General features: G+C 36.3%; 5 protein-coding genes across 6 annotated transcripts; all 5 read left to right on the plus strand.

The window, feature by feature from the left end:
• The first annotated feature begins 25961 nt into the window (after nucleotides 1-25961).
• Nucleotides 25962-27304, plus strand: LOC142544972 (protein SOB FIVE-LIKE 5-like). Of its 2 annotated transcripts, none has more exons than XM_075651969.1 (4): nucleotides 25962-26592; nucleotides 26726-26755; nucleotides 26905-26965; nucleotides 27056-27304. In XM_075651969.1, the coding sequence occupies exons 1-4, from the start codon at nucleotides 26173-26175 to the stop codon at nucleotides 27082-27084; spliced, it is 540 nt and encodes a 179-aa protein (XP_075508084.1). In that variant the 5' UTR covers nucleotides 25962-26172; the 3' UTR covers nucleotides 27085-27304. The 2 variants fall into 2 exon arrangements, with proteins under 2 accessions (XP_075508084.1, XP_075508083.1); XM_075651968.1 differs by having other exon boundaries at nucleotides 25964-26592; nucleotides 26726-26779.
• A 2982-nt stretch (nucleotides 27305-30286) lies between these two features.
• On the plus strand, nucleotides 30287-33722 carry LOC142544349 (uncharacterized). The gene is made up of 3 exons (XM_075651406.1): nucleotides 30287-31547; nucleotides 32008-32232; nucleotides 32752-33722. Exons 1-3 carry the CDS (start codon nucleotides 30287-30289, stop codon nucleotides 33720-33722), a joined length of 2457 nt encoding a protein of 818 aa, XP_075507521.1.
• Nucleotides 33723-48160: 14438 nt separating this feature from the next.
• LOC142544350 (pectinesterase inhibitor-like) lies at nucleotides 48161-48658 on the plus strand. The gene has a single exon (XM_075651407.1). It carries the CDS (start codon nucleotides 48161-48163, stop codon nucleotides 48656-48658), a length of 498 nt encoding a protein of 165 aa, XP_075507522.1.
• A 1569-nt stretch (nucleotides 48659-50227) lies between these two features.
• LOC142544351 (putative invertase inhibitor) lies at nucleotides 50228-50737 on the plus strand. Its single transcript, XM_075651408.1, has one exon. It carries the CDS (start codon nucleotides 50228-50230, stop codon nucleotides 50735-50737), a length of 510 nt encoding a protein of 169 aa, XP_075507523.1.
• Nucleotides 50738-64065: 13328 nt separating this feature from the next.
• Nucleotides 64066-64680, plus strand: LOC142544352 (uncharacterized). The gene has a single exon (XM_075651409.1). It carries the CDS (start codon nucleotides 64066-64068, stop codon nucleotides 64678-64680), a length of 615 nt encoding a protein of 204 aa, XP_075507524.1.
• The last annotated feature ends 7409 nt before the right edge of the window (nucleotides 64681-72089 follow it).

A 72089-nucleotide genomic window follows, 5' to 3' on the forward strand; every position in this document is an offset into this window, starting at 1 on the left:
ATCAGATATTTCAAACTACATACACATAAGATATCAATACCTGAAGGTAAGCGGTGAATCCCCAACTACAATGCATCGACTCCTATATGTTTCCACAAAACACCCAACCTTGCCACCTGATGACCCCATATGAGTCGATAAACAAGTCAAAGTGCAATGCAAGCATATAGAGTCTCTATGTTCTCCCGGGTCATAAGGACTATTGGTGTACAACCATAAACTAGGACGTTTCCACTCGATAAGTGAGAACCACTTGTAAAGTCCTTTATGGAGGGTTGTTCAGTGCACTCTACCAGGAGCACCTATCTGCATGATCGAACATCACAATGTCCCCTACCAATGAAACATGGTACTCACATCGCAGATACTAGTCTCAAACTCGAGCAGCCTATATCCTTCTTTGCGGCAGCTGAATCGACTAGGAACTGTTTAGAATATACAGTATTACAAATATGAGTTTCATGATACTGATCGTATGAGCATCTCATATTCTTTCTACTATTTGTATATTCGAGGACTTTATCTATGCAACTAGCATATGTATACAGATAAAGATGTGCCAAAATAATAATTTCAAATATTATTAAAATAAAGATTGTTTGTACATAGAGTTTCATTGTGAACACTCGGCCAACACTTGGCTCAACGGGCACCTACTCTAACACAATCCTAAACATGGCTCTTGTTTTGTCTCCTGTTCATCCGCTCCGTCACTCCATTCTGTTGAGGTGTGTGAGCCGTCGTGAATTGCCTTTTGATGCCCTCATGTTGAAAAAAAGCATGAAACTCGTCACTGACATATTCTCCTCCATTGTCAGTCCTCAGACACTGATTTTTTTCAGAATCAAGTTCAATCTGTGCTTTAAAATATTCGAAGATCTGGAAAAACATATGATTTCTGTTTGATTGGATACACCTAAAATCTCCTAGAGAAATCATCATTGAACGAGACAAAGTATCTCGCTCCTCCTAGGGATACAAATGGTGCTTGCCAAACATTTGAATGAATCATCTCCATTATGCTTTTGCTTCTGGCAGTAGAAGTGCCAAATATTAATCTGTTTTGTTTACTGGTAATACAATGCTCACAAAAGGGTAGTGACACTTTTGTAAGTCCCGGCAGCAGTTTGCGTTCTGAGAGAATTTCCAACCCTCGTTCTGACATATATCCGAGCTTTCTATGCCATAACAATGTTAATTCTTCTCCTGAACCAATTGATGCAACAGCAAGTTCCGCTTCTTTGTGTGTTTCTCCCAAAAGATATACAGATTTGCAGCGAATTTTTTCGCTTTCATAACCACAAGCGCACCATTCACAATTTTAATGATCCCGTTCTCAATACTAGTTTTTCACCCGATTTCATCCAATTGCTCCAAGGACAAAAGATTTTTCGTCAGTCCCTTCACATGTCGTACATCCTGTATAGTGCGAATGGTGCCATCAAACATTTTTATTTTTATAGTACTGATCGTAGCGATTTCCAAGACATGATCATTTCCCATGTATACAAATCCTCTTGAGACTGGTTCATAATGATCAAACCTATTCCCTCCGAGACGTCATGTGCCACATCGCTCCTGAATCCATAATCCATGTGTCACAAAATTTGTGCATGCCTTCTACAACTGTTGCCGCTTCGCTGAATAATATTTCACCACTGCCTGAAGTATTGGCCACATTTCCTTGAGAACTTTTTTCGATAATCATACACTTTTTCTTGAAGTGCCCTTTACCGCAACATTTAACGCAGTAAATATTTTTCTTCTTACTTCTCGACTTTGATTTACCTCACTTTGGCTCCCACTAGAGTCATGGTCCATATATCTTTCTCTTATCATTGGTAAGGCATCTGCCTGCTTCGATGTTACTAACCTATCTTCCTTGTTCTTGCGCCGGCTTTCTTCTCCGAGAACCGCAGCTAAGACATAGTCGAATTTTAGAAAGCCCATAAGAATATTGTTGGTTATGTTGATATAAATTTATTATATGAATCTGGTAGACTTTGATGTAGAAGCTCTGCACGTGCATTTTCCTCTATTTTATGCCCACATAGAAGCGAGTTGGGCAAATAGAGTATTAAGTGTGTTGATATGGTCCGTCATCAATGAGGATTCCGCCATAAAATAGTATAAAGTCTTTTCTTTATGAAAATCATGTTGTGTAACGACTTGACCTCATACATTTTTGTCAGAGTATCACATATAATTTTTTGCTGTAAATTGACAACAACATTATCATTCATCTCATTCCACTTTCCATCGTCCGTAATTTCCATGGGTCTATATCTAATAGGCGCTAAGCAATTTTATTTTCTTAAAACAGCTGGTATTTTTATTTTCCACGGCATAAAATTGATTTCATTGAACTTTGTTATCCCGTATTTGCCCGTTATTATGTTTACAACAATTTAGTAGACATGACAAAATAATCCCTCCTTAATAAAAAAAATCTCAAAAATCTTTTCTGATGTGGAAGATCAGTCTATGCTGCAATCACATAGCATACTCAAAATTTTAAGAAATTTTAAATCAAGACTAGTTGGTCCCACGTGTGGTAATTTGAGATAATAAATATGAAAATAAATAATAAATTGAACACCGAGATTTACGTGAAAAACCCCTAAAAATTATTAGGTAAAAATCACGGGTAAGATGAAAAGAATTCTACTATAATATTTTTATGGTGTACAACATACTCACTGTATTTTCAAAGTGAACACACACTCTCTTAATACGAAATAATAAACACTTCATAAATATTATAGAACTAAGCACTTAAATGCTATAGGATGAGAGAAAACTCGAAGAAGTGATGATTTCAGAACAGGTGTGAAAACGCGTGTAGGAAATTTCCTTCTATTTGCAATGTTTCAAAACGAGTCTTCCATCTTCTTATGTTTTCAACAAATGTGTGCTCATTAATTGTACCTCTATTATTGACAATCAATACTAATAAAATTCGTAACAACTTCTATGCTAATCTAAATGCAAAAGTAGCACTTATTATTCTTATTAAATAAAATATAATTTTATTTAATTTTACGTTTTCCAACTTTTTAGGAGTCGTGTTGTCTTAAATTTTGGTATATTAACTATCCATAAATTGCTACTACTATTATTATTATTATTATTATTATTATTATTAATTAGAATTTCAATATAAATAATTTTTACATGTTCTAAAAAATAATTAAAATTTTTCATCAAAATTTATTCATCTAATAAATGACAAAAAATTTGATTTTTTTGAAAAAAAAAATATTTATTTATTATTTAAAATTTTGATATACAAAATAATATATGTTTTTTAGATCTATTTTTCTTTTTTTTTATTAGTAACAGTTCTACTCAACCAAAATAAAAAATCAATTTAACGACATAAAATTGTTATCCCATTTTAAGTGTTATTTCAAATAATGTAAACATTCTGAATATAATTTTTTATAATAATATTTAAAATTTAAATATATTTATTATTTTATATCAATAATTTTAATAAATTTTCAAACTCTATAATTAGAAAACATAAATAATATTTTGTGTATCACACAGGTATAATACTGATTGTGGTTTGGAAATACTTGGTAGTTTGGGCCTTGTGGTTAAAGCGGTCTAAAATTGAATTAATTCATTTAACGTGGCCCAAAGAGGATACGACGAAATGGGTGGATGGGCCTCTAGTCTACTTTAATCTTTTAATAAAAGGGTTCGGTCGACCCTACCCCTGCGGACACTGTCTGTAAGGGTCGATCCAAGCCAATTTTTTTTTTTTTTTTTACAGGGAAGTGGGCCCGGATCACTCATGTGGAGTGATCCGGGCCGTTCATTGCCCGTGCAGGCAATGCCTGCACGGGTAGGTTGAAACAAACCTAATAAAAGGAACATGGTCTATGCCTTAAAGTCATGTGTGTGTGTGTTGATACACACACCACACACATATATATATATTAGGTTCGCACAAATTATAGTCATAGTCAAACTATTTATTTACCAATAATTACAGCATACATCTTTTCCATATTTTTAATTTATCGTATATAAAAACTTATGTTATTACAAATCATCCATAACCTCTACACACACATACCACAAAGATTATTTGGAAGGTTAAGTATTAACCAATTCATAGCATACTCATTTAGAGAATCGAAAAGAATCCTAACACAAAAATTCGAAAATTCGGGTGCAAAATTCCGTGTGCGGCTGATGCTCAATCGAACTTAAAGAGCTAATTTTGAGGATTGTTAAATGCATCACAAAATAATGTTAGAAACGTCAGAAGTTACTAGACGAAAATCTTCCGCGCATAGTGACCACAGGACAAAATTCTACCAAAAAATCAAGAGTGTGATTGAATGAGAAAATGATATACCACCTTCTAAATAATAGGATGTGACTTGTATATATATATATACATATTTATACATATATTATATATATTTGTTTTGTATGATATTCGTAATGACTAATGATGTCAAAATGAGTTAGACTAGTTCGACGTATAAAACAAGTGAGATGAGGTTGATAATTTCTCATCCCGGTCAAATTAGATGTAAAATTAACCATCAAATATATATGTGTGTGTGTTCTATATATATATATCGAAAGCACAATAAATGGCTTTCTATGGAGGCAGCGACCAGCTGAGTTGTTATTTGTTTGCATTTTGATGAATAAGAAGCCAAGGCATCGTGCATCTTCTTTATTTTATTTATTTATTTATTCAAGAAATAGTATTTGTTAATACACTTACTTTAATTGTTCCCACGCATGGCCTGCAAAAAGTTATCAATTTTAATAAAATATAGTGCTGAATTTGTTTTTAAATCGTGAAGAGCATCATTGACTTATGGTCATTAACTATCCTAATCCCAAAAAAATTATCCACATATTAATATTTAGGAAATATATTAAGTGAAACACAAAAACTCACGTGAGGATTCCTCATATATCAATTTTTTGTGAAGATCTTTTATACGACTTAACTGATGAAAAATATTATTTTGTATGTGTTAAAGTATTATTTTTTACTCTATTTATGAATCAGATCGACTCGTTTTACGGACATAGATATGTGATACTGTCTTTTAAATATGTAATAATATTAATTATTTTTCCTATCATGATAAAAGATTTTGTGACTATTAAGGGGACAGATTTTCACGTGTATCCAAATAATTGCAACAATAAATGCTTGCTATTTTTGGCTAGATTAAGTTAATCTGATACCATCCCAGCTTAGGTCTTAATATTCATTGAATAAGTGTTTATTTATTTTTTTATTTAGAAAATGTAGAAATGAATTTGAAGTATAAAAATCTTATAATAATTTGTTTTGGCATTTAACAATTTGGGGTTGACAGTGAGAATTGAAAGAGAAGAAAAAGGACAAAAATCTGAAGCACATGGCTTGGAACAGCACACGTGTGGGGCTTGATTAAACCAATTCCTCAAAGCTTTAATGCTGGTCCACGTGAGTTTTTGACATTTTCCAATATATATGAAATTTCAAAATCAAGAAAATTTACTTTAGTTTAATTTATTGCTTCTAAATATTTTAAGTTTTAAAATTTTCCATATTTTTTAGGAAGCATTTTCTGAGTGGGGAGATTCACGAACATGAGATTTCGTCTTAAATTTGAATGAAATTTTAGTATCATATGAGCTATAAATCATCGGATTGACTGATATGTTAATTAAAGATGGGCTAAAAGTAAGAATTTGAATGAGAGCAACTTAATTTAATTTTTGGTAGACAAATTCTTTAAGAAGCGAAATTTAAATTGTCATAATGAAAGATTTTAAATATTCATGATCTTAATTATATCTTAGTTTTGTAATTATATAATTCTTTTTAAAGAAAGATTTCAAATTGATGATTACAACTGATTTCAAATAAATACAATATGGTTTTACTTGAATCCAAATTTGAAATCATTTTCCAGATTCATGATATGTATGTTAGCCAATTTGCTAACAGCGAAAAGACAAAGCACAACGATCGACAACAGAGTTGTTTATGTAAAGATAAATTAAACACGAAACAAAAAAATATATTATTCTCTCAAACAAAATATCTTGATCCAAGCACAATTTAAAAATTACGACAAACAATAAATTAACTAGGACTTGTAGCCCATTGCTCACAAAATGCTAGAATTTATTTATTTTTTTCAAAAAATATATATATTGAAACTTTAAATATTTTCTATTTCCAGCCTGTCCTATAAAAGTAAAAAAAATAGTAAAAGAAGAGAAAAGATGTACGTGTATGGAGATTTATTTGTTTGTTGCAATTGTTGTACTAGAAGCATAAAATTTTTAAGCAATGTTGCATCTTATCGACCAAGAAAGATGGAGACCAGTACACAAATGTTAATAGATGGATTGAGCTAGGTTACACATAAGGTTTCTACGATTGAAATCGACATGATCATGGTTCAATCAACATCCATCGAGCCGTGATCGAATACAGACGACCAACAAGAAAAATTAAAATCTTTCTGACGTTTAACTCAAGTTCTTCAATATTTTGAGTTATAAATCATTATGTTATCCACCTAATTCGGTTAAGTATCTCATACTACACATAATATATACTAGTTACTTTGCACACGCGATGCGTGTGTGTACAATTTTTTTTATCATTATCGATGGACTAAAGTGAAATTTGACAAATTATGGATGAACTAAATTGATATTTGAATTGTTGAAATAAAAATAAATAAAAATAAAAGTATGTGTTGGTATTAAAAATAAAACAAAAAACAAAAATGTAATATTAGTATCATATAAGGATAAAATTGGAAGAAAAAGTTGGTGTCCTCTCTAGATAGTTATTATCATGCCCTCACACTTAATAATATAGTATAGATAGTATAGATTACCGCCCCGCGTCTCGTGAAACAAGCAGTGCCTTATAATATCCATCTCACCAAAAAAAAATTCGTTAAAATATAAATCTTGATCGATCCGTGGTCAAAAGGGTCGAATTTAAATTCATGAAATTATATGATATGAATTTAAATTTAGTCATAGATGCAAACACTGAAAAACTCTAGTGTGTATGGAAACAAATAGGCTGTCACTCTGAGAACGATAGTCCTCTTGGTGTGTGGTGTAATTTGTTAGGTCCACTCTTACATTTAATGTTCAGATGCCATTGCATTATTGAACCCACCATCTTCCATTGGAATCCAAACTCTTTGTTTGTAGTTGATATCGGCGCATGTTACGGGACTTGTAATATGTAGATTAATTTGAATTATTATTATTTTATGATGATAGTACCCACGTGTCTGCGCTGGATAAATCTCCGAGCTGACTCGATAGCTTGCAAACTACGCTAGTCAAATAAATCGCACAGAACAAACTCCATGCGACAAACTACTACTTCTTCTTGGTTGAATCAAGATGGAAAGTAGATATTTTTGGTAGATATCAATATTATGTGCTATTTGAGTTTTTATGTAATTGATTAAATAGATGAAATGATATGAAAATAATTGATTAATTCGATTTGCTAATATTCAAGCAATCTAAATTGAATTCAAAAAACACCATTTTTGAATAATTAAACACATAGTTAGTCAAAAATGGTTGGTTTGATTATGTAAGCAATGAGGTTTTAATTTTTTTCCCCCTAAACTTCACCTATAAATACATATACATTCTTCATTTAAAAAACACACCAAAATACAAAATCCTCTCATCTACAATCATAAGTGTAGAAGTGAGACAATGGATTTAGTGTGAGATTTCTTAAGGAGTGTTTATCCTTGGAAAGAATATGATTAATGGAGAGAAAGTGAGTGTTAAAATCAGAGTGTTCTGAGTGAAATACTTTGTATTCTCAATTGTTTTGTCTTCTTTGTTATTAATAAAGAAGTTATCTCCTTGAGAGGTTTAGAGTGGATGTAGCACAATCTTGGGGTGAACCACTCTAAATATTGGTGTTCTTCTTATTCATTGTTGGTATCACTTCTGATGTTCCACTACAATGTTACCTCGTTTATTTTCCTGATATCTCAACAACTGGTATCAGAGCTAGATTCTCAAATACTATAGGAAATCCTCGTATGCTCTGTGGTTGCAGCTTAGTCTGAACTTTCACATCAGAAAAAGGCTTTCTAGACAGTATTAGGGAAGTGGTTCTTTTGTGTTCAGGCTTTGACGATTAATTCGTTGGTAGTAGTCACAAAAGATGGAGGTACGCACAAAAAAGATGATTAGCCTTAATGGCTCTAATCACAACTTTGGAAAAGTAAGATGAAAGATCTTCTATTCGTCACCAAGATGCACCTACCAGTGTTCAGCGAGTCTAAACCAGATGATAAATCAGATGACGAATGGAACTTCGAGCATGAGTAAGTCTGTGGGTACATCCGAAAATTTGTCGATGACAATGTATACAATCATATTTGTAACGAGACACATGCTCGTACACTTTGGAAGAATTTGGAGACACTATATGCCTCCAAAAGTTGCAACAACAAATTGTTCTATTTGAGCAAGCTTGTCCAGGTTCGATACAAAGAAGGAACTCTGTCGCAGATCATCTGAACAAGATTCAAGGATTTGTGGAGCAGTTATCAAGTATGAGCATAAAACTTGATGACGAGGTCATAGCTCTGATTGTGCTAGCTTCATTGCCAGAGTCTTGGGAGACTCTGAAAGTATCACTCACGAATAGAGCACCAGGAGGAGTCGTGAGTATGGACTTCATCAAGAGTGGCATCTTGAATGAAGAGATGAAGCGGAGATCTCAAGGTTCCTCTACCTAGGTTTAGAGCAAAATCAAGAAAAACACAAATCAGAAGCCAAGAAGAAGCAAGTCATCGGGGAGATACGTCAACGTAAAGTGTTATTGCTGTGGAGAAAACGGATATATTAAAAAATACTGTCGAAAACCGAAAGACAAACATGAAACCGATGATGAGCAAACAAACGTCATTGACGAATTCAATGTTGTTCACGAGCTTGAGCAGGAGTCCGTAAATTTGGCAACTCAAGTAACTAGTTGGGTGATCGATAGTGGAGCAACAATCCACGTCATATCTCGAAGAGAATGCTTTACATCCTACACACAAGGGGACTTTGGTGTGGTGAGGATGTTGGATCTCGATTTTCTTGTGCCCAAAACGCAGCGGAAATTTAAAATTTTTATTTTATTTTGACAATCAAAATATATTTGTTTGAGTACTCGTATGGTTTTATGATTAAACATTCATAGGGAGTTTTGAAGTTTATATCTTTGGTGAAAGATTCACATGGCACCAACTATTCCGGGGTTAGCGGAGATATCTCTTGATGAATTCACTACGAACTTTCTTCAAATCTCCTTTCTTTATTCTTCGAATCAGGTTCACGACTAGAAGATTTGTTCCTCTTCTAATTTGCACTAGAAAAATTAGAAGAGATTTTACGCTGGAGATCAAAGCTTGAGAGACGGCTCAATCTCTTTTGCGAAAGGGGTGGCCGAAAATTTGAGGCTTGAGGAGTTGTGATTTTCGAAAATCACAATGGGGATGGAGGCTTGCTTGGTGGCTATGGTTATGGCTTATTTACAACATTTTATAAGCAAACCATGACCTAATATCTATAATTAGCATTAATAGACTTGATTAATTAATTGGTCTAGTCCAACTAATTTAATTAATTAATCAAAGTCCATTAAGAACTTTAATTATTTAGTATGTTGGGCTTGTACTTCTACAAGTCCATTAAATACACTTCCCACTATATTTAATTTAATATTTAATAAACTCAACTTTTGAGCTCGATAAATTAAATCCATTATAAATTCAACATTTGAATTTAATATTTAAATTATAAATTCAACTCCTTGAATTTTTCACCTCAAAAATTTAATATTTAATAAACTCAACTTTTGAGTTTAATAAATTAAATTATCAAATTTTATAAATTCAACTCCTTGAATTTATCCTCTCAAAATTTAATTATCATAAATTCAACTCTTTGAATTTATTATAATATAAATTCAACTTCTTGAAATTATTCTTTCAACGAGAACAAACGATTCGGTGCTTGTATGACCCTCAATAGTTCAGGGATACAGCTAGCTGTGGGTTCACAACTCCTTGTGATTCAGGACATAATCCTTCATTCGGGATTACCCTATTTGCCCCATTCTATGTATCAACAATTGATCATGAGAATGTCAGAAATTATATTTCTGATTAAACCCATCGAATCATGGTAAGAGCGTCTAGTATCATCGCCCCATGATTCTATATGAATCATTGATAGTGCCTGCAAGAACCAGTCGATTATGATTAGCGTACATTACAGTCCCTTCATCTCATATATCCCCGATCGAATCTGCAACCATTGGTTTATCGAGGGTTGCATATTAATTCGATGACTATGTGATGCATATAAATAGTGACATCGCATGTACCATTGGAGAAATCCTTGGATTTCTCCAATGTACATCTCATACTCTGGCCAGAGATTCCACGCACTATTATTCCATCAAATCACATAAGATATCCACAACCGTAGGTGAGCGGTTAATCCCCGACTACAATGCAATGGCTCTTATATATGTCACAACTGTACCAACCTCGCCACCTGATGACTCTCCTGGAGCCGGTAAACGAGTCAAAGCATAGGCCTAGCATATAGAGCCTCAGTGTTGTCCCGGGTCGTAAGGACTAATGGTGTACAATCATAACCACAAACTTATTCTCTCGATGAATGATAACCACTTGGAAAGTTCGAGTGAGGGTTGTTCGGTATAATCATCATATGACTACCCATCTGCATGTTTGGACATCTCTATGCCATTACCAAGAAACGTGGTACACAACATCACATATGCTAGTCTCGAGCCCAAGCGACCTTTATCCATGTTTTAGGCGGCTGAATCGACTAGAAACGAATTTAAATTATACAGTGTTTACAAATGTGTTTCAACATCGAATTACGATTCGTTTGTATTAAAGTATAATCAAGGACTTTATTTATGCTGATTGCATGTGTATACAGATAAAGAAAAAAAAACATGAAAAGTTAAATTATATTAAAATAAAGATTGTTTATTTCACTTGAGTCAATAAATTCTCTAGCCAACCATTGGCTTGCAGGGCATCTACTCTAACAGAGGATGGGGAATAATGACTTATCCATAGTCGTGGGAAAAGGAGATGTGAGCTTGACTACCGTGGATGGATCTACACTGATCTTGAAAGACGTCAGACATGTGCCAGATATGCGCCTGAGTCTGATATCGATCGAAAGACTCGATGAAGAAGGTTTCTGTACAACCTTCCGAAATGGGGTATGTAAGATTTCAAGAGGATCACTTGTGGTGGCAAAGTGATTAAAGATGTCAAAGCTATATGTAGTTCAGAAAAATAATTCTGAAGGAGTGAACTACGCAGGTGAAGAAAACTCAACAGAGTTGTGGCACTGACGTCTTGGTCACATAAGTTAAAAGAATCTTATACGCCTTGTGAGCAAGCAAGTTCTGCACGGTATAAAGCAGGTTCATATGAAACAATGCACAAACTGCTTGGCCGGAAAACAAAACAGAATATCATTCAAAAGTTCACCTCCTATCAGAGCCGATAAAATTCTAGATCTGGTGCACTTAGATCTATGTGGTCTGATGCCATTGTCGCTCGGAGGAGCGAGGTACTGGGTAACTTTTATCGATGATCACTCTCGAAAAATTTGGATGTGTACAATCAAAACCAAGGACCAAGTTTCGGAAACGTTCAACAATTTTCTAAACTTGGTTGAACGGCAAAAATGCATTAAACTCAAATGTATTCGAACATATAATGGAGGAGAATACATTGGAACCTTTGATGAGATATGCAAAAGGAACGGAATCAGACATCAAACAACACCACCAAAGACACCACAACTCAATGTATTAGCTGAGAGGATGAATAGAAATTAGGCATGCTCTCACATGCAAAGCTGACTAAGGAATTTTCGGGTGAGGCCGTGGTTGCTGCTGCATATATATTGAATCGCTCACCTTATGTTCCTCTCAATTATGATGTCCCGGAGCAGGTGTGGCAAGAAAAAGAAGTTTCCTATAATCATTTGCGGGTATTTGGCTGTGTTGCTTTTGTTCATATACCAAAGGATGAAAGACAGAAGTTGGATGTCAAAACAAGAAAGTGCATATTTATAGGCTATGGTGAGGATCATCTTGGTTACAAGTTTTATAATACAGATCTCTAAAAGCCTATAAGAATTCGTGATGCCATATTTCAGGAGAATGAATTCTTGGAGACTGCGGAAAAGGAGAATTCTGGATCTGAACAAGATCTGGAATTGTAACGACCCATTACAGGCCCAGTGGACCGCCCATACGGCCCACTGCCCCGATTGATCCAAGGCTATTCCGATCTTGGGCTCCCTCAAAGGGGCCTTTTCCCTCACGGGCTTTCCACATGCGTCATTACTCATAGGACTCTCCACACCAGGTTGGTGGAGTGATACCTCCCCAAGTCTCGAACCCATAACCTCCTGGCATAAGTACATAGTTCAAAGAGACTTGCTACCAGTTGAGCTAAATCTCTTTGAACTATGTACTTATGCCAGGAGGTCATGGGTTCGAGACTTGGGTAGGTATCACTTCACCAACCTGGTGTGGAGAGTCCTATGAGTAATGACGCATGTGGAAAGCCCGTGAGGGAAAAGGCCCCAGAGGGAACCCAAGATGGGACAAGGCCCCCGAGGGAGCCCAAGATCGAGAAAGCCCATGGTCTAGCTCAATTGGTACCAGGACTCTTGATATTAATGTACTTATCCTATAGGTCATGGGATCGAGTCCTGGGGAGGCGAAAGAAACCCCTTGGTAGGGAGGGAGAGATCCTATGAGTAACCCGTACGACGCCTATGTAAAGCCCGTGAGGGAAAAGGCCCCTTTGAGGGAGTCCAAGATCGGGATAGCCTTGGGTCGATCGGGGCAGTGGGCCGTATGGGCGGTCCACTGGGCCTGTAATGGGTCGTTACAGGAATGATGGCTTTCAACGGTAAATCCACAACCGGTTGAAGATGAAGAATTGCAGAACGATCATGAGGATGATGATGAGATCCATGTTAACAGTGAACCACCAGCAGAATATTCTCGTGGTACAATGACCACACGTTCTAAAAGAGAAGTGTGACCCTCAACCAGATATTCCTCAAATGAATATATCATGGTAACTGACGGGGGAGAACCAGAGAGCTTCGAGGAAGCTATTACCAGTTAACACAAAGATAAGTGGATGGAGGCTATGCAAGATGAAATGCAATCATTGAATGAGAATGAGACATTTGAGCTGGTGAAGTTTCCGAAAGGCAAGAAAGCTTTGAAGAATAAGTGGATGTTTAGATTGAAGCACGAAGAACACAGTAGTCAACCAAGATTCAAAGCTAGGATTGTCGTCAAAGGTTTCGAACAGAAACATGGGGTCGACTTTGATGAAATATTTTCACCTGTGGTGAAGAGGACATCCATCCGGATTGTGCTTGGGATAGCAGCTGAGCTTGATCTGGAGGTGAAACAAATGGATGTCAAGACCGCATTCCTTCATGGGGAGTTGGAGGAAGAATTCTACATGGAGCAACCAGAGGGGTTTGCAGAGAAGGGGAAAGAGGACCTCATATGCAGATTAAAGAAAAGTTTGTACGGTCTCAAACAAGCACCCAGATAGTGGTACAAGAAGTTTGAATCGGTGATAACTCAACAGGGATTCAAGAAAACCACTGCAGATCATTGTGTGTTTGTCAAAGATACCTCTGATGATGATTTGATGGTGCTTCTACTCTATGTAGATGACATGTTGATTGTTGGTAAAGATGCTTCTGAAATCAAAGGCTTAAAGAAGCAACTAAGCAAGATTTTTTCTATGAAAGACTTGGGGCCAGCAAAAAAAATTATTGACATGGAAATCCATCGAGACAGGTATACCAAGAGGACCTGGTTGTCGCAGGAGAAGTATATTGAGAAAGTACTTCAGAGATTCAACATGGACCAGGCCAAAGCGGTTGGATGTCCTCTTGCCAATCACTTCAAGTTGAATTCAAAGCAGAGTCCTATTACAGAGGATGAGGAAGAAGAAATGAAAAGTGTTCCATATGCTTCAGCTGTTGGAAGTCTGATGTATGATATGGTATGTACTTGGCCAGATTTAGCTCATTCTATAGGAGCAGTGAGCAGATTCCTTTCAAGACCGAGAAAGAAACATTGGACTGCAGTAAAATGGATATTCAGATATCTACGGGGAACCTCTAAACATAGATTGAGTTTTGGAGGATCTAGACTTGAGCTTGTAGGCTACACAGATGCAGATATGGCAGGAGATGTTGACTCCCGAAAATCTACATCATGATACCTGATTACATTTGCAAGGGGAGCTGTGTCATGGCAGTCAAAGTTGCAAAAGTGTGTAGCATTATCAACCACTAAAGTGGAGTTCATTGCAGCAACTGAGACATGCAAGTAAATGTTATGGATGAAAGGGTTTTTAGAGGAATTAAGTTTTGTGCAAGATCAATACAAGTTGTTCTGTGACAGTTAGAGTGCAATTCATCTTGGAAAGAATCATTCAATGCAATGCATTCAAGATCAAAGCATATTGATGTACGCTATCATTGGATACAGGATGTATTGGAGAAGAAATTGTTAAAGCTTGAAAAGATTCACACAGATGAAAATGGATCTGATATGATGGCCAAGACATTGCCGAAATGGAAGTTGGAATACCGTAGAGCTGTTGCAGGTTTGATCGAATTCACAAAATATGCTTGAGGGAGATAATTGCTAATATTCAAGCAACCTAAATTGAATTCAAAGAACACCATTTTTGAATAATTAAACGCATGGTTAGTCAAAAATGGTTGGTTTGATTATGTAAGCAATGAGGTTTTAATTTTTGTTTTTTCCCTAAACTTCACCTATAAATACCCATCCATTCTTCATTTCAGAAACACACCAAAACACAAAATCATCTCATCTACAATCATAAGTGTAGAAGTGAGACAAAGGATTTAGTGTGAGATTTCTTAAGGAGTGTTTATCCTTGGAAGAAATAGGATTAGTGGAGAGAAAGTGAGTGTTAAAATCAGAGTGTTCTGACTGAAATACTTTGTATTCTCAATTATCTTGTCTTATTTGTTATTAATAAAGAAGAGATCTCCTTGAGAGGTTTAGAGTGGACGTAGCTCAATCTTGGGGTGAACCACTATAAATATTGGTGTCCATCTTATTCATTGTTAATATCACTTATGATGTTCCACTGCGATGTTACCTCGTTTATTTCCCTGATATCTCAACACGATTGAGATATTTGGACCGGTAACTAACATAGCAAGATTGGAATTTATAAGCAATTTTGCTTTCAAAGTTCTTGATAAAAGCGATGATGTAAAAGTGATATATATATATATATATATATATATATATATATATATATGGTAACAAATAACGTAGAAATGAACATGCAAGCAAGCAATTAAGTAGGCAGCAAAGGGCATGTGCATATGAAAATAGGGTCGGGACCAGCTAACTCATAACCATAACCCTAGGTTCCATTTTCATCAACTCTTTGAAACCGGTGATTACGTCGTCTCCAGATTTAAAATTTTATCATGTCTGTATCATAAGCGAAATCAGAATTTTCGAACACGACAATGTCTGCTGTATAATTAATGAAGAACTCTAAGCCCTTTTTTCTTTTAAAAAAATGTGATCTCATTACATTTAACGGAGTCGTCGATCCAGCGTCTCTGGTCGGATCAAATTATCGATCATCGGCAGGTTCATAGAACGAGTAATTATGCTAGGGGGCAAATGATTTGATGGTCCTAGGTAGCCCATTCTTAAAATAATTAAAATATCGACTTATACACATTTTTCTTGTTTTCTAGCTGGCAAATTGATCCAAAATATGATAAAATAAATCGTAGTTTTGTGAAAAGGAAAGGTCGAGTATAAGGGCGGGACCTAAATTACTTTCACATTGGATATGGAATTTAGTTCTTGAAGGGCTAAGCAAGACTTTATAGAATGTAAAGACATATATAGTTCGTCTCATTCTAGTTAATAAGAAACAGATCGGGAGAGACCGACCGGTAGTCGAGCTCCGATCCACTCGTCGGTTTTCGAATTCTTGAACATCAACATGAGATAATATATATGATCATCTCAAACATGCATTTAGGATAAAGTACTTAACCAAAAACTCTGTAGTTAGCAGCAAGTTTTTCAAGTCGGGCGTGCGTAGGTGTATAATTTTTGATGATATATAGTACGAGTGCATCCATCTGTCCATGTTAAGAGACGCACGTGACGGGCCTATTATTACATGAACGTACCCTCGAGTATAAGCTGGCCTTCTGCATATTTTTGCCATTCTCTCCCACACAATGGGCCAATCTTGCATTTAACTCAATTTTGACACCATCTGTTTTAAATCCTTCATGGAAATTAGGTTTCTGATTGGATCTAGAATCTCCATCGAGACAAAATTGAATGTGTTTCGATATTTTTTTTTAAAAAAAAATATTGATATCAAAAAAGGGATTCACGTTTCGTTGCAGAGCAATAATTCTTGTCCACACCAACTTCGTGATGTAAAAGTACTCGTGTTTGAATGCAATATCAACATTAGTTCGACTTCAAGTCATAGCTTTTAATAATATTTGTTTGCTATTTGACTTAATACGGTCAAGTTCACATGTTCGATTACGATAATATCCAACTTGTCGTAATTGAAAGGAGAGTCCAACTACTTGTTGTATTATTCAAAACACGTTAACTATATTATCTTTCACTAACTATAACTTTTGATATCACTAGCTATTATTGGAATCCGGACATTTTTCTATCCAACGTAACACCAAAGAGATTATATATTAAATATTTTATGTATGAGACAAGGCGATAATTTATTATTATTATTATTATTTTATGGGATGGAATTAATCGTTATCGCTTGGGATCGAATCCAGGTCTCTCCCCTTAAAATCAAGAAAAGTAGACAAAATGCTGCAAGCTCCCGTTTGTTTGATTTTACTCTCTCTGATTGGGTACCGAAATGAAGGAAAATGGCAATTTTAACAGCCAATAACGCTACAAGATTCAGGCGGTTAATTAGGTTGCAAAATTCGGGACAACCTACGCGCTTTATGTAAAAAATTATTAAATTTTGGTGGGTGTGAAACTGACCAGCAGCAAGATTTGATGTTTTTTCTTGATTGAGATTCTTCGACATATATATATATATATATATATAAATATATATATATTGTGTGTGCATAAGGGCACCCACATTGGGTGTTAAAGGGGTGTTATAACACCCCTTTAACACCCAATCCTCCAATGTGAGTGGGCGTTATAAGGGGGTGGGGCGTTCATATGTATGAACGCATATGAACGCCCCTGTGTTAGTTTTTTTTAAAGAACAAACCGTCGCTATTAGCGAGGATTTTCAAAAATCGTCGCTGATTTGCTTACACACGAGACCCACGTGTTTTGAATTATTTTAATTTTGTTTTCAAATTTCGAATTTCGGTTTTTTTAAAAAAAAATTTCATTCAAATTTTGTTTTTAAATTTTGACTTTCAGGTTTTTTTAAAAAAAATTAAATTTGTAATTTTTTTTAATTTTTATTTGTAAACCATTGTATATATTTTATTTTTTATTTTAAATATTTAATTAATGAATTTGAATGTTTAAAAGAAGGTGGGTAAAAGAGATATATTGTTATAATGAGTATGTGGCAGTGAGACCCATAAATAATGAGTTTGAATGTTAAAAGGAATGTGGTTAAAAGAGATATGTTGTTATAATGATTATGTGGCATTGGACCCCATACTTTTTGATGAGTTGGTAGGTGTTTAAACACCCAACGAAAGCGGATGCTCTAAGACTTCTTTTTTTGCGAAAATCGTATTTTCTTCGGGGTATCGAAATGGAAAATTATACCATCAGATCGAAACAACAATCAAACGAGATATTTCAACAAAAGAATAAATAATATCGACACATATTATGTATTACAATCGTATATTGTGAAAAAATCTTACGGATCTAGATCTATGAGACGCATCAACGCGATTCATATCTACAATGAAAAATAATAATTTGACATATCAAATAAAACTTTTTCATGAGTTGAGTCGAGTTAGAGATTTGTTTCACAAAATTGATCCGTAAGATGGTCTCACCAAATTTTTGTGATTTTTTTGGTTTGGTCATCCACTGTCCACTATATTCGACGTCCCCTATATTGGACGCTAACTGATTATAATAACTTAATTATATAGGAGTACCAATATTACGATAATCAATACCCCCAAAATGTTTCATTATTCAATATTCCTCTTATTCACTCGATAACAATTGTAATATTATCAAATTTAATGATGAAAGAATTTTTTGACATATAACTACTAAATAACAGGAGAATTGTGTGTATCAAATATATTTGTTGTAATACCTAACACAACATGCCGATAAATAAATAATTTAGCACACAAATACTTTATGTAAATAAAACAAGAAACAACTAATTATACACAAGTGTTTACACTTGTGCGGTGCCTCAATAAAAAATATTAACTAGAAAATGTATTCAGTTTACGCACAAAAAGAATACTAATTAATAACAAAAAACTAACTCTCTTAACACAATGAGCGAACAAAATGCATCTTAAATTGCTATCAACAAAAACAACTAAATAACAATGGACGCAAATTCCGTGAACCGAAATCAAGTTTGATGAACAACTCTCTAACAAAAGTTTGATTATGGATTATTTTTGAAAGTTTGCAATGCTTCACGGCAACATAGCGAGATTCAACCACTTGATTTCTTCATAACAACACACAAGTTCTATGTTTTTTTTTCTTCCTATCTCACCTTCTCTTTTTTTTTTTATCAGAATATATTATTCAATATATATAATCGTTAGTTTGGGTTGGATTCGTCAGGTTTGAGTTGAAATTTTTTCAACTCATTTAAAGGCAGGCCTAGATGGGCCAATCCACTGTTAGAGTAGATGCCATGTAAGCCAAGTGTTTGCTGGGGAATTTATTGACTCAAGTGTAATAAACAATCTTTATTTTAATATAATTTACTTTTTAATGGTTTCGTTTTACTTTACTGTATACCCATGCAATCAGCATAGATAAAGTCATTGATTATAATTTAATACAAATGAATCGTAATTCGATGCTAAAACTCATTTGTAAACACTGCATATTCTAAATTCGTTCCTAGTCGATTCAGCCGCCTAAAATAAGAATAAAGGCCGCTTGAGCTCGAGACTAGCATCTGTGATGTTGTGTACTGCGTTTCTTGGTAAGGACATAGAGATGTCCAAACATACAGATGGGTAGTCATATGATGATTATACCGAACAACCCTCTCTCGGACTTTCCAAGTGGTTATCATTCATCGAGAGGATAAGTCCGTGGTTATGATTGTACACCATTAGTCCTTACGACCCGGGACAACACTGAGGCTCTATATGCTAGGGCTGTGCTATGACTCGTTTACCGGCTCCAGGAGAGTCATCAGGTGGTGAGGTTGGGTACAGTTGCAACACATATAGGAGCCAGTGGATTGTAGTCGGGGATTCACCGGTCACCTATGGGTGTGGATATCCTATGTGATCTATTAAAATAATAGTGTGTGGAATCTCTGGCCAGAGTATGAGACGTACGTTAAAGAATGAGTTCTCCAACCTGTACATGCGATGCCACTATTTATAGTTATCACATAGTTATCGAATTATTATGCAACCCTCGATGAACTAATGGTTGCAGATTCGATCGGGATATGTGAGATGAAGGGACCGTACTATACGTTAATCATAATCGACTGGTTCTTGCAGGCACTATCAGTGATACCTAGGGTATCATGGGGCGATGCTACTAGACGCTCTTACCATGATCCGATGGGTGCAATCAGAAATGAGTTCTGACATTCTTGATCAAGGTGTTGATGAAAAGAATGGGGCTAACTAGGGTAAGTCCGAATAAAAATAAATCTTATTATGAATCACAAAGAGTTGTGAACCCACGGCTAGCGGTATCCCTGAACCGTTGAGGGTCGCACAAGTACTGGATCATTTGTTCCCGTTGAGAGAATAAATTCAAGGAGTTGAATTTATATTATGATATAGTAAATTCAAGGAGTTGAATTTATAAGATAGTAAATTCAAGAAGTTGAATTTATGAATTTATAAAATTTGGAGAGAATAAATTCAAGGAATTGAATTTATAAAATTTGAGAATTTAATTTATTAAACTCAAAAGTTGGGTTTATTAAATATTAAATTTTGGAGGTGATAAATTCAAGGAGTTGAATTTACAATTTAAACAATAAATTCAAATGTTGAATTTATAATTGATTTAATTTATTAAGCTCAAAATTTGAGTTTATTAAATATTAAATTAAAATTGGTGGGAAGTGTGTTTAATGGGCTTGTAGGAGTACAAGTCCAACATACTACATAATTAAAGTTCTTAATGGACTTTGATTAATTAATTAAACTAGTTGGACTAGCCCAATTAATTAATCAAGGTCATTAATGATAATTATGATTATTAGGTGATTGCTTAATTATAAATAGGAGTTAGCATGGCATAACCCCAGCCTCCACCACCATTGTGATTTTCGAAAATCACCTCCTTTTCTCCCTCAATATTTCGGCCATCTTGATTAGATTTTAGGGTTGAGCCGCCTCTCAATATTTTGATCTCCAACGTCAAAATTTCTTCTAATTTTTCCAGTGCAAATTAGAAGAGGAACAAATCTTTTAGTCATGAACCTAATTAGAAGGATTGAAGGAAAGAGTTCTTGAAGAAAGTTCGTTGGGAATTCATCAAGGCTATATCCGCCTATACCGGATTAGTTGAAGCCAAGTGAATCAATTCACTAAAGGTATATTATTAAACTCTCTGTGAATATTTAATCATAAAACCATACGAGTGCTCAAACAAATATATTTTGATTGTCAAAATAAAATAAAAATTTTAAACTTCCGCTGCGTTTGAGGGCACGAGAAAACCGAGATCCAACATCCACGTGGTCGCAAGCCTAGATGGGCCAGCTCGAGGCGGGCTTATGTCGGTGATATATGTAATTTTTCACATTACATTATATATTTAAGGTGATATATGTAATTTTTAATAAAATCTCTGAATTTTTTTTATATTAATTACTTTGTATAAATGTAGACATATGAAATCAATAAATATAAATTTTATTTATTTTTTGTTATAAATATTTATGAAATGAAATTTTAGTTAATTATAATGATTTTTTTATTTTTCTTTGTTTATTTTTATTTTTTGTAGGTCGGCCCATCTAACCCGCAACCTACCTTGGTTAGGATTGGGGATTTCCAGCTCGTAGGGATGGCGGGTGCCTACCTCACCCTGCCCTACTCCGCCGTGGGTTGGCTGTTTGACCGCTCTATCTGTATATAATCTATATGACATAGAAATGATTTCTTAAATAGATAATTACGAAACATAGAAAGTAGAGTTTACCATAAAATTAAATCTTGAAACATAGAATATCATATATAGTTAGTATTAATGTCTTCGACAATATCATTAGAATATTAAGACAAAACTCTACTAGTCGAATATTTTGAAGCGTAATATTATCAAAAAGGAAAATACAATTAAAAGAATAAATTTTGTGTTGCATGCATTGAGACATGTTTCCTTTCAAATTAAATTCTACTTTCTCTTGATTTCATATCATTTTTCAATCAAACTCCCAAAATGCTCTTTTAGCAACATGGCCCATACATCTAAATTGATTAGTTTCCTAATTAGATCTGAAACTTAAAATCTCACTCACGGTTACTATATATGTAAGGTCCAGAAATTTAATTCACGTAACTTGAATGCATGTAATCTAGGATTTTATTTTAAATTATGTGTTTTAAGTATTTTTATGCATTTTATGCATAATTCATACATGGTAGAATTATTTCATGAAATTTTAAAAGTTCATGCATTAGGGTTTTTAGATGCATTTCGCGCTCGAACGAGGAACGGAGATCGGAGAATTTTCAGGAAAATTATTTTTATTACACAATTAATTTTTATTAATTAATATATGATGTTTTAAAGATATTTTTCAGAAAATGGGATTTATTGGGTATTTTTACCCGTAAGATTTTATTTTTAACGGCACGCAAATTTCATCGAATCGAGGGACTTTTTGAGAGTTCGGCTGATATTTTCAAAAAATTTCCAACACGAAATATTTTTCGGTAGTGTGTTTGGATTTAATGGGCCTAATTTTAAGCTTGTTGGGCTTAAAATCCTTTTTAAGTTTTTAATTAGCAATTTAGGGTCATTAGTTATTTATTAACTATTTATATAAGGCTAATTAACCCTAAACCTAAACCTAAACGCTCCCCACCAGCCGACACCCCTTCATTCAGAATATACTCCCTCGGTTTCAGCAAGAAAAGTCCCAAGAAAGCTTCGGCCACCCCACTTTGTGCAAGAAAGAAATTCCTCCAACACTCGTTCTTCAACCTCGTCGCGTTTATATCATCAAGGCACGCCCTACACCATTATTTTTGCATCACTCATGTCATATATTGATGTTATGTGTGTATTTTGTGTGAGAACTCTCGATCCAACCTAGAACATGAAGAATTTTTCGGTTTTGTTCATGACATGCATTCTTTTAATGTTATTTTTTTATGATTTCATGTGCAAGGGCTGCGGTTACAGGGTTGGTAAGTGACTGAGGATGATGTAAAGCTGTGGTTTTGAGGACCAGAAACCGCGATGGGGGTTGTAGGTCGTCAGGCCGAGAGTTGTGTTTCATTGGTGGGTGGCTCAGTTTGGGAGTGTAAGGGGCTTCTAGCAACGCAGGGACCTGGACGAGCCTTAGACCAGACCCTGGTGGGTCTGAGACAAGGCTTGGAAGGGCTCGGCACCTGCTGGAAACAACCCCCCTAAGCGCGATCGGGTGATGAGCGCATACGTACTGGTCGCGTGGTGCTCCTCGGCGTCTAGCGATCGTAGGGTTAGTGCTGCTTGCATGGGGCTGGGTCCGTGGGTCTGAAAGGTCTATTAGGGTCTGGTCTTGGTCCTTAGTGGGTTGGTTCGAGGCTGGGTGGAATGGCTAGCGAGTTAGTGTCGTGTTGAGCGAAAAGGGTTTTGCGGAATAGGTGCTGGAATTTCAGCATCTCGCAGTGAGTTGCTTGGAGGCTTGGGTGGTTCGAATTTTAGAGTTTTAGGGCTACCTTGGTGATACTAAGGCATCTCCAACTCATAAATCTATTTTGGTGCAGTTTCTGCACCAAATATAACATTCATCTCCAACCCATTTACTTCAAATCTTACACTAAAAAGTATATTCCTAGAATATTCTTTTTGTTTACTATTTATTTATAAATTTAACAATATAATTATAATTAATGTTAATATTAGTTGGGAATAATTTGGTTGAGTTTCGGTTCGATTCTAGTTAAAATCGGGACTCCGGTCCAAGTTTTAAAACAAATCGACTACGTTATGAATTTGGCTCGAGCTTACATCTAGGAATGATTGTAAATATGATTTGGGACGTTTTAAGGAGTTTGGTAAGCTTCGGGTCAATTTTAGATGTTCAGGGGTAAAACGGTAATTTTTGGGTTTCCAGGGGTAAAATTGTTATTTTGCACCCGGGGTGAGATTTTGATCCTGAGAGTGCCCTGAGCACAAATTTATGATATTTTAAATGTTTATGCATCATGATTCATGATTTTTAAGATTTTATGAAAATATACCTTGCATGCTTGAATTTAAAGAAAATTACTTTTGTGCATTATTTTTTATAAGTGACGTGAATGATGATATTTTGAATGATGAGAATTAGTTGTAGTTATCGAAGTATATGTAAATGTTTAAGATGTATATGCAAATGCTGATGATGAGGCCTATGCACAGTAGATGGGTAATCTTGTCACTGATGTCCGACAGCCGCCGGGTACCGCGGTTCTATGTATGATGGATCCATCATAAATGATGATGTACGATAGTCACCTCTAATGAACGAAATTCACCAATGATGAATGATGGATGATAAATGATGAATGATGATTAACGATGAGCTGTTTTGACACGTCACGATTGCATATGACACGTTTACATTATGCTTTTAAAGTTCATGTAAGATATTTTGATTATGATAGTTTTTTCTGTTGTGTGCTATGTATAGGTAGTTGTTATTTATGGTTCCGGTGTGTTGAGTGTTTAGACTCACTAGGCGTGTGTGATGCAGGTGAGTTCGATGTCGAGGGGACAGGAGGTTCTAAACTCTGAGTCAGCAGACATGGTGGTGGACACGACCCGAGGACCTCATGATTTTTCCGCATATTTTATGATTTCATGTTACCGAGAGGATATGAGTATTTTGTTCGCTGTTTTATATTACGATTTTTCTCGTTATATTTACGATTGAACTTGGATGATGTTGGTTATTTTTAATATGCGCTATTTTTATTGTCAAATAAATAAGATTATTTTAAATGTTATTTAGTAAATGCGAGCTTTTAAAAAAAAATATTCCGCACTTTTAAAACGGTAGACGTTACAATATATATGCAATAATAATACGAGATTAAAATCTGATTAAGAAGGCTGTCTTTTGGTTGATTATGTAGTTCTAAGTTCGAGCAAGCAAGTCTTTAACTTGTATATATGAACGACAAGATTCAAGATTGGCTCCATCTCGAGGAGCTCGAGTTAACCTCGTACTGATCAAGCTACTGTTTGAACTTTGAATCGAGCTCGTGTCATGACCAAACTCAAATGTGAATGGAGTTCCTAGAGATATTTTCATATTTTGTTCTTTTTTTCTTTAATGCTTTACCTACCTTGACAACTAATTTTATGATAATTCAAAATTAGGTTTTTTATTTTTAATTTAGCCATGATTTATTTAGAATCGAGCTTGAACTTGAAAACTCGGATCCGTTCGTAAGTTGGGCTCGACTCACATGCAATATAGCTGGCAGTGGTAAAATTCATGGCTCAATTTGGCATGACAATTAATGACCAGCAAGAAATCACATCTCATGCTTCTTTTTACTTTTTCTTCATTCACGTCAGTCCCTCCCATGTTACTACTATATACACTAGCCTATCACAACACTTCCACTAACTATCAAAAAAGTGAAAACTAAAATCCACCAAACGTTTTATGTACCGGCAGTTCATACTTAAAACATCGTTTGGTTCGAACGATAGAAACTTTACTTTGTTATCTCATCGATCATTTGACTCGAATTCTACCGTAATTATGTTAACTATTTCTTTCAATTTATCATCCACATGCTACATATTTTTATAATCTTATCTCATGAGTCAAGTGAAACCCTACTTTATAAAACATGCTTTAACTCTGCATTGCGACTATTCGAATTAACAAATTTGTCATTTAGAACTATTAGATGGTTGAAGAGGGAACTTGGCGAGAATTCAGGAGAGTTATATGATCGTCATGTTGAAATACTAAAATTTTAAATTTCTAAATGTTTCAAATTCTTTGAACTTGGCTTTTGATTAACAACTCCTTTGTCGGAATATTTAAATAAGTAACTCTAATCGAACTCGAATATAGAAAAAGTTATTAATCTTTATTTCACTAGTAACACGTTTTTAGAAATATGTTATTTTAACAAATGAAAGTCATTTTTTAATATCTATATAAAAAAAAATCATGTTTGATCAGAGCTATTTGGTCTCGGTTCTTCTCTTTCGTCGTCGATCCCGTTTCATATTTCAGATGAAGTCAGTCACCGTTGCCCCCCTCACCCCGACTATAATTTAACTTTGTCCCAAGTTACTGGTGCATATATATTCACCATTATCAAACGTACGTCAATGGCCCCCCCACCAATGACCGAGACAACTGGCAACTTTGATTCTTCTCGAAATAGATATACAATATTAGGGCAAAAGCATAGAGCCAAGGACAAAATTTGTCTAGGATTTGAGTGCGATTCATTTGCTCTCATATTTCTTCTTCTTCTTCTTCTTCTTCTTCTTCTTCTTCTTATATATTCATACAAATCAAGAACAAAAACACAGCTCATATATCATCGTTCTTCTCGCTTCACGATCTCTCCCTCACTCTCTTCAACAAGAATTCAATATATATCTAGCCGATAATTATGAATATATCGACCTCTGAATGCAGCAGCGAATGCGAATCCGGATGGACCATGTACTTGGATCAAACATCCAATTCCACGGATCGGTTCACCAGGGATTTCTCCAAGAATTGCGAAGAAAACGGGGCAGATTCTTATGCGTACCAAGATCAAGAAGACGATGAAGATCTGTCCATGGTGTCGGATGCATCATCCGGCCCGCCTCCACACTTGCAAGAATACGAGAACTACGCCGCCGCGGGCCGTGGCGGGGGAGGTGAGAAACATTTCTTCCGTGGCTATGCATCTTCGGTTTCGGAAGATTCGAATAAGAAGAAAATCAAGCAGAAGAGCAAAGCAAAAGAGACAAGAGATTACCAAAGGCAGCAGAATTTTTGTCTTGCTGATACTGCTAGCTCTCCAGTCTTTCATTTTCCCCAGGTAAGTTCAAGAAAATTAAAGTAAATGGGGAAAAAGTTGTCCTTTTCTATTTTTATTTGGACCCTTCTGAGATTTCCATTTTGTTTTTATTTTGAAATTTTCATTGATTAAGTATCTTTAAATTGAATTTCAGGACAATGTAGCTCCTTCTGGCTTTTCACAGGTCTTTTCTGCAGCAAATTTTGAGGTAACAGATTTTTTCTACCTTCTTATTATAACTGGACTGATCCAAGAATTCCATTGAAATTCTAGATAAATTACATATAATTTTTATTTGCATATCATTAATGATGATAATTTATAAATGTTCAGAACGAATCGATACCAAAGAAACAAACAGGATTCCTCAAATCTTCCACAAAAGGGAAATCCGGTGAGTAATTTTTTGCCCCATTTTTGCTAGCTGTGAATTATCTAATTCAACATTTTCATTGGGAAAACGACTAAAATTTTACTTTTTCAGGCAGTTTTCTTGGAAGAAAGAGGCAGTGATGAGAGAATAAAATTTCTGTCAGATTCTTCTGCAAATTGCTGAGCAAGAAATGCATGAGGTTCTGGAAGCAAAAGGAAAATGGCAGTTGAACTTTTGAAAAATCATTGTTTGCATCCTTTTTTAATTTATTTCTTTAATCTTTCCTACCTGTTATTTGTTCCTGTCCATGTAGAAGGGAACAAGCCTGAGATCAAAAATGTAAAAATGAAGTTTGAAAAATGAAAAAAAAATATAATAAATCAAATGTTCTATTGAAGTTTCGTTTTCTGCATTAGCTGTCTCACACAAGAATTGGATCGTTTCATTTGCCTTTATCGTTCCGGAAAAACTATTGTTTATAAAAAAAACTTCGTTGCTGTCAATGAAAATTAGCTCGAATTCGTATAAATCGAAGAACGAATTGTGATTGGATTGATGCATTTGAGGAACTCAATTTGTGTTTAAAACTAATCAGTCAAAGTTCAGGATTGCTGGACACATGATTCAATCCAAACTTAAGAAAAAACAATATTTATTTTAATAGAATATTTTCGTTAGTTACGGAGTCGACTACGTAGATATTAGTTATTCAAACTAAGATTGTCTCAGGTGTTATTTCTTAAACAAGATCTAAGATATCATTATTAAATAACGTGTCAATCTAAAATATGTCAGATTGAGGTTGTGTTTGATCTCCTCTTGACACGACCAAACCATATTAGAATCTAACTTTTATTCTCAATTCAATACTGAGAATTTTGACTTTATCTAACTATGACATTTATTTTATTTGTATATTCTAAACTGGTTCTCAGTCGATTCAGCCGCATAAAATAAGAATACATATTGCTCTATCTTGAGACTAGCATCTGTGATGTAAACGTCATGTATTGGTAAGGATATAAGGATGTTCATTCATACAGATTCCTATTCATTCATACAGATAAATGATATTTTGATGATGTACTGAACAATCATCCCTAAAATTTTCCAAGTGGTTACCACTTGTCGAGTGAAATAGTCTGCATTTACGGTTGTACACCATTAGTTCTTTGACCCGGGACAACGTGGAGGCTTTACGTACTAACATCCACTTTGATCCGTTTTACCGACTCCATTGAGAGACATCAAGTGGCGAGATTATGTATAGTGTTGAAATACGTATGAGTTAATGCATTTTAGTCGGAGATTTACCACTCACCTAAGGGTGAATATATCTTATGTGATTTGATGAGTTGATAGTGCAAGGAATCTCTGACCAGAGTAAGACATATATATGCATTTTGGAAAGACGCTTTCTCAGTTGCACATATGTGAGGCCCAATAAGTATTGGCCCAGCCCATTTCCATTTAAATAAATCAACCCATTTGATAGAAGATATCAGATCGCTCTAATCCAGAAAAGAAGTTTTCCCCAGCCTTGCAACTCGTCGCTTCTCTCTTGTTTCTACCGCCCTCGTGTAGCACCGCCCTCGGTCGGAGAAGTAGACCAGCAGCTAGTAATCTTCTTCCTCCTTTCGATTAGCTACTTTCCTGCCTTGAATTGGAAGTTTTCGAGTTCGATCGGCTTGATTTCCAGCAACTGTGCGTGAGCTTCGATTCGGTTTTAGGTAAGCTTTTGGCTTCGAATTTTGGTTGTTCTTGGTATGTTAGTTTATATAAGAGAAGAATTGAGCTTTTCCCCTAATTTCCAGCTAGGTTTCCGGCGTGAACAGTATTTTCCGGCGACTTTTCCGACGAGCCATTTTCACGAGATCACCATTGTGTGTTTAAGCTTCGTTTCTTGAGGTATTAAGCTTGGAATTTCAGAATTTGTATGGCTTTAATAGGCTATCCGGAATTCGATTTTTTAACCGAGTCGATTTAAATTGTTTTTAGTCATTTGGTATGCATTGTATTGAAGTGTATAGCGAATTTATATTGTAGGTTTTATCGTTGGACGAGTTTCATTCGATAGTCCTTAAGAATTTACCGTGGTATTGTAAGTTGTAATTGAGGTACGTTTCAAACCTATATCATTATGACGCTTATATTGGCGTGTAAGAATATTCGGTGAATGTTGTTTGCTATTATGTGCATTGAATGCTTATTTTGTTGCATTCATGCATAAATTGTATTGGCATAACATATTGAGCCTTGACTTCTTTGACGGCTATTTATGTTGATTCTGTTGAGATATTGAGTCATCAGAGGGACGAGTGGGTTAGGATTAGCCACATTCCTAGATGACAGCTAGGGACGAGCGACTTAGCTACTCGCATTCCCGATGCTACGTGCATGGACGAGCGGCGATTTGATGCTGCATTCCTGGCACGGGTGGCCACTGTTACTGTTGATGATGCTATTCGTTTGGACTCCATTTGGTATCCGTTATTCCATTGTTACCATTCATGCATCGCATAGCATTGCAATTACTTGATATTATTACATGTCCTTTATTTACGTCATGATTTTACTGGTTTGTCGTACTGGGATCCGACCCCTGTTTTCTTTTGATGTTGTGGTTGTTTTTGATGACATAGCAGATCATTCCAGGGGTTTTGACGCGTCTGGTGGAGCGTCAGCGAGTGGTAATCAGTAGTCAGTCGGTTGGTGTCAGAGTTCCCAGATATTTATATATATATTATGCTGGTTTGATACATTTGCCAGGGAGATGCCCTGTGTAGCTGTATGGTTATGTTTTAATGTTGTTTGGATTTTATTTGTGGTATGTTGTGTCTAGTCCTGGCCAGTGCGGCTGTAGGATGTTGGTGTGGTTGATTGTGAAACTGATGTTATTTTCGAGCGTATATTGTTATTGTTGTGTTTCGAAATTTTTGGGATGTCCTACTTACGGGGAAGTCATGCCGAAATTTCTGTAGGCCCTAATGAACGTTTTAAACTCGTTTTCGCTGTTTACACCATTTAATCCTTGTTGTGTGGTAATTAAATATCAAATAAGAGCACGGGCTCTGACAGTTTGGTATCAGAGCCTAACTGGGATACGCTCGAATTAGAGTCTAGGACACTCTAGTTTAGGCACAAATAAAATGATTGTGCATGTGTTCGATTATTTGCTCTTACTTGTTTCTATGTTTTGACTTAATTGTATCAGCATGACTAGAGCGTATAGTTGATTAAGTTGTCATTTAATTTAGAATTTCCTATTAGTTTAAGTTTATCCTCTTGTAATCAACCGATTATTTTGTTTCTGCCTGTGGATTAAATACTTGTGTCTTGTAGATGGCACCTGGTCGTAAGGGCAGAAAAGGAAAGGAAGTTGTTCAGGAATCTGAAGCTCCTAATCTTAGAGGACTTAACGAGACTGATTGGGGAAGACGAGGTCGTCGTCCTCGTGGTGAAGCACGAAATGCTAACGTTGAGCATGAAGTGGATCAGTTGACTAGAGGAATGGGTGAAATGGAACTAGTGATATCCCGATTTCAGAACATGCGTCCTCCTCGATTCTTTGGGAATGAAGATGGTGAGAAAGCTATAGCATGGTTAAAAAGTATGAAGCGTTTGTTCAATATGTTGGAGTACACTCCTGACTTGCAGCTTAAGTTGGCTATTTGTCAATTAAAAGACCGAGCCCAGTTATGGTGGGAAACTACTGAGGAAGCTTTGAAAGAATCAGGTGAAAGAGTTACTTGGGATGTATTTTGCGCTCAGTTTGCTCGAGAGTATTCACCACCTTCGTACTATTCGGCCAAGGAAGCTGAATTCAATAGATTGAGTCAAGGTAATATGACTGTAGTGGAGTATGCCTCTCAATTTTCAGCGCTTCTTGCCTATGTTCCTCAAGTTGCTAGCAGTGATCGGAACAAGCTATCGCATTTTATGCAAGGATTGAATCGAACCATTTGTACTTTAGTAGCCGCTGGAGCACCTGTTAATTATGCCGATGCCGTTGAGAAAGCCAAGAATGTGGAGGCGAATTTACTTTTGGCAGAACCACAGTCAGTTCAACCAGGTTTTCCTCAGAGTTTCGGAGGCAATGTGTCGATGCCAGTGGGTGCACCATTATACCGTCCTTTACTGCCGTACCAGCCTACGCAGTCTTATCAACAACCAAAGCAGCAAAATTTTAAGGCCAAAGGAAAACAGTTCAAGAAACAGACTCGTAGTAGTTCTTCTAGTTCCGGCAGTCAGCGTGGAAGTTCAGTTGGGTCCCCAGGTGGAGTATTTTGTGATCGTTGTGGTGGTAAGCATTTCAGCACTCAGTGTACGGGAGTTCACGGATCTTGTAATATTTGTGGGCAAGTTGGACATTATGCTAGAGTATGTCCGAATGCAGTGAGACAACAATTTCAGCAACCTCAGTTTGGTCAGGATTTTAGAGGACAAGCAACCAGACATTTTGTTCCGACTCAGTCTTTTCAGCAGTCTAGCTATCCTCAGCCTAGAGGTTCTGCACAGCAGCGTTTCCCAGGGCCACAGCAGGCTCGAATTCATGCTTTAACCCAGGATCAAGTTCAAAACGCACCGGGCGGAGTTATTGCAGGTATCTGTCTTATTTTTTATCATCCTGCTCGTATACTGATAGACACATGAGCATCTCATTCATTTGTATATGTTGTATTTGTGATGAGCATGAGATTGCTGCTACTCCGTTGATAGATACTGTGTCAGTCTCTACACCTGCTGGTGTATGTTTGATGTCTCATGAGATAATTCTGAATTGTGTTATTAGATTCGATGATAATATTATGATAACTAATCTCATCAAGCTGGATATGTCTGACTTCGACTGTATTCTGGGAATGGATACTCTGTCTAATTATCGAGCTACCGTCGATTGTTTCCATGGAGTTGTCAGATTCAGACCGTATTATGGCAGTAAATGGAATTTTTACAGTAGTGATTCGCAATCACGTATTCCATTAGTGTCAGCAATGGAAATGTTTAGAATCTTGTCGACAGAAAATGAAGGATTCATGATCTATGCAGTTGATGCGACACAGGGAAAAGATTTGAAGTTTCTGATATTCCTGTTGTCAAGGAATTCCCTGATGTATTTCCCGATGAAATTCCTGGATTTCCACCCCAGAGGGAAATTGATTTTAGCATTGAGTTGGTGTCCGGGACAAATCCTATTTCGAGGGCACCATACCGTTTGGCTCCAGCGGAATTGAAAGAGCTCAAAGAACAATTACACGACTTACTAGAAAAAGGCTATATTAGACCAAGTATGTCACCTTGGGGAGCTCCGATATTGTTTGTAAAGAAGAAAGACGGAACGATGAGAATGTGCATTGATTACAGGCAGTTGAACAAAGCTACTGTGAAGAATAAGTATCCCCTGCCGCGTATCGATGACTTGTTTGATCAGTTGCAAGGTACATCAGTGTATTCAAAGATCGATCTCCGTTCTGGCTACCATCAGCTTAGAGTTCGAGAGAAAGATGTTCCGATGACAGCATTTCGAACACGTTATTGGCATTATGAATTTCTAGTTATGCCTTTTGGATTGACTAATGCTCCTGCGGTTTTTATGGATTTGATGAATCGTGTTTTTCGAGAATTTTTAGACAGATTTGTTATTGTCTTCATAGATGACATTCTGATTTATTCGAAAACAAGGAAGGAGCATCGAGAACATTTAAGGTTGGTCCTCCAGACACTCAGAGCAGCGCAATTGTATGCAAAATTTTCTAAATGTGAATTCTGGCTGGACAGAGTTGTATTTCTGGGTCATGTTATATCAGCTCAAGAAGTATCAGTGGATCCTAGTAAAGTGGAAGCTGTTATCAATTGGCCAACACCGACGAATATATCCGATATTCGTAGTTTCTTGGGATTGGCAGGATACTATAGGCGTTTCATTGAAGGATTTTCTATTATAGCAAGGCCTATGACTCAATTAACGCAAAAAGATCGACGTTTTGTGTGGACTGATGAATGTGAGTCAAGTTTTCAGACTTTGAAGGAAAAGTTGACAACAGCTCCAGTGCTAGCTTTGCCATCAGGCTCAGGTGGATATGTTGTTTGTTCAGATGCATCTCTAAATGGACTTGGATGTGTTCTAATGCAAAATGGGCGAGTGATTGCATATGCTTCTCGTCAGTTGAAGCCGCATGAAACCCGATATCCAGTTCATGACTTAGAGTTGGCTGTCATTGTGTTTGCATTGAAGTTATGGCTTCATTATCTGTACGGTGAGCAGTTTGTGATTTATTCGGATCACAAGAGCCTTAAATATCTTTTCTCACAGCCTGACTTGAACATGAGACAACGTCGATGGATGGAGTTACTTAAAGACTTTGATTGTGAGATTCAATATCAACCAGGGCGAATGAATCTTGTTGCAGATGCTCTCAGCAGGAAGTTTCATAATGCTATGCTGACATCTTTGACTATCTCTAAAGTTCACGAGCACTTGGGAACTTCAGGATGGACTTATCAGATCAGTGGAGACTACTTCATAGTGTCATCTATTCAAGTTGAGCCACAGATTTTGTCCAGAATCAAAGCAGCACAGAAGACCGATCCGCATATTCATAGATTGAAAGAATTGTCTCGAACAGGTCAGACAGAAAAGTTTAGTATTGCTTCAGATGGCAGTCTGCGCTTTAATGGTAGACTTATGGTTTCTAATTTGATAGATTTGAAAGAAGCTATACTACGGGAAGCACATTGTAGTCGACACAGTATTCACCCAGGAATTCGAAAGATGTAACATACCTTGAGAGCTCATTATCGTTTGGATTTGCCGCAGAGTTTGTCTTTGATACATAATGTGTTTCATGTATCTATGTTGCGGAAGTATGAGCCAGATCCGTCTCATATCTTGAATGTCGAAGATGTGGAGTTGGACAGTTCCCTTAGCTATGTTGAACATCCAGTGCAAATTTTGGACCGTAAGGAAAGACAGCTCAGGAGCAAGACGATTCCATTGGTTTTGGTACAATGGAGTAGACATGGAAGAGAAGAATCTACATGGGAATTAGAGGCAAAGATGCGACAAGAATGGCCTCATTTGTTTGAGAATGTAATGAATTACGCGATGTATTCTGAATTTCCTATGTATTATCAGATGTAATGTTGTGGATATCAGTGTTGTGTTTGTTAAATTTCGAGGACGAAATCTTTTATTTAGTGGGGGAGAATGTGAGGCCCAATAAGTATTGGCCCAGCCCATTTCCATTTAAATAAATCAACCCATTTGATAGAAGATATCAGATCGCTCTAATCCAGAAAAGAAGTTTTCCCCAGCCTTGCAACTCGTCTCTTCTCTCTTGTTTCTACCGCCCTCGCGTAGCACCGCCCTCGGTCGGAGAAGTAGACCAGCAGCTAGTAATCTTCTTCCTCCTTTCGATTAGATACTTTCCTGCCTTGAATTGGAAGTTTTCGAGTTCGATCGGCTTGATTTCCAGCAACTGTGCGTGAGCTTCGATTCGGTTTTAGGTAAGCTTTTGGCTTCGAATTTTGGTTGTTCTTGGTATGTTAGTTTATATAAGAGAAGAATTGAGCTTTTCCCCTAATTTCCAGCTAGGTTTCCGGCGTGAACTAGTATTTTCCGGCGACTTTTCCGACGAGCCATTTTCACGAGATCACCATTGTGTGTTTAAGCTTCGTTTCTTGAGGTATTAAGCTTGGAATTTCAGAATTTGTATGGGTTTAATAGGCTGTCCGGAATTCGATTTTTTAATCGAGTCGATTTAAATTGTTTTTAGTCGTTTGGTATGCATTGTATTGAAGTGTATAGCGAATTTATATTGTAGGTTTTATCGTTGGACGAGTTTCATTCGATAGTCCTTAAGAATTTACCGTGGTATTGTAAGTTGTAATTGAGGTACGTTCAAACCTATATCATTATGACGCTTATATTGGCGTGTAAGAATATTCAGGTGAATGTTGTTTGCTATTATGTGCATTGAATGTTTATTTTGTTGCATTCATGCATAAATTGTATTGGCATAACATATTGAGCCTTGACTTCTTTGACGGCTATTTATGTTGATTCTGTTGAGATATTGAGTCATCAGAGGGACGAGTGGGTTAGGATTAGCCACATTCCCAGATGACAGCTAGGGACGAGCGACTTAGCTACTCGCATTCCCGATGCTACGTGCATGGACGAGCGGCGATTTGATGCTGCATTCCTGGCACGGGTGGCCACTGTTACTGTTGATGATGCTATTCGTTTGGACTCCATTTGGTATCCGTTATTCCATTGTTACCATTCATGCATCGCATAGCATTGCAATTACTTGATATTATTACATGTCTTTTATTTACGTCATGATTTTACTGGTTTGTCGTACTGGGGTCCGACCCCTGTTTTCTTTTGATGTTGTGGTTGTTTTTGATGACATAGCAGGTCATTCCAGGGGTTTTGACGCGTCTGGTGGAGCGTCAGCGAGTGGTACCCAGTAGTCAGTCGATTGGTGTCAGAGTTCCCAGATATTTATATATATATTATGCTGGTTTGATACATTTGACAGGGAGATGCCCTGTGTAGCTGTATGGTTATGTTTTAATGTTGTTTGGATTTTATTTGTGGTATGTTGTGTCTAGTCCTGGCCAGTGCGGCTGTAGGATGTTGGTGTGGTTGATTGTGAAACTGATGTTATTTTCGAGCGTGTATTGTTATTGTTGTGTTTCGAAATTTTTGGGATGTCCTACTTACGGGGAGGTCATGCCGAAATTTCTGTAGGCCCTAATGAACGTTTTAAACTCGTTTTCGCTGTTTACACCATTTAATCCTTGTTGTGTGGTAATTAAATATCAATTAAGAGCACGGGCCCTGACAACATATCATTTCACTATTTTACTCAAAGATATAATACATCATTATCGAATTCATTTAAAACTCTCGATATACCAATGCTTGTAGATTCGATCGAGATATATGAGTTGAAAGGACAGTACTGTACGCTAGTCATAACTTAAGGTTCCTGTAGGCACTATCAGTGATACCTAGGGGATCATGGAGTCATGTTACTAGATGCTATTATCATAATCTGATTGGTGCAATCAGACTTCATTTTTCACGTTCTTGATCAAAATGTTGATGAAAAAAATTATGCTAATTAGGGTAAACCCAAATAGAAGCAAATGTTGTTCTGAATCACATGGAGTTGTGAACTCACAACTACATGTATCCTTGAACCATTGAAGATTACACATGTAATGGATTATGTGTTCTCGTTGAAATAGTCAAGTTCAATGAGTTGAATTTGGCGACTGTAGTTTGATTAGATCAAACATATTACTTATAATTGAGTTTATAAGTTGATTTCATGTAATGGAAGTTGTAGAATTTAGCTTAAATGTTAATTAAGTGAAAATAGTGAAACTGTCTGTTTTAGTGAAGGAGTCACAAAACTGACAACTGTAAAAAAATGGATCAGTGAAAATTTTGGTCCTTCGAATTTTTATTTTTTATCTGAATAAGATTTATAACCTCGATACATCAGCATTTTCCGATTATCGATCGGAGTTATAGTGATTCACAATTATTTATTTAATAAATTTAGAATATACAATTTAAATAGGAAATTGGTAATCGTGACTAATAAGTGTAAAAATCTCTTGGAAATTATTCTAAGACATCATGTGAATTGTTGAAATCATAAGATGCCCAACGAACCTTTTGAACATAAATTTTTTTTGTTCTTGGATGCTAGAAAACAGTACACCAACAACTTTGTCCACGTATACTCTCTCAATTTAGATGTTGAGTGAGCACTTTACCAAACATATGACGAGTGACGATGGGCCAAATCAAATATTTAAATCATATAACAAATCAAATATGACGTGTCTATTATTAAACAAATATTAGACAGTATCACCACGGTTGACAACCAAAAAACATTTATTTTTTGGAGAGTGAGACATATATAGTAAATATTAGAGAGTAGAGCAAGGGACAAAGTCAACTATGGCCTTTGAACTTTTGGGCTACAAATTGTCCTAAATAAATTAAACAAACATAAAATTTATTTAATCCTTCTTTAAACACATCAATAATAAAAACGAAAAGAAATAAGAAACATTAAAACCCTTTGTAATTTAATTCAGACACGTGTATATTGAGGAAGAGAAATATTTCAAGAACATAATTAAATTATGTTCTTGAAATTTTATAAAAATAATTTACTTGTATTGCAAGAAAAATCCATTATTTATATTACCTTGGAAAATCATTTATGTCTGACGAGCATGTTGTTATTTTCGAGAGTATTGAATATCTTACCAACTACTGAAAAAGAGTATAAATATATTTCGAGAAATTTGTGGGCACAGAAAATGACAGAGAAAAGCCAAGATTTAATCAATAAAGGAAAATGAGTATTGCCAGCCTAGCTTTTATAACTGATTTAGGTGTACTCATTTGCTGTCCGTTTGGTAATTGCAATGTTTCAAAAATGATATAACAATTTGAATTATGTAATATTTTGTTTAAATGTGCATTATGTAAGAAGTTTGAATCTGATTTAAATGTTGCCTATTCGAGATCGAGCTTGATCAGCAAAAGTAATCTATTTCAAGTACAAGCTCGACTCATGTATTTATTGAATATTTGCTTGAGATCGAAAAAAATACTCGGACGCTTGAGAGGGAGATCCCACAACTTATGACAACTACATACCTAAAATTGTAATCACCATATTTAAAATTTCGTGAAATTATTGAGTTTGTTTGGATTGAATTGTTCCAAAAATATAACTGAAGGTGTTGAATCATATCTTTGGAAATGAGAGAGATTTTAGGAAAAGGACAAGAGATCCCCAGGCTGTGTCCTAACAAGCTCTCACTCCACACTTTACTTCATCGTACCATGATTTTAAACGATGGCAAAATACGGTTAATCCAATCAGACGAATATTTTAAAAAAAATACTCTGATATTTATTGTTCGTACGCAGCGGCGGCGTAATCGGCATTTCAAAAACCAGTTGGGAAAAAATAAATTAAATAATATTTTCCACCATGCAAAATATAATAATTTTATTTTTTTTAAATTGTTCTTTGAAATTATAAAAAAAAATTAAGTTTTTTAAACAAAATAAGAAAAAAATTATAGGAATTTTACGGCGAACAAATTCCCAGCTAGCTTTACCCAAATATAAGTTGCAGTTTGTAATACCATTTCGCATTTTACATATATAAGATATTCATATTTCATAATTTAAATACATAAACTTTTTTTAAAAAAAAACCCTCTAAATTTTCATGTTATTTTATTTGTCGAATACAAGTTACCCATTTTTCCATTTTAATTCTTCCAAATAACTATAATAAAATTAAAATGAATTTTTTATAAAAATATTAATACAATACAACGTAAGTACTACTTATCCATATAATTAATTTAACCTAGATATTATTAAAAAAAATCATGGCCCTCTGTGTGTGTAAGTTTTGAATTAATTATTTACAATGATGTTTTACTATTAGGGCATCCGCATTCGTCGGAATTAATCCATGTTAATAACTCTCCATATCTCATCAAAAATGATGGGGTCCACGAGCCACATATTCATTACATTAACACTTCCCCATTATTAACACACACCCACATTCATTTAATTTCAATTTTCATTATTTATGGGTCCCACTGTCCACTTACTCATTTTTTTTTTATTTTTAATATTCAATATCTTTCTAATATTTTTAAAATTTTACAACAAATATTACTAAAAATAAATAGTATTATTATTTTAAAAATAACTTAATTCCAATATTCATTAAAATATTATTAAGAAATGAAAAAAAAGTTGGACTCTTTTATTTAAAATATTATTCAACACAATCTCTTTAAAAAAAACACAAAATACAAAGAAAACGAATTACGATAATTGAAAAGAGAATTACATCAATCGAAAATTACATATTCCATTTCTCTCTAATTTGGTCACACAGATGTTCATGAACTATAAGCTGCTCCGGCGTCATTTGTGAAGTGTCTTTCGAAAGGATTTCGTATTTCTTAAGCAAATATTTGCTCTTTTTAGCTTCAGATTTGTTCAAAGCCGCTTTTGCTTTCATCTCCTCTATTGCAAGTTCTTTTTGTTTCCATTCAGATTCGTTCTTCTTTATGTCTGTATACTGAGTAAAACTTTCGAACAAACTGTCGTATCTGGTTGTCAAATCCTCCATCGATGATTTTGCTTTATTTTTACCTTTTCTATTTGCGGCTTTTTGACCAATTGGACGAATCTCTTCTTCATTTATATCTAAATCAATACTCGCATCTTTGTTCGATGAGGTGTTGCTAGCCCCCGACTCTGAGATTCTCGCTTTCTTTGTACCAACCAAGTGATCATCGGACTGTGGAGCGAACAGTGGACGTGTTTTCATGATTCTCCACACATGCTCCAGATTAAATGCAACTCCATTATTTTCATCACGATATTTTTCATATGCAAACCGCAATATGTCTTCATCACTATGGCCGCTTCGATAAGTATTGTAAACACTATTATAATTTGCGTTGAAGCGATTTACCTTTTTTTGGACGGTATTGTGCCAATGAGATCGAATCACGTTTAAAGCTCTCCGAGATGAACCAGCGGGACGATTGTCATTGTAGTAGTCCGCAACACGTCTCCAGAAATCATTCCCCTTCTGATCATTGCCGATGACTGGGTCATCACTCATTGTGACATACGATCTCGCTAGTAGCTCGTCTTCCTCCTTTTTCCACATTATTCGCTTCTTCGTACCCTCAACATCTACATCAGCATTTTGCACATTTTCGAGATCAACTCGTGTTTCACGGTCGGACAACTGAGTCTCTGGGACAAACGTAGGAGTTGACGACTCGTTTTCGATTGGCATATTGGTGGATTGTGGATTATATAATCCATAAAAATAAGGCGGCATGAAATCTGGGTTGCCTATACTTTGCCAATATTCAGGTGTAGGCGGTGGATACGGAGCTCGGGAGGTGTAATTTGGATGATTCGAAGGATTTTCATAACCTTGGAAATTTGAAACAAACGGCCAATTTGGAAATTGTGGTGGATATTGTGTAGAAGAAACAAATCGAGGTCGATTTTGTGAGTTCTGACTATTGTCACCCATTTGGCTTAAAAATATGAAAAGATAAATGTTGTGGGATGAATTTGTATAAATTGATTAGTATATATAGTGAGTAATTTCGAATATAGCCGTTAGTGCATAATTTTGCCGTTTGAAAATAGCCGTTGGTGATAATTAGCGACGATTTTTGAAAAACCGTCGCACATAGCGACGGGTGTTAAAAACCGTCGCAAATAGCGACCTTTTTTTAAAAAAAACAGACGCTTTTCACTTTGCGAAAAGTTGCGATGGTTTACGAAAAACCGTCGCAAATTTCGAAATAACGCCGTTCATTCTGATGAATTTCTTGGCTGCCATGTCAGCCAAGATTATTAATTCTTGCGCCCACATTGGTGGGCGAAAATTAATGGGTGTTATTAACACTCATTAACCAACCAATGTGGATGTCCCTTAGTAAATATATTTTTTTGTGGATTTAATGTATTATTTTATTGATTTATTTGTACCAAGTCAAACGTTTGTCCCATGATATAAATATTTGTCATCTTATGTTAATAAAATACACAATGGCTTCCTCCTCGTGATTGCCCACAATTATTTTTTACCCTGCTTTTTTGTGACTTATTGTACATGGGCACACGCGTTATTATCTATTTATTGTCATGCCTTGGGTCCGTGTCTACGTTATTGTATCATACATCTCGTTTTACGATAATAGTTAAGCAAAATTGTTATAAGAATCTAGATATTTATAAAAAAAATTAAAATTTCATTTTCCACCAATGTAGGAAAAGAGTGTCACAATCATCATTTCTTCAGAATGTGACGTTCTCGTCGCAGCTTGTTCTTCGATCCACCAGCACCGAGAATCTAGAGATGACTCCTGCAGGTTCAAGAAGTGCTTCTACCTTTGACTCACGTTTTTTAAAAATGAATGTTTGCAATGATTTATAAGGCTTTACAAAAGACTCTTATAATAACTTGAGTTAATCATTTTCGTAAATCGAGAACAAATAGGAATTAGTTTTTATATGAGTCTATTGTGCATTTGCGTAGGGGCAGGCCTAGGCTTGGGGCGTGACAGATTGTCCTGCAGGTTCAAGAGTTGGCTCCTACCCACGTTGCACTTTGCTCTGCATAGCACTTATTTTTCGATGTTCCTGTTGGTGACTTTTTTATACCATTCTATCACATAGCTCCGGGCCTGCACCTTCGCGAATGCTCAATAGTCTCTATAGAAATTATTTCTTATTCGTTCTCGTTTTACGAAAATAATTAACTCAAGTTGTAATTGAAGTTTATTATAAATCCTTATAAAAAATTTTAAAATTTAATTTTCAACCATCAATACGAGACAATTAACTTTTTCGAGATAAACATCCAACGACAGCCGTCTTAATTACAACTATCTGATTTTTCTTAAGGGGTTAAAATTTTGAAAAGTAGTACAAAAACTTTTTAAAAAGAACAAAGCTACCCACTTTCTTCTTTAAGAAAAAAAAGGGGGGTTATCCTCTTTAATATACTAATATATTACGTGTTGAAGTGTAATAATTGTCTTAACTACAAAAATGTTCAATATGTATTCTTTAGCATATCATACGATTTAAAATATTAGAGTTATACAATCACCATTAGATATAATTTTTTATAAAACAATAAATTCTTGATCAAACGGTGTCGATAATGATAACATTTTAAGCATTAAAAGATTATAAATATAAGTCTGCTAGCTACTGAATTATTTTAACACTTGAGAATTTGTTTAGGAACACAACTCCAATTATTAAAGTCAAAAGAGCGATTAATTAAAGTTTAAAGGTAGTTGAAAAAAGACAAGCATCAAAGCCAACTTGTTTACTTAACATCATACTTTAAACCTTAATATCCGCACCTTGCAATAAATATTTTATTTCAGTTATTTATAAATTAATTTTTATATGTTTTAATTAAAAAAATTACAATTTGAAGTATTTATTATAAATTCATTTTCCTATGTTTTAATTAAAAAAAGTTACAATTTGAAGTATTTATTCAGTGGACGATATAACCAATCCATTATATTACAAAATAAATTACGTCTAACACATATTAATGCGATCCTTGCGAGCTGGCCCAAGTATGAACTGGCCCATTGATGAGAAGGCCTGCTCCAAGTATAAGACGAGATAAGTGGGCTGGGCCATGGCGGCCTGTTTGATCTATAGAGATATACACTCGCAGTTTCTATATTACCTATATATCAGCATAGATTTTCAAATCTTTGGTGGTCATATTAGCCAAATGGATAAAAATTCACCATTTCGCTTACCATTTCTCATACGTTAAAGACAAGGACAAAAATATGCGAAACAGTCTTACATGTTAATTTTACGATATAAATTTCCGACCCGACCTGACCCTACCCGACTTATAAAAGTATTAATTTTATGTTTAAAGTATAATTTTTCATTACAAAAATACCATTTTTTGATAATTATGTTATTAAAATATATTGTGTGATATATCTGTATTTTAATGAAAGTATTCGACAAATTTAAAATATTATTTTTTATGTTCAAATTATTATTTTCAATGCAAAAATATCATTTTTTGTTAGTTATGTTACAAAAAAATAACTATTCGACGTAACTTTAAAAATTTTAGTTTTGACGTTTAAAACTTGTAATAGGTAATAAATTTTGGTTTTGACGTTCAAAACTTGCTTAAATTATTTACCTTTACCGATTTACTGTAAGGGCCCGTATGTCGTATTTGTAAATTTGCGGAATTATTTAAATTTTTCTCTTTAAATAAATAATCATGCAACATTCATAAAATAATATGATAAAATAGGTTTAATTTTTAAGATAGCAGCGGAAGTAAATATTGTGTTCAAAACAATCACTTAAAAATCATGCAACATATTAAAACTGAGTTTGAACATAAAATATTGCATAAACTGAAACATGAGGTCCTCGGGTTCCTACTACTGCTGACCCAAGTTAGCTCACTGGTCCCCGCCCTCGGCCTCGACCTCATCAGTACCTACAACAATCAAGTCTAGTGAGTCTAAAGACTCAGCATGCATATATCGTGAATAACAAGTAAATATATCATAAAATTTCATGTAACGTAAAAATATCGTATCATAAAGCGTAGGGTGAAAATCATGTCACGAGTAATTATAAATACGTGCATATCTGAAAATCATACGTAAAAGCTTTGCTCAATAGAGCTCTGTCATAACATATCATATCGTAATTTTTCTGTAGAGATAATGTTTCTACGCAAGTGGCCTATAACATAACATGAACGTCTGATCAGACTAAACCACAGTATACTGGGCGGTAGAGATCATCACAGCCCTTGGACTGGATATCTGTACCCATACATAATCGTAAACCGGTCGTAAGTCACCGGGTGAAGCAATCCTATAAGCGTAAGGTGGCCACAAGACATATCACATATATCTCAAAAATAAACATTTTATATTTTATGCACGTAATATAATTATAACCATGTTGTTACCGAATGAGTTGGATCGTTCCCAGGCTCGCTGCTAATTCTAACATGAGGAACATGCAAATAAACTCAACTTGACCAACATTTCATAACCGAACCAAAAACGAGACAATTACGCCCGCAAACTTAGTATTCAACCATGGCTTCGTACCAACTCGAACCAACATTGAACCATCGTTTAGCCATGATTAAAACACACCTAAAATACTGGAAAATATATCCCTAGGGCTGTAATACACGAAAAATGTGAATGGAGGCCAAAATCATAAAACGATCTTTCGAGAGTCACTTTGGCACATTGCACCGTAAATTCTCGTACGAGCTCTAAACTTAACCAAATCACGAACGGCCAAAGACATGACCTTCCTAACTCATTGAGGTACTGTCCAGTCCAAGGCCATAGGATAAAAGCCAACCAAGAACTCTCAAAAGCCTCCTGAACCGCAACACTGTTGCTGTCCAATTTCAGTGGCAGCAGCTGTGCTTGCTTCGCTTCGTTTACAAGGCTAATGGCCATTGGGGCTTGAACCACCAACCATAGCCTCTTCCCAACATCCTAAGGTGTGGCGTGAACCATGGCTAAGGGTCCTAGGCCAACCACATTCCAAGCAAACACCTAAGACAATGCAGAACTCCCACCCGAGAACCATGCTGCGCGCGTGGGGTGTATTGTTTTATTTTGTTGTCATTTTCATTCCAGTGGTCATATGATCGACCATGGCATGATCTAGACATCATGAGTTATTGTGTGAATCATGGCTAAGGGCTAAAATCCAATAAATATCCACCCAAACCTCAATAGCCGAAACCACTCACACAAAATCAGAAATGGAAATCGAAGGGGCACTTGTGTTGTTTGTTTAAAATTTCGATGGGACCATGAACCAAGCCTTGAAAGGCCATCTTGGTCACGTCATAGACATGATAAGGAAGAGTTCTAACCATGGCTACAGTCCCTAGGACAGCCATGGTTCGAACACACACCTTAGACAACTAAAACACCAAAAATCGAGCCTCAACTTGCAACTATGGGAAAGTTGCTGTCAAGTCTTGATTCCTGAGTGCATGGCCTTGAACCAATGGACCATCATGACTCCAACACACCCTAGTACATTCCTAGATGCAGCCTTGAGCACCTGGAACCGAGCCAATCCCTGAAATCACAAAACAAGCCAACCCCTGAAGCAACAAGGGAGAGCCGAAAATACTGCACAGATTTTTTTTTTTTTGAAAAGTTTCTGTCCAATTTCGGTTTTTCCTCATGAATCATGAACATATAGTGTTTTAAAATATTTATAGGACTTGATTGAAGAGAAATGAATAATATAAACATGCCTGAAATTCGTTTAAGAAGAAAACAAACACTACGACGAACACGGCGCGACGGAGACGGAGTTTTCTTTTCTTTTCTCTCTTGTTTTATTGTTGATGGTTCACGATTTTTGGCTGCTGGTTTTGCTCTGAAATTCGAAGGTAGGGTGGAGGAGAGTGTTAAGGAATGAAGGGGGAAGGTTACTAATTAAATGAGGAGGTAGAATGACAAATTAAATCATTCTATCCTAGTTACTAGTGAGATATAGAATGAGGTGTGATATCATGGGATTGAGGGGTGATTTAGGGGGAGTGATGGCCGAGATTCTTCATCAAAAACAAGGCAAGAATATTGCTTAAATCATTAATTATTGGTGATTAAAATTGAAGGGATTATCATACCAAGAAAGGATAAGGAAAGGTGGCAAAAATGAAGAGTTACCAAACATAATTAAATTGCTTAAGGGAGTGGCCAAAATTTGCTATCAAAAATGGGGTAAAATATTGCTTAATTCATGAATTTTAACTCTTTAAAGTTTTAAACACTTATTATGTATTTTAGTAAATTAATAAATTAAGTTAGGATAGTAATTTTCTTGCATGCTTGGCTAAGTCTTAAAATAAATTACTAACATGTTAAGTTAAAATTTCTTAAATAAAATAGGCCTAAATTAATTTATCCCAATTGGTTACACATTTTAATTTAAACTTTTAATTAATTATTAGACATAAAAGAACTTATTTACTACTTAACTCCAATTAATTAAATAAATCCATAAACATTCTTTTACATTAAAATAAATTATTTTTGGCTTAAATTAAATTTAGGAATATTTTCTTATTATTAAATTTTATCTCAATACTCCAACTTCAGTCCGACCTCGCGTATTTAACCGAAAAGATAACACTAAACTTCTACGATTTAAAATAAATGATCATGAATTAACAAATTTAAAAATGAACTAAACACTTCATAAATATAAAAGAAATCATTTTTTTAAATAGTAGTAATTATGCATGGCTTATACGTAGTCTGATTTACCGGGTTCTACATTTACGCTCGGCTCCAACTATTCCGAATTTTAATAAATAATAAATGTTCTTGTAAATATCTACAAATGATCTATTGTATCAAACGTCTTTCTTCATTCTCCGAATCAAGTCCACTCTAGATTGTTTGTGATCCTCTTCTAATTTACACTTAAAAACTAGAAAAATTTACACGTTGAGACTAATGGCTAGAAGAAGGCAAGATTCTGACAACGGCGCGGCAGCGTCAAATTAGGGCAACTGCGGCGTACGATGGTGGAAGTGATGGTCACGACCGTGGGCTTCAACAAGAGCAAGGTGGCCTGATTTTGTGTATAAAGAGATAGAAAATGTTTAGAATGTAAAATTGACATGTATTGTCATATATATAGTTTTCATAGATCAATTTATAATTAAACTAGGACCCTTACTTGAGAGTTTTTACCTAGTCAAAGATCTCATAATAGTTTTTACTTTGTTAAAACTTTCACTAATAGTTTTTATCTTGTCAAACATCTACTAATATTTTTGTCTAACTAAGACTCCTACTAGTTAAAGTTTTATTAGGATTACTGAAACTTATTAATAAAATAATCCACTCTTATGGTTTCATCATAATCTCAATCGACAATCATACATCACCGATATGACGATGGTACAAAACTCATTATATGATGCAAAGTGAAAAGTTATAAGTTCAAAATTTTCCGCGAATTCATTTTTTGCAACTGTCTATTTGGAGCTCAAACACTAAATTGGGCAATTGCACCCTCCTTACTTAGTTAGCATTCTAACTAACCTTAACAGCTTCGAAATATAGAATCCACTTATAAACAGCTTTATAAGTCATGTGTTTGATCTCCATCAAACTAAATCACTAGATTCAACTCCTTGAATTTGACTATGTCAACGAGTACACATAAATCAATAATTATGTGACCCTCAATAATTTATGAATTGAGCTAGTCGTGGGTTCACAACTAATGTGATTTGAGACAAAATTTGTTTTTTTATACGGGCTTACCCTTGTAAGGCTCATTCTTTCCATCAACCCTTTGATGACAAAAACATCATAACTCAAATATGTTTGAATCCATCGGATCATGCTAAGAGCGTCTAGTAGCATCGCCTCATGATCCTCTATGTATCATTGATAGTGTATGCAAGAACCAATATGTTATTGTTAGTGTATGGTACGGTCCCTTCAACTTATATTATCCCGATCGAATCTGCAACCAATGATATATTGTGAGTTGTATATGAATTCAATAATGATATGATGTATATTTGAGAAATTATAGTGATATCATGTGTGCAATACACTTTTCATAAAGCACAATTTATACTTTGGTCAGAGATTCTTTGTACTAACTCATTATATCATATATCATGGATATCTACATTTATAGATGAGCGGTAAATCTTCGAATACAATGTATTAATATTGTCTCCTATGTATGTCAAAACTACACCTAATCTCGCCACCTGATGACCCTCACAGAATAGATAAACGAGTTAAGTGCAACACTAATACGTAGAGCCACTATTTTGTCTTGGGTCAAAGACAAATGATGTACGACCATAACCGCGAATCTAATCTGTAACGACCCAAGACTATCCCGATCTTGGGCTCTGACTATGGGCTCTCTCTGGAACTCTAGACTCTTCCCTCACGGGCTTTCCATAGGCATCATTACTCATAAGCTACTCCAATCCATGCACTGGAGTTTGTACCTCCCCAGGATCGAACCTAAGACCACATGGATATATAGGTACTTAGCACAATCCTGGTACCAATTGAGCTCGGGATAGCCTTGGGTCGTTACATAATCTACTCGATAAGTGATAACCACTTGAGAAGTACGAGGGTTGGTTTCTCAGTGCAATCATCATATATTCACTCACATGTATGATTGGACATTTTCATGCTTATTCCAATGAAACATGACATTTTATCTATGCATTTTGCTTGTGTATACATATAAATTAAGTGTCATAATTTGATGAACCCAAAAATATTATTTAAAATACAGATTTTTTTTTTTTTTTTTTACACAAAAATCAATAAAAGTCAAATAACGAGTTGACTCGCTATGTACCTACTATAACATTTAACTTTCTCTGTAACATTTAACTTTATCTCATCAATATGATCATTATATGTTGTAAATTTTTTTGGGTAGTTACCAAAAAGTGAAGATTTATTTCCTATATATACACGTATCTTTTTTCAATTCGAAAGCACAACCAGGCATCATCCTCATCACACTCAAGAACCATGGCGAAATCTGTTCTATTGGCCATTCTTTCAATAGCATCATTATGCTACTGTATTAATGCCAACTTGATCCAACAAATCTGCTCTAAATCAACCAATCCCAGTTTATGCACCAAGTCATTGAGATCCGACCCACGTTCTCGCAGCGCCGATCTACGGGGTTTAGGACATATCACAATCAACAAAGCACGAGCCGCCTCCCAAGTCACTCAAAGAGTCGCTATATCATTAAGCACAGGCGGCACCAAAGCCAGAGCCGATGCGTGCGTCGAATACTGTACCGACGCCATCGAGCTATTAAACGATTGCTCGGCTTTGTTGAGAGATAGAAGTGGAAGGACTATTGATGATGTGAAAACTAAAGGATCGGCTGCATTGACTGATATTAGCACGTGCGACGACGAATTCGGGCCGGAAGAACCTAAGAAGCTTAGGAACGCCAGTCGTACCACACAAGACTTGATGGACATCTTTCTAGTGATAGCAAATCTTTTGTAAAAGATAGAGAAAAGACAACATTGGTATATCATGTGTGTGAAATGTTAGGGTTATGAGTTTGGCTCAATATGATATTTGATAAAATAATGTTCATTCTATTTATGTCGATTTGTTATTTACAATCATTAAAATAATTAATATAAGTTATCATTTTTATAAATATAATTACACTAGTTGAAGAGAATTCGAAAGTATTATCAATATTCATGAATTTTTTTACGCAAACTTTTGATTTTTTCGCAACTCATTATCACCAATTAAATATAAAAGTGGAAAAAGATTTCAAAATATGGATACATAGTTGATGAAAAAGTTAAAGAAATAAAATTACACTAGGTAAGAGAATCTGAAAATATTATCAAGATTTATATAATTTTGACCTTCTAATTTATGGTAACTCATAATTCTTAAGATATAAAATTATGGACAATTGATGAAAAGTTATGCAAATAAAATTATACTGGGTCAAAAGTTAGAAAATATTGTCAAGATTCATAAAATTTTGTGCACAAAACTCGTTAGAGGGATCACGATTTGATCCAATCCGATCCATAAAAAATATTAATTTTAATGTAAATATTATTTTTTGATGTAAAAATATCATTTTCTGTTAGTTATGTTATGAAGCAATATTTTGTAATATACTGATTTGATTTAAAAATATTTTTGTAATGTCAATAGTATATAATGTGATATATGATGATTTGGGTTAACTTTTTTTTTTTGTGTCACAGTAATACTTTTCACGGTAAGTATGGACTAAGTCTACGTCTACAGATCCGTGATACTATTGCACAAGAGACCTAACCAAATTTGTGTCCCTCTAGTATCTTATGAATTTTTTTCATAACTAAATATTTTAGCAACTGTAAAACTGCAATTTTGGTCTTTATATATATATATATATATATATATATATATATATATATATTGTGGATTTTGGCCTCTAAATTATAAAATTTTAGTTTTAATTTGTTATTTTTGTTTTTTCTACCGTTTTAGTCTTTTTTTCAAGTGACGTTGATATGAAGTCGACATGTGAGCGCCACATTTGCACTCATGTGGAGAAAAAAAATAAACTCGTTAAAATTTGAAAAATAAATGACTAAGACTGAAATTTATCCCGGTGGAAAATCAAAATTGCAAATAGATAAATATACATGATCAATATAACCAACGAGAAGTTGCATTTCACATCAAAATTATATAACGTGATTGAAAAAATTATGCAAAGAAAATTGCATCAGATCAATAATTAGAAACATGATTATCAAGATTGGTAAAATCTCAAACTTCAAAATTGGATTGCATGTCGAAAAATTACTTAATTTAATTACAATTATAAAAGGTCTATAATTAGAAAATATTATCATGATCGGCAAAATCCATAACTTCTAAAAAATTCATTGTAATCTTCCATTTTTTATTATGTGTTTAATTCAACTTCTAAAAAATTCATTGTAATCTTCCATTTTTTATTATGTGTTTAATTCCGCACAATTTTTACGTCTATATGTTGCATAATCGAGCACATTTACAATACAACAAAACAAATTATAAGATACAGCAATGGCTCTTTCCCTCGTTTATTTGGCAACCCTTTCACTGGCATTAACTTTTTTATGCATTTGCAAAGCCGATTTATCTGGAAAAATCTGTTCTCAAGTCAGTAATCTATCTCTATGCAAACGAACATTGACATCTGACCCTCGTTCTCGCGGAGCAGATCTTTGGGTTTTAGGGGAAATCATCATCGATAAGTCGATACCTGCCACAGTAGCAGTTAAAAACGTCTCAAAAAAGTATAGGAAAGGCAGCGCTATTGATGTTAGTAGAGCCGATGAGTGCATCGAACTTGCCGGAGATTCGGGTGATGCCTTGATAGAGTGCAAGAGTTTGATAAAATCTCGTGACAGATTTAACATTTCAACTCTTGGAGTTAAAGCATCCGCTGCAATGGCGGATCTTGAGACCTGCAATGATGATTATGGGCCGAAGGAGCCGGCGGAGATTAAACGTGCTACCGGCATTGCAAAAGATCTGATCGAGGTCCTTGTTGTTATTGCATCTTATTTGTAAGAAAGGGACAAGATCAAATATATGGGGGATTTTCGGTTTGATTAATGATGATTTCCCTTGCAAAATAAGGTCCCATTTAGATTGAAAGTAATTGAAGTTAAGGATTTCAAAATGATAATATCAATTGTTTTATTTGTATAATTAAATTAATTGAAAAATAGATTTGAAATCCTCACCTAGTTAGTATTATTATTATTTATCATCGTAGTAGATTTAAATTCATCGTGATATGAAGTCATTTCAAAAATTTCCTAAATATACTCGTCAAATTCAAATTTTCACACAACCAAGATTCTATTTGGATCGATAAATTTGAAGTTAGGGATTTTAAATTCATAACAAATTTATTGGTTTGTTTAGACAAATTCATTTAAAAATGGATTTCAAATCCAAAATGATAGTTTTTGAGTCAGTGTGGTAGATTTCAAATCTATACAAATATGGAGTCATCTCAAATCATCTCCTCGAATGCTTTATAAACTAAATCTTTCAATCCAAACGTAGCATGAAAAACAGACCCACCGAACCAGATCAGAACTTCCGAAGAGAGTTCGGAACGTCCGAATCCAAATGGAGCTTCCGAATCGGTGATCGGGACCTTATGAAGTATCGTGTCAAAAATACATCAACACGTAGGAGTTCGAAGCTTTCGAACATCCAGGTGTCAAGCCGGAGATAAAACGTAGAGTTTGGAACATCCAAATTGGAGTTCGGAGCTTCCGAACTCGGTCTATAAATATTGCATCTGGAAATCAAAATTTTCACACCAAGTATAAGTATTCCTCTAGATTTCCAATATATGCTAGGCTTTTTCCATCTGATCATGAAGTCCAAAAGGGTTGCGCAAAGCTCACGGAGTAGGCGGCAACTCGAGATTTGAGCTACGAGTCTATCGTCTCCAAAGGGCTTACTACAGACGAAGGTATGATCCAAGACCTTAGCTATACGTGAGGGATAGTAAGGAAGTTATAAGAAAGTAGAGAAAGTAATACCAATGTTCGTCACAATGTCCAGGACAATGACTAGACATCAAGTATTTTAGGATAATTTAGAGGTACGTTAGTACTAACTAAAAATATCCAGCTGAGCATGCATACTTATATTTGTCATATGATTATGATGCATGTTTTATCTGTCATGATATTTTATGTGGCATTTACATATCATGTCGAGTTTGTATCCATTGATTTAGCCTTGATCTAGTGGGGTAGCTCAGCCCTGTTTCTCAGACATTGGGTACCATGAGCCCCCACTGTTTCGACGGACCAACGTGCTACAGTTATCCAGAAAATTGCAGATCCACGTCCAGTTAGAGTGTCCGAGCCACCAACTATCTTGACTTACTAGCATGCTACAGAAATTAACGTCTTAGATTGAGCAAAAGTTTCCAGATTGATCATTGATACCTAGTTTATGGTTCATGTTTGTACATATAGATTTGTGTACTCACACTGTACGTACTGATTGATTTGCCGCTCATGTTCTTGCTTTCATTTTGGACACCCTATTCAACGAGCAGTTCTTGGGCAGGACGACTCAAATGAACAGGGCAGCAACTAGCTTGGAGTGGAGATCAGCGTCTCATAAGAGGTTTATCTATTGTTTTATGGGTTTTGTTTTAGACAACGATTTGGTTGTATTATACTGATATTCAAGTTTACCATTGGCATACATGTGATATTATGGTTATGTCAGATAATGTTATCTTTTTCATTGTATAAGGTTTTGATTATGTTTAATTAAGTTAATTATTGCATGCTTGAATAGTTTAAAGTATATGTGCTAGGTAAGAGTGCCACAATTTATGTTTTCTCCGTCAAATTAAATTAGTTCTATGTAAAACAAATATTATTTATATATACAAATATTATGTTTACACAATGCGTATGTGTTGGTGGCTAGTAACAATCAACACCTAATGTGAGAAACCAAATTTCAGAATCAAACATAGCAATTTCAGCAAAGCTACTAAATTTAGCTGACGATTTCAGCATGACTAAAGTCAGCAGCCAAGATTCAACAGTCGAGGGAATTCAGTACCACTGAAGTTTCAGCGGACATTTCAGCAGACCATCCCAATAGTTAAATTTTGTTTCAAACTTGTAACTGATACATTAACTCGAAATCATGACAGTTAATGGTCATTAAATGAGAGGCTAACAATCAGATTTTACTCTATAAATAACACAAGAATTTCAGATTTAGTGTTGGACAAAATCTGCAACACATCACCTAAATTTCGAAGCACAGAGCAGCCATATTTTTTAAAATCATTTCAGCAGCGAGGACAAAACCTTTTCAGACTTCAACAAAATACTCTTTTTAAACTTCTTACTATAAGTGAGCTTTCTATTTTAAAATATTTAGTTCTAGTTAAAATTACCAGCATGCATTTTATTTGTTCAAAGTTTATTCATAAAATCCACATGATTTTGAAGCATTGAATTTATGAATAAATGGTAGAGATATATATTCTGAACACTAATGTTTACTGATTCCCGCCTTGCCACTTAAAGGATTAAAATATAGAGGACTGATATTCGTTAGACATGAAATTCGTAATATCTTTAGTGTATAAAATGATACCCGTTATTCTGAATATATTTTTATCCGTCATGAATATATGTGTACGAGATTGTTTAAAAATGAGTTTTAAAGGCTGAGAGGATTCTCTCATTTACTAACTGGAGACCATATGTGAGGCCCGGGGCCGAAGAGGGCGGGGGATGATCGCCGGTGCCATGAGGTTGCATGGACAATGAGCAGCTCTTGACAGGCTTCTAGGCGGGGAGAACATGGATGAATTGATCTTACACCGAAAGGAAAGGGATTCCGAAAACGTTCAGGTATGAGACTCTGTAGTTGAAGAGGACTTAAAAGATTTGATATGTACTACTCATATCAAGAAGGTGCATCTTCTTTTCTGTAGCTCGTCACGTAAAAACTCCAAAGTTAAGCGTGCTTGACCTGGGGCAATTTTGGGATGGGTGACCCCCTGGAAAATTTCCATGGTGTGTGTGAGTGAGGACATAAGCACGCTGAAAAGACCCGTCTTGATACAGTGAGGATAATCGTCGACTCTGGGCCGTTACAAATGGTATCAGAGCCGACCTCTCCGAGTACGGTGTGGTTCGGGGACGAATCAAGCTGAAGCTGGTGGGCATGCGAGGCCAGGGGCCAAAGAGGGCGAGGGGGTGATCGATGGTGCCATGAGGTTGAACGGACAATGAGCGGCTCCTGGCATGCTTCTAGGTGGAGGGAACATGGATGAGCCGATCTTACACCGGAAGGAAAGGGATTTCAAAACTGTTCAGGTATGAGACTCTGTAGTTGAAGAGGACTTAGAAGATTTGATATGTACTACTCATATCAAGAAGGTGCATCTTTATTTCGGTAGCTCATCACATAAGAACTCCAAAGTTAAGCGTACTTGACTTGGGGCAATTTTGGGATGGGTGATCTCTGGGAAGTTTCCTAGGGTGTGTGTGAGTGAGGACATAAGCATGCTGGAAAGATACGTCTTGATACAATGAGGATAGTCGTCGAATCTGGGGCATTACACCATATCTCTTACCACTCACGCCTCTAAGATAAGAACAAAGCAGAGATCGAAGAAGGTGAACAAATCCAGTTCTGGGGCTGGTGAATAATATTATATTATCTATGTTGTTTAAATTTTATTATGTTTATCTTCTGCGTTTGATAAGTATTTTCTTAATCCAATGTACTTCTTTCATTTACATTTTTGTCATTGTAAAACAATATTTGAAGTTATACCAGGCAATGTGTTTTGATATTATATATGAATGTACTTGTTTATGAAATATGTACTTCTGAGTCTTATTGTTTTCGAATGTGTTGTTTGAGAATAATGCTGGTGTCACACAACGCCTAGTTGGTTCGAGGGCTTGACATTGAAGTGATATCAGAGCATACCAGATTTCATAATCTGGGTAGGAAAAATTTCGAACTTACTATATGATTATAAGGTTCAAATTGACTACTGAAATAATAGATAGACTGCTGAAATAATAGACCAATTGTGTATAGTTGGGCAAATCAGTTTGGGGACACATATGAATTCAGCAGAACTTTGCTTATTTCAGGAGTTTGTCTGAAATCAGCAGCAATGAATTCAATAGACTGAGTTACCGAAATCAGTAGACCAATTTCACTAGACTGAATTCAGTAGACCAAAATCAGTAGACTCAAATTCAGTAGATTGAGTTCAGTAAACCAGAACTCAACAAACCTGATTCAGAAGAGCTGGACATCAACGAAGTCGCCACGTGGAGTTCAATAAAGTTGGAAATTAGTAGAAGCATACACATCGAATTCATTTGAGTAGGATAGCCTGTGGGAACCGCTACAGAACCATAGGAATTGAGGTGTTTCTTCAAGAAACTTCAAATGGTCATAATTTTTTATCTAGAAGGAGTTTTTACTATTTTAATTTACCGACGAAAAACTATTTTTGAGATTAACCTAACCTAGAAAGATGTAATTTGTACTAACACCACCTACAAACCCCAAATTCCTTCGTTTTCATGGAGATAACATGAATTTTATGGAATTTTTTGTTTTACCTAAACTTTGTGGAATTTTCATTTCCAATCAACTCAATATTTTTGTACCAAACTTTGTACACTACATGTTCATGGTTAAGATAAATTTTATAAAATAATTTACCTAATTCTGAGACAGTTTAATTTTGGAAGATTTTTCCAAGCTAATGTGATTTTTCCTCCAAATAATAACTAATGTGATCGCTCTCGTTTATTTTGTTGAACCATGTTTTGTACATTTCGTCTCATGTTTTGGGTATATGATTTGAATTGAACAAGATAAATAGATTAAACTGCTAAAGAGGGAGATAGAACAACTTCGAGGACATAACCTATGGCCGAGGTTCGACAATGATGAGTTGCTGGATTTAGAGCTGATGTGGAATGCTGTGTTTACTACCTTCGTGAGGCATAAGGCAACATCAAAACACCAAAGAATAATGTAATGCCCGAGATTTGAGGCGTTGTAATCTAAAATGATTCATTGATTAATTGTAAGGTAATCATAGACGAAAGAGATCAGACCGGGATATCCGAAAAGGAAATTGAAGTATGAATTGAGGATGACATGATATTGAAGAGCACGTGGGATAATATGAACAAAGGTTGAAAACCAGTAGGCATCACGCACATGCGCGGAGAAAGGCGCGCATATGCTCGAAAGACCATTCGCGAGGACAGAACACCTCGCGCATATGCACGAGCAGGTGTTGTCCAAGAAGCCGAGTCCAGAGAGTTGGGCGCATATGCGCTGAGATGTGTCGCGGATATATGCGCCAACACTTGTGAAGACACGCGCCGAGACTTAGGGTCTCGCGCATATGCGCCGGTTGATGTCGCGCATATGCGCGAGACGTGTAGATTGTAGGATGCGCCATCTATCCTTGGCATGCATATAAAATATGCAAATTGGCTCATTTCGTGAGAATTAGTAAGCAAGAATCGAGAAAGCTTCAGAAAAATTGTTGAAAATCCTTACACCTTTATATTTCGATCCGTCCGTCCGATTTTGAATCTGACTTCAGTACTGTGTTCCTATCGACGCAGGTTACCACTGGACATTGATATTGACTGGCTGTGAATCCGAGACTTCGACAGAGTAAGATAGAAAGAAAGAAAGGTATAAATAAATGTTGATTCGGGATTGCACAACTCGAGTTAGCTTTAACTTGAGTTTCCCAAAATCACATACTGAATGATTATTGCATTTGATATTTGCAATGCTTGATATTGATATGCTTATTCTATTGATTATAGCAAAGCATGAGTCAGAGTTGGGCAGACCCGCCTAGTCTTTGGTAGAACCGCCATGGCAGAACCGCCAAGTCACTGGACTTTTGGATATATATCGATAGACTGAGGAGAAGACCGACTCCTATTGCAGATCTTCGATATAGACAGCCAAAGTCTGGGACTAAGAACGTACCACCATCCAGCTGGGGTAAAGTAGATGGGAGAACGTTGCGTTCTTATTCAGATTGGGATCCCTAGATTAGGATGAGTCGAGTCAGAGTCTAGGAGTGACAGAGTGTGATTCAGAGTTTGTATTGATACATGTTGTTTAGATTTGATACATGTTATTGATATGTGTTTCATGCTTTTATATATGCTTTTATATGACTGCATGTTTACATTGTTTATACTGGGATATTTATCTCACCGGAGTTATCCGGCTGTTGTCGTGTTTGTATGTGTGCATGTCAACAGGTGGGACAGGTTCAAGGTCGAGGAGATGAAGGGAGATCGTGATTAGAGTGGAGACTACGAACTTGATTAAAGATAGGGTTTAGACACTTGAGATTTAGATGTTAAACCTTAGTTGAATGATTGTATGTAGTACAAGACTTGTACCTTTATACTGATATGTATATTAGATTGAATTCCATTACGTTTCGCATTTCATATTGTATTTAAAAAAAAAATAAATTTAGACCTTGTTTATTATTAGTGATTAAATTGTCCCAAATGATGATTAAGATTATGATTAACGTCCGGGTCCCCACAAATAATTTGAAGCTTTTCAAGAATCTATCTCCAAACTCAATGATCTCCGAGACAACTTAGCTAGGAAGATTCAAATACTCCGAGATCAGAAAGATCAATTCATGCACCAGCATACTCAATATTGTGAGCAGACGGATGCGAAAATCCATGAGCTACAGAACACTGTTGAAGTGCTCAGTGACCAAAATTTTATTTTGCATAACCATATTGAGCACCTTCAAACAGTGATTGCCATTAACGAGGAAAAAGATCTCAAAGAAGATCCCGGGGAGGACCATGAAGAAGCTCCTAAGGAGGATCCCATCGAGTTAAAATTGGGAGAAGTTATAGATTATGTCATTAGTAGTCGACTATAATAAATATATTTAACTCATTGTTTTTAGCATTATTTCAACATTGATTGTGTATCTTATGTTTGAAATCAATAAATTTTTATTTGAACTATTGTTTAATTGATTGATTTCATTTATAAGTTACTATATTTTCATATGTCTCTACCTATTTTTCAAACACCTTGGAAAATTTTATATTGAAGAAAATGGTGGAAGACCTGTACCAAACAACCGCAATCTGCGATACATAATTGCAACAACAACGATGAGGATGCACCACCACCACCACCACCACCACCACCACCACCAAGGTTTGGACTTAGTCAAGTAGACTTGATGTCCTTCGCCACCGTAGTGGAAACAATGTTGCAAGGGTTCATCAATCCTAATGCTAATCAGCCACCAATGTCATCTCCAACTCAAAATGGGACCAATCACCAATATGAGTCATTCTGACATGCAAGAGTCCCAAAATTTAATGGGAACCTTGATCTTGAAGTCGGACATAACTAACTGAAGGAAATAGAAGACCACCTTCGACTGCTCGCAGTGCCACAAGACATCAGAGTAGACATTTTTGCTCATTTCCTAGTGAAAAAGCTGAAAAATGGTGGGAAAGAGTTTCACCATCTATGTTACGAGTGGGACCTATCACATGGTAGAGGTTCTGTGACGCATTCCTAAATGAGTGTTTCCCTACAATAGTCCGAGTTAAAAAACTGTCAAAGTTTGAAATCTTGACCAAATCACTAGAGATGTCTGAAGTGAAGCATTCATCTAAGTTCTACCCATTGGGAATTTACTCCCCAGCTATCATGACAATCGAAGTCTTGAAGATACATCGCTTCAAAAATGGATTTAACAGCTGAATTCAGTTTTCCCTCGCTTTTATCAAGCCTAACAACTTTGATGAGTCGATGGGAGCTGGAATCAAGGCCGAAATTGACATCGAGAGTCATGACGAAGAAAACAAGCTCAAATGTCCTCATTCAAGATAGTACCAACAATTGGGTCAACAGTCCAAGAAACCTAGGTTTTTAGGCAATCCGCCCGCCAATAGCCAAAACAAAGGACCAACTTCCTTGCCATCAATTAAATAGGGAGCCAAGTGTTAAAATTGTGTGTTTGCTCACAACGGTAAATGTAGTTAGAACATTGGTGCTTGTTTCCATTGTGGAAATATAGAGCATCGCATTCCCCAATTCTCTTTCCCAGATCCGAAGAATGGTCCAGCAAGAAGCACAACTCCAAAAAAACCAAATGAGAACAATCCAAATGCTAGAGTCTTTGCTTCGAATCAAGAGGAGGATGAAAATTCAAATGATGTTGTGGTATGTACAATTTTAGTCAATAAGATGACTTCTTATGAACTATTTGTCTGTGGTGCGACACATTCATTTATAGCTTAGAGATTTGCATAGAAGTTCGAAGCCAAAATTAATAACTTAGATAAATCATATGGAGCAGTGACTTCTGCCAAACAAATTTTAGAATCTCGTGCTCCATATCGGGATATCAACATTGGTATAGAAAATCAAGATTTCAAGGCAGAACTAACCCAGATATACATGGTAGAATTTGATGTTATTATGTGCATGGATTGGTTAGCAAAGAATCATCATCTTGTGGATTGTTGTAGAAAGATGGTGACCCTCAAAGCTCCAAGCCAAGAGATACTTATGTTCCATGGCAAGAACAAAGAGAGAAATACTCTTGTTTCTGCCTCTCAAATGTAGAAATCCATGAAAGGACATGAAGATTTTTCCCTTGCAATGATAAGTGAGGTTAAGAAAGTAGCCGAATTCATACTATAAGACATTTCGGTGGTTCAAAAATTTGCAGATGTTTTTGTCGAAGACCTGCCCGGCGCAACCTGAACCAAGAAATTGAATTCGATTTTAACTTAGCACTTGGGGCAACACCTATTTCAAAAGAACCATACCCGATGACACTTGTAGAACTCAAGGAACTCAAAGAACAATTCCAAGAGTTTTAGCTAAGAAACAAATACGGCCAATGCATCACCTTGGGGAGCACCTGTCTTATTTGTCAAAAATAAGGATGAAAATATGAGATTGTGGATCGACTATTGTGAGTCAAACTATACAGAGCGTGAAGCTACATGGGAACTAGAAGAAGACATGTGCAAAAGATACCTTTACCTTTTTGAGAATTAACAAGAATCAAGTTTCGAGGATGAAACTTCCCATCATGATGGCAGGATGTGAGAACCAGAATTTCAGCACCAAACCTAGCAATTTTAGCATAGCTGATGAATTCAGCAGACGATTTCAGCATGGCAAAAGTCAGCAGCCGAGGAAATTCAGTACCACAAAGTTTCAACAGACCATTGTAGCAGATCATCCCAATAGTCAGCTGATGTTTCAAACTTTTAGCTGATGCATTAACTCGAAATCATGGTGGATATTGGCCATTAAATGGGAGGCTAAGAGTCATATTTTACCTTATAGATAGCACAAGATGAGTTAGTGTTACACAAAATCTGCAACACATCACCTAAATTTCAAAGCAAAAAGCAACCTTATTTTTTAGAAGAATTTCATTAGTGAGGACAAACCTTTTTCATACTTCAACCGAAACCTTGTTAACTTTATAACAATAATGGGCTTTTTGCTTTAAAGTATGTAATTCGAGTTAAAACCATCAAAATGCATTTTATTTGTTTAAAGTTTATTTATGAAATATGCATTATTTTGAAGCACCGAAATTTATAAACAAATGATAGGGATATATATTCTGAATATTACTGATTACTGATTTTTTTATTATTGATACCTACCTCGCCCCTTATAGGATTAAAATATAGATTACTGATATTATTTGATATGAAATTCATAATATGTTTAGTGAATAAAATGATACATGTTATTCCAATTGATATATGTTGTTCCGTTCTGAATATATGTATACGAGCTTATGTTTAAAAATAAGTTTTAAATGCTGACATGATTTTCTCATTTACTAAGTGGCGGCCATATCTCTCACCAACTCACGTCTCTCAGATAAGAATGAAGCAGAGATCGAGGAAGATGAACAAATCCAGTTCTCGGTTTGGTGAAAAATATTATATTACTTATGTTGTTTAAATTTTATTCTGTTTATCTGCTGCATTTGATAAGTATTTCGTTAATTTTGATGTCGTCACTGTAAAAGAATATTTGAAGTTGTACAAGACAATGTAATTTTGTAATATGAATGAATATACTGGTTTATAAAAGATGTACTTCTGAAACTTGTTGTTTTCGTATGTATTGTTTGAGAAAATGCCGATGTTACACTACGCCTCAGTCAATTCAGGGGCATGACACCTTTTATACAGAAAAATCACTACGATTTATTTGACTAGTATGATTTTTTGGTTATTGTGATAGCCCGAGTGTTTATCTAATATGTACATAAAGATAGTGGTTACAAGTTTTATCGTCAATAAAAATGTAAGAACTAATATCATATAACTAAAAAAAGTGTGAATATATTAAATTTAAAAGAAGAGTCTCAAATCATCAAATTTAATCATATTATCAACACAATGGATGAATATAATTAATAAATATTTAAAATCTATGAATATAAACACAATTTCACATATTAAGCATTTCGTGCCAAATAAATACCTTGAAACACATCAAACTCACAATTTTCTCGCTTGTTATTTTAAAAATATTCTGACAAAATATAATAATTTACATTTGTAAATATCATAATACAAGGATAAGACCTTTCGGATCACAACACAAACAAGTGATGATCTTGAACATCATGCTAAATTCGAAAAAAAAGTACAAAAAATAAAAAGAAAAACATATCTAAACATTATCACAAAAACAAATTAAAACTTTGAAAATTGTGCCATATATGTCAAAAAAATTTACGATTATTTTTAAATGACATATTTTCAGTAGGATTGCATGCATGCAAATAATTAAATGTTTATTTTAAAAAAGTTAGCAACATTTTAAATTAGTAAACGTCACAGTTGATATCAGAGCCGACATCTCCTAGTACGGTGTTGTTCGGGGACGAACCAAGTAGAAGCTGGTGGACATGTGAGGCCCGGGGCCGAAGATGACAGGGGTGATTGCCGATGCCATGAGATTGCACGGACAATAAGCGGTTTCTGGCAGGCTTCTAGGCGGAGGAAACATGAATGAACCGATCTTACACCGGAAGGAGAAAGATTCCGAAACTGTTCAGGTATGGGACTGTGCAGTTGAGGAGGGCTTAAAAGATTTGATATGTACTACACATATAAAAAATGTGCATTTTATTTTCGGTAGCTCATCAAATAAGAACTCCAAAATTAAGCGTGCTTGACTTGGGGCAATCCTGGGATGGGTGACCCCCTGGGAATTTTCTAGGGTGCGTGTGAGTGAGGACATAAGCACGCTGGAAAGAATCGTCTTGGTACAGTGAGGACAGTCGTCGAATCTGAGGCGTTATAATTGGTATCAGAGCAAGGGTCCTGTTTAGCGTTGTGCCACCTCCAGCTTCTGCAGCTCAGTCTTCAAACCTGAAGTCTGTAAGCTTTGAATGTTTTAAATATTTTACTACTATCACCTTCATGATTACCTGATATACGTTTTACGATGATTTACGGTGCATGTTTAGCTACTTTCATGGTTAATTTTTTAACAGCTAAATTAAATTGCATGATGGGTTACGTTTAGAATTTGGACTATATTAAGATATTATGCCTCCCAGACGTGCCCCCAGTGTAAATCGTTAGGATGTTATTCCTCCAGGCGGTAGAGGCCCTCCACCACCACCACCGATTGATGCAGCTACCCGTGTACTGGAGGGTATGGCTAGGCTTATGGAGCAGGCGCAAGCAGGAACCTCGACCGCAGGCTGATGTTTATGAGCAGTTTAGACGGATCAACCCAAAGGAGTTCGGGGGTACCACTGATCCATTCTTGGCAGAGAGATGGATTCGATCGCTGGAGCTACACTATGAGTATCTGCAGATGAGAGATGGCGACCGTGTAAGGTGCTCCATATATATGTCGAGGGATGATGCATCCCTATGGTGGGAGGGAGCCGCTCATGCAGTGGACTTGGTTAATATCACATGGGACAGGTTCAAGGAGATGTTTTAAGGCAAGTATTTCCCAGTTGATGTCAAGGCCGCCTGAAGAGGGAGTTTATGAGCCTCTGACAGGAGGACTCGATTGTGGCGGTGTTCATCCGCAAGTTTGATAGGGGCTGTCATTTTGTGCCCCTCATCGCTAGAGATACCGCCCAGAAGCTGAGGCATTTCATTGATGGGTTAAGGCCGACTTTGCGCCGGGACGTGAAGCTTATGAGACCGGCTAGTTATGAAGAGGCGACTGGGTGTGCTTTTCAGGTAGAGCAGACCCTGAGGGATATCGATTTCGAGATGCAGAGGAAGAGATCCCAGGTCTAGTCCAGCTCCCAGCCACAGAAGAGGCAGTTTACAGTGCCACCGAGGCAGCTGGGGTAGCCAAAGCCTCAGGGACAGTTTAGGAGGCCAGGACAGCAGCAGCCACCTCAGGAACCACGGACCCCCAAGCCACATCGAGGACCGCCGTGAAAACAGTGAAACAAACTTCAATATGGCAAATGCATGTGGGGCACCTTCAGATGTTTCGTATGCAAACATGAGGGCCACAAGGCGGCTGATTTCCCTCAGAACAAAAGCCCCACTACTGGCAGGGCATATGTGATGCATGTCGAGGAGGCTGAGGCGGAGCCAGATTTTACGTTGATCATTGGTAACCCTTATGTCTAAGATTTTAATTTATCGCTTAATTGCGTGGGTTATACGTTTGTTATGAGAATTAATTTGTGGGGTTGATAACATAGAGTAAATTAGGATGCATGCTTTACCTATTTGACTTTAAGGATTTAATTGCATGATTTGAGAAATTTAAGGACATGAGTGTAATAATTGATAATGCGAGGACCTAATTGCAAAAAAAAATATCGAGAATTTAAGGGGACTGAATTCAAAAATGTTGAGGGGACAAATTGCTAATTCCGAAAATTTTCATAAGGCCAAAATGTAATTTTCGAAACTTTAAGGACTAATGTGCAAATTTAGAAATTTTTAAAGCTTTATTTCGTAATTTTTGAAGAATATTGGGGTTAACTCGATGAATTTTGGGGAATAATTGGGATTAATTCGATGAATTTTCGAGGATTTGGGGATGATAATTACTGGTAAGAAATTTCTTAAGTTTCAACGCGATCAGATTTGATGGTATGTTTTGTCGCATGAAGGATATATATTTCAGGTGTAGCCACACATGCATTGTTAGATTTAGGAGCTACACATTCATTTATATATGAATCGTTCGTCCAGTGATTATGAATCATATCAATTGCGATGGATTAAGGATTCAGGGTATCGATTCCATTCGAGGACCAGATGTTCACTTCTCAAATAATGAGGGGATTGGAGAGGTATGCAGTGCAGGCATATTTGATTGTGCTACCGTTATCGGAGTTTGATGTTATTCTGGGTATGGACTGGCTTTCATCGAACGGAGCTATTATAGACTTCCGACAGAGATCAATATCTGTCCGATCGCCCATCGGTAAGCCGTCTATTTTTGAGGCAGCCAGAGACCAGCAAATGCCGCACATAATCTCTTGCATGTGTGCGAGGAAGCTCAAGAAAAGAGGCTGCCAAGAATTTTTGGCCAGTATAGTATCAGTTACAGAGCCAATCAGTCAGATGCTAGAGGACGTTGATGTAGTCACAGAGTTTCCCAGTGTTTTCCCTGACGATGTTTCAGGCATCCCACCAGACAAAGAGATAGAATTCTCTATCGAGCTCATGCCTGGTACCGTGCCTATCTCTAAGGCATCCTACCGTCTAACACCTATAGAGATGAAAGAACTGAAAGATCATATACAAGATTTTTTAGATAAAGGATTCATTCACACTAGCTTTTCTCCGAGGGGTGCACTGGTACTGTTCGTTAAAAAGAAGGATGGCAGCATGAGGCTTTGCACTGACTACCGAGAGCAAAACATGGTCACAGTCAAGAACAACTAGTCGTTGCCGAGGATCGATGATTTGTTTGTTCAGCTTCAGGGAGCATCAGTGTTCTCAAAGATAGATCTTCGATCCGGATTCCATCAACTGAAGGTGAGAGAGTTTGACGTGCATAAGACTGCCTTCCAGATGCGTTATGGGCACTATGAGTTTATGGTGATGCCCTTCGGTTTGACAAACGCGCCAGCAATCTTCATGGATCTCATGAATCGCGTGTTTCAGCCATATTTGGATCAATTAGTCATAGTTTTCATTGACGATATTCTGATCTATTCGAGAGTAGAGAGGAGCATAGCCAGCATTTGAGGATCGTACTACAGACTTTACAGGACAGAGGCTGTATGCCAAGTTCAGTAAGTACGAGTTCTGGCTTGACAGAGTGTCATTCTTGGGCCACATTGTATCTCGGGATGGTATTGAGGTCAACCCCAGTAAGGTCGAGGCAGTCATAGATTGGCCAGTGCCTAAGAGCATGACAGAGATCCGTAGCTTCTTGGAATTGGCTGTATACTACAGGAAATTCATTCAGGGCTTCTCTTCTATTGCGACGCCTATGACTGCCTTGACGAAGAAGAATTCCAAGTTTATCTGCGGATCTGAGTGCCAGGAGGGCTTTGACATACTGAAGCAAGCATTGACCACATCACCAGTTCTAGTTATGCCATCAGGGTAGGGAGAGTTTGTGGTTTACACAGATGCTTAGAAGCTCGGTTTGGACCCGGTTCTGATGCAGCATGAAAGAGTGATAGATGACGCGTCTAGACAGCTGAAGGTCCATGAGAAGAATTATCCGACTCATGACCTCGAGCTAGTAGCAGTGGTATTTGCCCTGAAGATTTGGAGATACTATCTGTATGGGGAGAAGTGCAGGATTTTCACTGATCACAAGAGCCTGAAGTATTTCTTCACACAGTAAGAGCTGAACATGAGATAGAGGAGATGGCTAGAGCTAGTGAAAGATTAAGACTGTGACATTAGCTATCATCCGGGTAAGACTAATGTGGTTGCAGACGCTCTGAGCAGGAATCATGCAGTGATTGCTCATTTGTCGGTACAAAGACCGATACAGGCGGAGATTCAGATATTTGAGCTCGCAGTTTATGCCAGGGGCGATGCACCAAACCGCTCTGATAGTACAGCCGACTTTGAGAGATAGAATTTGGGCAGGGCAGACTTCTGACGAGCAGTTGCAGAAGTGGAGACAGAGGGACGAGGCTAAGGGCCAGAGACTGTACACAGTTTTGGACGGCATAGTCAGATATAGGGACTGTCTATGGGTTCCTGACAGTGATTCCCTTAGAGTAGATATCTTGAGCGAGGCCCACATCATCTCGTACTCCATCCATCCAGGGAGTACGAAGATGTATAAGGATCTGCAGATTCTTTATTGGTGGCGGGGCATGAAGCGGGATATTCTGCGATTCGTTTTCGAGTGTTTGACTTGTCTGCTGGTCAAGACAGAGCATCAGAGACCTGCAAAGAAGCTAAGATCACTCCTTATTCCCGAGTGAAAATGGGAGAACATCACCATGGATTTTGAGACAGGGCTTCCGAGGACTACTTGAGGATATAATGCCATCTGGGTGATAGTTGACGACTCAATAAATCAGCTCATTTCCTACCAATCATGAAAACTTTCACCATGACTCAATACGCAGAGCTATACATCAGAGAGATAATCAGACTGCATGGGATTCCAGTATCCATCGTGTCAGATAGGGATCCGAGATTCACTCATGCGTTATGGAAGAGTCTACACCAGGCATTGGGTATTAAGCTGATGTTCATTGCTGCCTTCCATCCTCAGACAGACGGACAATCAGAGAGGGTGATTCATATTCTGGAGGAACTAATCCGAGCTTGCATGATCGACTTCCAGGGCAGCTGGGAGTCGAAATTACCTCTCGTGGAGTTCACATACAACAACAGTTATCAGACTTCGATCGATATGGCTCCATACGAGGCACTGTATGGGAAGAAGTGTAGGTCGTCAGTGTATTAGGATGAGGTATGAGAGAGAGCAGAGTTAGGTACAGACATTGTCAGGTAGACAACAGAGTTAGTGGTCAAGATTCAGGAGAGGATGAGGAATGCTCAGAGCGGCTAAAAAATTTAAGCAGATCAGAGGCGCAAAGATCTTGAGTTCGCAATAGAGAATCACGTTTTTGTGAAAATCGCACCGATGAAGGGTGTGATGAGATTTGGGAAAAAGGGCAAGCTCAGCCCTAGATTCATCGGACCGTCTGAGATCTCAGAGAGAGTTGGGACACTCACCTACAGAGTTTCATTTTCGCCGAATCTAGCGGGAGTTCATAATGTGTTCCACGTCTCTATTCTGTGGAAGTTCATGTCGAATCCTTCGCATGTGCTGAACAATGAGCCACTTCAGCTGACACCGCACCTGTCATTCGAGGAAAGATCAACTCAGATTTTGGACAGACAGGAGAGGAGGCTCCGGAACAAGGTGATCCACATGGTCAGAGTCAAGTGGCTGAATCATTCCGAGGAGGAGGCTACTTGGGAGACTGAGGCCAAGATGAGGAGTCGCTACCCAGAGTTATTCGATATGTTTTAAATTTCGAGGACGAAATTTTATTTTAAGGGGGGGAGAGTTGTAAGGTCCAAGAAATTTAAATTTACGTGACCTGAATGCATGCAATTTAGGGTTTTATTTAAATCATGTGTTTATTTACTATATGCTTTTAATGCATAATTATTGTATGGTTAGGATTTATATCACGATATTTTAAAAGTTCACGCATTAGGGTTTCTAGATGCATTTCGCTCTCAAACGAGGAACGAAGACCGGGGATTATCAGGAAAAATAATTTTTATTGAATGATTAATTTTAATTAATCATTATGAGGGTTTTTAAGTGTGTTTTTGAAAAATTGGGCTTTGGTGGGTATTTTTACTCGCCGGTTCATATTTTTAATCGGTATGCAAATTTTATCAAATGTGGAGACTTTTTGAGGGCTGGGGCAATATTTTCGAAAACGTATCAAAATGAAATATTTTTCGAGAATGTTTTTAGGCTTTTTGGGTTTGTTTTTATGTTAAATGGGCTCAAAACCCTTTTAATAATTAAATTAGGGCCCATTAGTGCTTGTATTCTATTTAAAACCTACCTAAATCAACCATAACCCTATTTTAATCATTGTGGCCGCTCCTCCCTCCCCATTAGCAGCCTCCACTCTCGACTTTCAGCAGCAACCAAGAGAAAAAGTTGTGTCCTCCACTTCTCTTTCAAACAAGTTACCTCCCCGCTCCTCCGGTGCTTCCCCGATGCGCGTTTCTTCGAGTTCTTGAACACCTACACATCAAGGCACGCTATGTATCTTCATTTTTTTGCATCATTCACGCTATATACTTGCTGTTATGTGTGACATATATGAAGGTTTCTTAATCCTTTCATGACTATTATGTTTTTGGCTTTTAAGGTGCATGAAAACCATGATTTATTGGCATGATTCTCATGAGAATCATGCATGTGGCTTGTTCGATCGATTTGGGTGTGGACGGATCGAGGTTTTTTGAGCAAGCCGATGGTTTAAGGGTGACTCCAAGCTTGGGAACAGACTCTGGTGGGTCTGAGCAAGGTCTGGAGAAGCTCAAACACTGCTGGTCTTGTCCTTGGTGCCGCTTGGAGTCGTGGAGTCGAGGTGTGCATGAGTGGAGTCCTTCGGGTTTTCTCAGGTGCCTACGCTTCACGGCTTGCATGGGGATGTGGCTGTGGCCATGAGTTTAGTAGGTCCAGAGGGGTCCTAGGGTGGTCTAGGAGAGGCTGGTTTGAGGCTAGACCCAGCGGTTTTGGTGTAGGGTCGACGAATGTGTGCTAGGGTCACGGCTAGGGTTCGACTAGATTGAGTAGAAAAAAATTCCAGCAACTTCTCGGACTGATCTAGGGTCTTAGGTGGTCTTGAATTATTGGTTTATGGAGTGGTCTAGTAGAGTTAAGTCATGAGTTGAGTTGAGAAAAGTTTGGTTAAGTTTCGGGTTGATTCAAGTTAAAACCGGGACCTCGGTCCAAGTTTTAAAACGAATCGTTAAATTTTGAAACGGGCTCAAGTTTACGTCTAATGAATGTTTATAAATATGTTTTGGGATGTTTTAAGGAGTTGGTAAACTTCGGGTCGAAATTTAGAGGTCCAGGGGCAAAATGGTCAATTTTGCTCCCGGGGTGAGTTTTTAGTCCTGGCAGCGTCCTGAGCACAAATTTATCACGTTTTTAAATGTTTATGCATCATGTTTATGTTTTTTTATGTAATTATGTAAAATACGATGCATGCTTGGTTTTAAGGAAAAACTACGTATATGCATGCTTTTATTAAGTGATTAATATGATGACACATTTTTGAAGGATGAGAGTTGGTTGTGACTAATACGATGATACGATGACATGTAAAGCCAGGGCTCAGTGGACGGGTAATGCTTTCGCTGATGTCCTCGCCGTCGGGTACCTCGGTTACACGTAGATGGATCCATCGACTAACATGATAATACGAAAGTCACAGCTGACGAACGGAATTCAAATGAAGAAAATGAACATGTATATGTTGATATGATGATATGTGCTATGACAATTATTATGTCTTGACAGGTTACGGTTATGCATACGATTTTCCATGATCATGAAATGTATGTTGAATACGGTATTTTTCATTGCTGCATGATATGTATATCTATTTGATATCATGGTATAGGTGTGTTGAGTCTTTAGACTCACTAGGTGTGAATGATGCAGGTGAGCATGTCGATGAGGGGACATGAGGTGCTGAATTCTGAGTAGGCAGGGCTGGATGTGCGAGCACGACCCGAGGACCACACCTTTCCGCACATCACGTTTTTATGAGTTTGAGTGGACATGAATATTTTGATACGTTGATTTTGTTATGGTGATGATAATCAGGATATTTACTTGAGTTATTTTTACGTATACATTTTATGGTCGTGTCAGAAATTTTAAACTGCAGTATTTTTAGTTGTCAAAAAAATTTGCGATTATTTTTAAATGACATATTTTCAGTAGGGTTGCATGCATACAAAATAGTTAAATGTTTATATAAAAAAATTAACATCATTTTAAATTAGTAGACATCACATAAAGAATAAATTTGATTAATTGGATGACGAAAGCATGTGTGTAAAATTTTAGCAGTCCTATAATATATATTAGAGTCGAGGTCACATGTTCGATTATCATAGATGTCAAGAAATGTAATTATTGAGAGAGATTGTAAAGGTCCAATAATTACTCTTACTGAGAGAGCTAACGAAACATATAGTTTGAGCTGTTGTACGGTTTTAAATATTAGAGTTGCATTATTACTAGTAGTTATAACTTTTGGTAAAAATAATAAGTGTTTGATCTTCCTCCGGTTTCAATTTTGTGAATAGGGAATGTCAGTTAGATGGTGTCTCAGAAGTTGGCATGCAAATAGATGGTTTCTCACAAGTGGTTCAATCCGAGATGCAAGAAAATGAATTACGTAAAAGTATTCAATCAAAAGGACATTTACAATGTGAAAGCCTTTCAATTCGTGGAAAAATTGAGACTATATGTTCAAAAGGTGACATAAACTGATCAATATCCAAAATCAAAACCAAATACAAATATTTTCACTGCCATGAAGAGGGACATTACAAATGTGGTTTGTGAATGCTATGAGTCTGCAAAAATTCTGGCTGTCACAGACCAAAGGTCGTGCCATGACTGGATACTTGATTCAAGGTGATCTTTCCACATGTGCCCTTCTATCTCTTGGTTCGAAACTTTTACAGTCGTTGAATAAGGATTGGTACTGTTGAGAAACAACATATCTTGTAGAGTAAGGAGTATTTGTACCATATGATTCAAAATGCAGGATGGAGAGCGGAGAGCAAGGTTAGGTATGTTCCTAATCTCAAAAGGCACCTAATCTCCTTAGGGACACTTGATTCATGTGGATATATGTTTAAGGCTGAAAATGGTATGCTCAAAATTCAAAGGGGATCATTAGTGATATGGGACAAACCACTAATGATGAATCAAAATTGTGGCATCTTAGGTTAGGACATGTAAGTGAACAACGATTAGCTCAACTTTCCAAATAAAATCTGGCGTGTGGAGATGAATTTCATGGTCTGGACGAGCGTGAATATTGTATTCTTTGAAATGCTAAAAGGTGAAATTCGCAAAGGAAGTCATACCACCTCCAGTCCAGTTGAGTATGTTCACTCAGATTTATGAGGTCCTTCAAGGAATCCAACACATGTTGGAGGAAGGTAAATCATGCTATTGTTGATGAATTCTCATAAAGAGATTGATTTTCATACTCAAATCCAAAGATGAGGCACCAACCAATTTGTTGGTCCCACGTACATTAACTTGAGATAATATGAAAATAAAGAATAAACTGGACACCGAGATTTATGTGGAAAACCCTTAAAAATTATTAGGGTAAAAACCACGGACAAGATGAACAGAATTCCACTATAATATTTTGTGGTGTAGAACTCACTCACTCACTGTGTTTTCAAAAAGAATATACTCTCTTAATATATGAGAACAAACACCTCACAAATATTATTGAACTAATAGAAAGAATAAGAAAACTCAAGAAGAGGCTTGAGAATGTGATGATCTCAACTGATGGAGGAGAGCTCTATTTATATAGCTCCCCTGGCTTATGAACGTGAGAAGACAAATATCAATTGTATTTGCCTTCATCCAAATTTGACATATAATGCCACACGTTTCTTTTCAGCCTCATTAATATTCTTTCTTGACTATGCACCTAGTTGGCCCTATTTTGCCGACATTTCTCCCATTTAGAGATTTGATTCAGAATCAAATACATCTCCATACATCCTTTCAATCTTGTCATTCCGTGCTGATTACGTTTCCACTAGGCCACTTGAAGATCTACACCACTCAAACTTATCAATGTTAACTGGCTTGGTCAAAAAATCATCTAAGTTCTGTTTTGTATGGATCTTCTGCATATCCATACTTCCTTCTTATACCGATTCTCGAACAAGTGAAATTGAACTCCAATGTGTTTTGTCCTGGAATGAAAGGCCGGATTCCTTGTGATGTGCAAGGCACTCTGAATATCACGAAACAAAGAAACATTCTCTTGTTTGTGCCCGATCTCCTCCAATAACCTTTTAATCCATAATGTCTCCTTGAAATATTGAGTAGCAGCCATATATTCTGCTTCCATCGTAGATAACGTCACGACTGTTTGCAGTTTTGAAATCCAACTTACAATCCCCCCTGAAAGTGTAAACGCATAACCAGTAGTATATTTTCTTTTATCAGGATCAACTGGATAATCTGAATCGACATAGCCCCTGATTGTAAAATCCGATCCTCCATAACATAATGCAGCATTTGAGGTACTCTTAATGTATCTAAGGATCATCTT

Source organism: Primulina tabacum, chromosome 5 (genome assembly GCF_025594145.1).
Source record: "Primulina tabacum isolate GXHZ01 chromosome 5, ASM2559414v2, whole genome shotgun sequence".
In the NCBI taxonomy this organism is placed as follows: Eukaryota; Viridiplantae; Streptophyta; class Magnoliopsida; order Lamiales; family Gesneriaceae; genus Primulina; species Primulina tabacum.

Coding starts and splice junctions, on each gene's coding strand:
- LOC142544972 (XM_075651968.1), top strand. CDS start 26,173: ATGAATATATCGACCTCTGAATGCAGCAGCGAATGCGAATCCGGATGG. Junction 26,780..26,904: donor TTTCTGCAGCAAATTTTGAG/GTAACAGATTTT, acceptor ATAAATGTTCAG/AACGAATCGATACCAAAGAA. Junction 26,966..27,055: donor TTCCACAAAAGGGAAATCCG/GTGAGTAATTTT, acceptor TTACTTTTTCAG/GCAGTTTTCTTGGAAGAAAG.
- LOC142544349 (XM_075651406.1), top strand. CDS start 30,287: ATGGCACCTGGTCGTAAGGGCAGAAAAGGAAAGGAAGTTGTTCAGGAA. Junction 31,548..32,007: donor ACCGGGCGGAGTTATTGCAG/GTATCTGTCTTA, acceptor GATGCGACACAG/GGAAAAGATTTGAAGTTTCT. Junction 32,233..32,751: donor AAAAGGCTATATTAGACCAA/GTATGTCACCTT, acceptor ATGTTATATCAG/CTCAAGAAGTATCAGTGGAT.
- LOC142544350 (XM_075651407.1), top strand. CDS start 48,161: ATGGCGAAATCTGTTCTATTGGCCATTCTTTCAATAGCATCATTATGC.
- LOC142544351 (XM_075651408.1), top strand. CDS start 50,228: ATGGCTCTTTCCCTCGTTTATTTGGCAACCCTTTCACTGGCATTAACT.
- LOC142544352 (XM_075651409.1), top strand. CDS start 64,066: ATGAGGGGATTGGAGAGGTATGCAGTGCAGGCATATTTGATTGTGCTA.